The sequence below is a fragment of the Typopeltis vanoorti genome, chromosome 20 (assembly GCF_054136105.1).
Source record: "Typopeltis vanoorti isolate ZY-2024b chromosome 20, IOZ_Tvanoo_1.0, whole genome shotgun sequence".
Taxonomy (NCBI): Eukaryota; Metazoa; Arthropoda; class Arachnida; order Uropygi; family Thelyphonidae; genus Typopeltis; species Typopeltis vanoorti.
The window spans coordinates 15,492,627-15,564,715 of NC_143568.1; positions in this window are offsets into that span (position 1 = coordinate 15,492,627).

Consider the following 72,089-nt stretch of genomic DNA (forward strand, 5'->3'; position numbering starts at 1 on the left):
AATTATTAATTAATATTTAATAATGAATTTTATTTATTTAATCAAATATCTCCTACTTCATAATACTACTGAGGACTCAAGCACCACCAGTTGTAGTCAGAGAAACATGGGAGTATAATATTGCATCCGTAGTAGTCTTATGAAAAGATATATTGCCTATTCTGACACCTGGAGTGAGCGTGCAGAACTTACTGTTACCATGGTAACATGAAATCATATCCAGGGGTGTAGTCCTAAAAGAAATAGTGCCAGGAAAAAAATCCAGAGACGAAGTGCGGCATGAGTATTATTTTAATTGACTTCGATGCAGATATGAACTGGAATAGCCACATAAACCATCTACACAATAAACCCCGAACAATAAGTGGCAAACTCTACAGGTTAAAAGACATAGTTCCCACACGCCTAAAAACACTAATATACAAAGCACTATGCCAAAATATACTAAGATACGCTATAACAACGTATGCTTTCTGTGCACCCTACAAATTAAATAGATTAATGTCGCTACAGTACAAAATGATAAAGGTAATATTTTGGGAACAAAGAGAAAATCACGACCTTATAAACATTGCAATGGCAGAACACAAAATACTGACAGCAAAACATTTATGTCACTATGCAGTTTTGTTAAAACATTATTTCGATGCCAACTACAGGACAGTCAGAAATACATACCGTATAACAAGACCTCAGACTACTAATTATATCACATGTAAATACAATAATCACTACGGAAAGGCCACGCGAAACTTCTACATCCCAGACATGATAAACAAATTACCTTTTGAATAGAGAAACCTTACAAACTACAATAGCCTGAAAAGAGCTCTAAGGACATACTACGAACAAGAAACACGCACCCAAAATACCATAAAAACTTAATGAAACACAATATATTCGCTCAGGCTTCAGCGACGCATTAATACATTTCAAGTTAGTGTGTGTGTGTGTGTGTGTGTGTGTGTGTGTGTGTGTGTGTGTGTGTGTGTGTGTGTGTGTGTGTGTGTGTGTGTGTGTGTGTGTGTGTGTGTGTGTGTGTGTGTGTGTGTGTGTGTGTGTGTGTGTGTGTGTGTGTGTGTGTGTGTGTGTGTGTGTGTGTGTGAATTTCTCAATCATAGATTTCGTAGCTTCCCAACACAGTAAAAAAAACAATAAATAATAACCAACTAGTGTCATCCTCAGATAAGCTTCGGGGATGAAAGCTGAGAAATTACATCGCATCCTAAAAAAAGAAAGAAAAAAGTATCATATGTAACCAAAATCATGTAAAGTACGTATCACATGAAAACCAATGTATGTAATGTATGTATTATGTGTAACGAAATGTACGTAATGTAAGTATCATATGTAAACAAATGTAAGTAATGTTGTATCATATGTAATCAAATGTATGTAATGTAATAAAAATAATAATAAAAAATTTAAAAAATATATATATTATTATTATTATTATCTGTTGTTAATTTTGAAATATAAATGTAATAGATAGAATGCAGAAGAAAAAAAACTAGTTTACATATTTATACAAATTTAATCCATAATCAATATTGTCTAAATGAAAGAGATTACTCTTAGCATATTATATTAATAAAAAATTGTAAATATCTATTTGAAAAAACGTAAAATACAGTGTTATTATTAATAATAATAAAAATTATTATTATTATTATTAGTTTTGCTGCGGCCATGTGCTGCCTTGTTTTCTGAAAAAAATGACAAGAGCGGCAAGCTGCTATTTTTTGACCGAAAGCAGGAAATGTTTTTATAGTTTTATAAAAGTACCACGCCCTAGCCTGACTACACCCCTGGTCATATCCACTTTTAAATAGAATTTTTTACTCGGGTTTTTAAACGTAGCTACTCGAAAATAGAAATCGATCGTACACTATTTTCAGACAGTTATATCCTGTGTTAGGCTTAGGGACCGCAAGATGGCGGCAGTTGTCCGCCGTAATCTCTCCAGGATAGCTTCAAATATGCCTAAACAGTCTCGCCTGCTACATTTGGGTAATAAAAAGACGCTAGCCAGATTTATTTATTTTTCCCGTGGGCCACTAAATAATTTTGCTAGATTATATCATGCATTTCTGGGTTTTTTTTCTCAAATCATTTTTTTTTTTCATCCTCATTCTAAATGATGCACAAGGATTGTGAAGGGGTTACATTTCTTCATAAGTATTGATTATTTTTTTAAAATTACGTTAATATTTGTATTTTTAATATTAATATTGGAAATTAACTTGCCTCTGAGTTTAAACCAAATGGAAAAAGCACGGAATTTAAGTGGACTTTTTTTTAACCAAAAAACGTGACGTTTTATTGGTTGTTAATCAAAAACGACTGTATTGAAATCTGTTACTGCGCGTTTGTGGGAAAGTATTCAGTGGGACAGTAATGTTAACGTTAATGATGATGTTAACGTTCTTTCTCAAGGATGAATAAGCCCCAATAACAATAACCAATATCGGTGATGGCAAACGATGACATTTCGACAATAGCCTATTGTTGAAATGTCATGTTTACCAGAATTGTGGTAAAAAGCTAGAAAGTGGATTTTATAGTGTGTGTGTGTGTGTGTGCACTCATGAGTCAAAACATTATGATCGTCACCTGTTTCTGGCCAACCAGCCTGCACCATTGTTGGAAAATAGGCCAGCGGTAGTGCGATCCACGGATAGTTCTCACGGACATCATTTTCTCTTGCTGCTTCGGTCACGTGATGCATTTCTGTCGATACAACACCATTGATGACCAAAATTAGCTCATGCTGCTTACTGCTAACCATATTTTCACGTTTCCAACAATCTGATAATAGACGGTACAGTCGAACACCAGTCATGCCATCTGGCGGACACGTAAGGAAATAGACGATGCAAAAATTTTCTTTACCAATTTTCCTCCAATACTTCCTGAGAAAGATGCGTTTTCCTTCAATATAGCGATCACTTTTCATTTTTCCTGATCCCTCAAAAAGGATATATTCGTCTAAACTAGACAACGCATCTCCCCAAACCATAACACACCCGCTACCACTTCCAGATGGCAAAACGATACACTCTGGTAGATGACCTTCACTTGGCGGTCATCATCTGGCTCGAAAAGAAGAATTGTGATCCATTATATATAGATGAAGATTTGCAACTGTTTAGCATCCATTCAAGATGAGATTTGCACTATTCAACGCCACCACAAGCATTGCTTGGAGTGAAGTTTGATGTGAGTACAACAGTCTTCCCATGGCCATCTGTACGTTACACTTTGGCATGAACTTCTGAAACAGAATTCCTGATTGCAAGGATCGAGTGATGCTCACCCTTTCCAACGCTGTGCTATTCTTTTCGTCACTTTCTGGTCTACTTTTCACCATTAAAAATCTTTAAAAATAGTCTCCTAGTAATGTATTTCCTAGAAATTCTTTTAAAGGATCTACAACATCAAACGAAGAATAAACGATTTGATACGAATATTTGAAGAAACTACTCGAAACCATTAACCCCACAAAATGTTTTTTCATGAATATTTTTAACAGTGTTTCCCAAGACGAATACTTGATTTAGGCATTGTGGTATGCAAATTCCGAGTACTCAATAGAAATTGATGTACCGCTCAACAGGTCCGCACAATGCAAATGTCTCACGCGTGTAAAAGCACGTGTTGTAATCACATCAATCCATTCACGTTTTTTACTTGATCAGATTGGGTTAGTCACATCTCTAGTACCTTTAGGATGGCAATTTATCATCGTTTAAATGATTCTTTGAGATGGAGGGCCGTTGGACAACTTGACGCCAAGGAGGAGAAGGTGACATGTTAAATGAATGTATCACAAAGTGTCGTCTCGGCATTATGGACGTAGTTTGAGGGAGACAGATACCATTATAAGAAAAACAAACCAGAGGACCACGTCAACCAGAACAAACCGCTGTTTGACTCTAACAGGAATAAGGAAGCCTGCGATATTCTGTCACCAGCTGCTGAAGCGAAAACATTTCCAACCGAATTGTGTTAAGGTCCAATTCCAGTAGACTCTATAAGTAAGCCAATGGTATGCATTACGTTAACCAGAGCACATTGAAACTCCGGATCACAATAGTCAGGGCCCCAAGTCACATAAAGTCCTGATAAATGGGGTACAGTTGTGTTCTCTAATGAGCCCCATGAGTCCTATTTAGTTTACAAATGGATTCTCGATGCGGTTTGATCAGGAGAGAACGGAGAATGGAGCACAATCCTCCAACATTACAGAAAAGGACATCCGATGGAGGAAGTGTTCTTGTGTGGGAGCGGAATAACGGCCACACTCCTCTTCATGTTTTTGATAGGGATACCGTAACTGCGAAGTTGTATGGAGAACAGATCCTGGATTCGTGTGCGGTTGGCTTTGTCCCAGATTTCCTTTTTCTGAATGATAGCACTACTGCCCATGGAACTCAAATGGTTGAAACTGAAGATATCCAACGAATGACGTGCCAGCATCATTCGACTTAATTCATTTGAACATATGAGGGTCTTGAGCATCGCAACGCGCGCCGACAGACATTACCTCGGTCACTTAGTGAGCTAAAGTCTGCTCTTTTGGAAGATGGGTTTTATTGTTATAGTCACCCTTATAAGATTGGGGATGGATCATATTTTCTTGCATACTGTGTCAACTTTGTAATGTGATCGTTTTGGTAATTCTTACATTGCTCAGTGTAATGGCTTTACACCTGTAAGACGTTCCATGCTGTCTTCTTATTTCATTGACAAATCTATTGCATATCCCCAACCAAAAATTCTTCTAAGTCATCGCAAACCTGCACGAGTATCGATTAATTTTTATCAATCAGTGTATGTTGTACACGTCTGACTATTCAAAACATGGCACACAGGTGAGGAAGTGTGCACTTAAATCGCTTACAAAGAAATTTTTCGAATTATTGAAGCACACATTTAAAGAAACTGCAATCAACGTACCAAATCAGTTGACTTAACTATGTAAACAATTTATGAAAAAGCTAAACAAGGTCTTGTCAAGGAAAAAGTGACTCGTTTTTTAAAAATATAAACTCCTTCGGTTCATTCTCTTACTCATCTGTGGTTGAAAAAGATCTTTCCAACAGAATGGTTCTTGTCATCGCTTCCGACTACCCACAAGGGCGTCATCCAGTTATTTGGTCTTCGCAACTATAACAAATGTTATGTCCTTAATTGTAATGTCCAAATATTTAGAGACGGAGTAAACACGATAAGCACTACGAACACTCTACTACTGACGCAAACTGCATATAAACAACAGTGGAACTGCGCGACGGACAATGTCGCATTACGCTAATAGCTCGCATCTCACTATGGCGTGTATATGCTTGCGCGCGTAGCAGTATGACACTGTGGTAAACACAGTGCTGCTAGCGCCCTCCTAAGTGCTACAAGTTGGATTTTTTTATTATTTTTTATGCAAAATAAGAGAATTGTATAGGATTGTTGATGATAAAATTGTATATTACAAGCAAATATAAATAAATTAATAAATATATTTCTATATCGAGAAAAATTGGAGGTGCTGCAGTTCCGCAGTGCCTTATGCACGAGCCGCCCCTGATCATTTGTAATTTATGTAAGTGATAATGATGATGATGTACTTGGTATTCGATGATGCCCGTAAGTTATTTTATAATACAGTGTAGGTTATTATGATGGGTGAGAGGAGGTTTATAATATGATGATAATGAAGATAATACATTAGATGTTGAACGATGATGGTGATGATGCTCAATGATGTTAGAGAATGGATGATAGGGATGATGAGAGATCAGCTGTTTGTTGAAATCTACCATGATGAATGACCAAATATTTGATGATGACCGGTATGGTGATGGTCAATATGATGGTTGAGGATGGTGATGATATAATGATAAGTAAGATGTTGGATGATGATAATGATGATGATGCACCAGTTGTTTTGTATGTTCGCTTGATACCAAGAGTGATGAGGTCAGATGTTTAACAAGGATTATGATGATGATAAAATGTGAAAATCGGCATAGCAATTGAGCATGTTAATAATAAGACGTCCTAACAATAAGTGGAACTAAACGATGTGTAATAATCTTTATATACAATTTTACTATATTTTAACAGTGCTCTGATAGTATTAAATAAACCAAACAGTTGGTTTATTTAATATTATCAGAGCTTTTTAATTGTAAATACGCGCATTTAGCTGACAACAGAACAGAATAGTCCGAGAAAATACAACTCTTGTGACTTTAAGGTGTAAAAATGTTTATTGATGTTAAACACGTCAATACTTTTAATGTTACCTATATTTATTTTCGCGTGTGTGCGCTAGTAGTATGTGCGTGTGTACAAAGCAAACCAAATCATCATCATCATCATCATCACCTCCGTGGTTTCTCCAAGAGGAGGTTAATGACACTAAAGTCATTACTTTGTCTCCGAAAAGGTATCTGCAAAGTTGCTGATCTGTCTTTTCACCGCTTCGGTCCGTATGTCTAAGGTCACCTTTTTTACGATGTCATTATCGGCGACAGTTCGCTATTTAGTTTACCTTTACATGAAACGCTACAAGGCGCGGATAATGAACTTGCCTATTAGCACTTCCTCTCTCCAGGAAACGATAAGACCAGATGAACATTAAGCATCGCACATTAACGCGTCTTAGATACCTGGATGAGCGCATTTAGGGATGCTTTTATCACCAAGAGTAAAGAGGCTGCAAAGTGACTTACAAGTAATGCTTCATTCAGCTGTTGAGGTCTCCCTTATTGCACAAGCAAGCAAGACATTTGCGATGACATCAATAACATTTTGAGATGGAAGGCCAAGTTAGAAATGGAAAATTTCCAATGGACAATAGTGTCCGTTGACGTCTTTCAATACAGACGATAACGAGTCATATTTGAAAACATTTATTAAAATTTTTCATTACGATAACAGATGGCGCCACTTCAGATGAAATTACGCATTTGCAACTGTAGAAACGTCATAACAAAACCAAGAAAAAAATAATTTCAATAATTAATACTGCATATGATTCATACATTTTCTTTTGACATTTCTACTTATTCCTGTAATTGGAATTTACATTAATGTTTTGCCTTGATGATGTTAATTCTAGAAATAATAATAACGAGAATTACAAATGAGAGAAAGGCAAAGTCTCGGAGATTAGAAGGAAACAGCATCGATCAATTCCACGAACTCTTTCATTACAGCAAAGATGGAAAAAAAGTCAACTCTCCGATTCGCCATTCATCTTAATGAGAATTCGTGAAGTTAGAGAATAATAGTTCTTCTCTTTCTTAAGAATGCGAAGCCTGGTCACGGACGACGTGCGAAGATTGCTGAACCAGAAACGCACAGGAATTAGCGATCGAAAATGAAATGGTCATCACTTCTTAGTACGTTTTCCTCTTCCTTAGCGACTCCTCCTCCTCCTGCTTCTCTTTCTCCTCCCCACTAATCTGCAAACAGCAGCGGCGCAAACCACCTTTTCACAACGTTCCAGAGCATCAACGTTCTCCTAATAATCTCGTCAGTGAATGACTGGCAGCATTACGTGCGCCGAATGAGAGCGAGGTTATCTTTCATCTGCCGAACTTTTTTTTTTTTGCTGGGGGAGTTTTCTATTTTAAAATGTGAAAGAGAATTTTCAAGATTATTCCGGATTACGCATGTGCGTGCGTGTGTGTGTGAGAGAGAGAGAGAGAGAGAGAGATCAGAAAAAAGATTGACAATAAAGGTTTATTCTGTACACTACGATAACAGATTTGGCAGGGAGGGGGGGGTTTCTGCCAATAGAACAGTTTTTCAGTCTGTTGACCTCCAGGTTAACAGACTGAAAACACATTGTGTGTGTGTGTGTGTGTGTGTGTGTGTGTGTGTGTGTGTGTGTGTGTGTGTGTGTGTGTGTGTGTGTGTGTGTGTGTGTGTGTGTGTGTGTGTGTGTGTGTGTGTCCCTGAACCTAGTGGCTAGTGGGATAATAATGTCACATCACTAGAGAATGATTACAGAACAAGATGGTTTCCAGTTGCCTTTCTTATCCAATAGTATCCTAAGTCTGTGATGTGTGTGTGTTCATCGAGTCGGCCTTTCTATTTTTAAAGACTAAAAACCCTAATTTCAGGGAGAACAATCCGCTTCCATACAAGAGTAGCTTTTGAATTAAAGGTGGATGCCTTTGGTGTTGTACCACCTTGCTTCAGTCCTGAAGATACTTTCAGGTGCAAACTTTGTTTGCTCACACTTGGATAAAGGATTAAACTAAATTTATTATATTGTATTAGGCTTTGTAATAACGTTCAATCTTCAATATCCACCACTTCGATGCAAGCCTTTCCACCCACAGGACTTCGTCGAAACCAACTGAACTACAGAGGTTCTCTAATGCCCTATTTCACATTAACTAATTCGATGACCCCCCCCCCTGGATAGAGCAGAACAATGAGGTTCTCTAAGCTTGCATGTGCAGTGCTAGAAGTAGAGATGATATCTTTGAAGAATCCCAATGGAATGTTATGCTACTCAGATCGCAAATTTCGTTCTATAATATTCTATTCTTTCTCTCTTCACATACCTTGGTCATTTCCCTTTGTTCTCTCGCTCCATTCGTCTGTCTATCATCACCAGAAGCGTTCAAAGTTCACGCTAGTGGACATTTGCTCCGCGCATTATCCTGTGCGTACTTCACCACCATTTCCATCGCACTTCCAAGTAATTTACAATGTTAATAGTGTTATTCAAGCGCACGCGATTAACAATCGCCCAGTAGCACGCAGCTGTTCGGGGAAAGAGCACTGGCTGCAGGTGACAAAGGCCAAGTGCACGAGATGGTGGCAGCTGCCACTCGCTTTCTCTCCTCCTCCTCTTTACCACTCCTCCTTGGATGCTGCACAACAAACATCCAGTTGTTCGTTTCTCATCTAACGCAACTTCCCCCTATCTCTCTCTCTCCCCCTTTCCCTACTCCAACATTGTCGCCCTCTACGTACGAAAGTTTAACAAAGGAACGACCAAGTAATATTGCTGATATTGGCGCTTTGATACTGAGACAGGATTAACAAGACGTCACGTGCGAGATGTGCCGGCAATTCGCAGGTATTGTTGTCTTGTATGATCAAGAAAAGATAAATCAGGTGTCGCAGATTCTGCAAACTAAGAAACTTTCGTTATTAATTTCTTATCGACTTCCTTTTTTTTTGTCAAGATGTGTGACACGTTTATACTTTCATGTGTTTTTTCTTTCTTCATTCACCCACCCATCCATCGACGCACTGGACAAAGGAATTCGTTTTAAAAAATGCCATTGTTAAGCCTTACTCTGTATTGACGTCATTACTTCACCATAGTAATACGTGTCAATTTCGTGTTCAATATCCTCGTCACCAGTGATCTTACCAATTTGTTTATCTTGTAAACGATTTTTCTAGCTACGTATGTGCTCCAAAAGCTCAGTTGTTATTTAATCTCCAACTATCCATCTATTTTTTTGAAAAATTCGATAGTTTGGCATCTGTTTCTCTAGGCTACATCTTTCTCATCTGAACTTGTGGATTAACTTACTTTTTTTTTAGACAAAGCCGCCAAGAGTCACTAATACCCCGTATTTCCAGTAGGTCTGACATTCTTCCGCAGCGATCAAATACAATTAGTTCAGCCACACATGTCAGGAGGTTCGGAGAATCCTAGGAGCAGACGCTCACGGAAACTGTAGCTACAGCTCGCTAAGCCTTATCTAACGGGGAAGTGTTTTCTCCAACAGGAAATGAAACAAGAGATAACCGTACGACCCCAAATGTCGGATATGATATGGATAAAGGGAGACTGCCCTAGTATACACTGCAATAAAATCCCTTAGGATATCCTGGGATTTTGAGATTATTGTCTACGAATCTTACTGTTTTATGTTAAATTTTTCAAGGTTTTCTTTGCCATTATTTATTGAACTTGTGAACAAACTTAGTGAAAGTTGTGTGTGTGTGCGTGCGCGTTGGAACAAGGAACGTTTTGCATATAAATGTTGCATTAAGAATGGATTTTTCGTACGAAATCCATCCATTAAATCTATCCAACCTTGGGCTTCCTCTTCTTTGTGTGTTATATGAATTTTGTATGAGGAAGTTTTATTTTTTATACTTAAATTTCTAATGTTAGTAAGATGTGTCCAATAGAAAAGAAAAATTCAGTAGCGTCAAATTGATCATTCACTGTTAAAATCATATCACTCCTGATGACGAACGAATAAAGAAAAAAGAGATTAACTTCTCTGTTTTGGTTTAATTCAAAGTCTACATTCCTTTAATGATAATATTCCTTTATTTAGCATTTATTTATGTTTAACTTAAAAAGGAGTATTGTATGTACTTGTCACCAGTGGCGGCTCGTGGCTTGAAATCGTGGGGTGCTTCAACTTTCGAAATATACATACACACTGTAAGAAGAGTGTATACGTGTTTGGATAAAATATCAATTAAATCCATTCCTTTAATTGTAATTAAAGGAATGGATTTACAATTTTTGGACATCACAATTAAATCCTTTAATTGTAATGTCCAAATATTTAAAGAGACGGAGTCAACACGATAAGCACGACGAACACTCTACTACTGGCGCAAACTGCATATAAACAACAGTGGAACTGCGCGACGGACAGTGCCGCATTACGCTAATAGCTCGCATCTCACTATGCTTGCGCGCGTAGCAATGTGACACTGTGGTAAACACAGTGCTGCTAGCGTCCTTCGCCCTGCTAAGTGCTACAAGTTGGATTTTTATTATTTTTTATGCAAAATAAGATAATTGTATAGGATTGTTAATGATAAAATTAAATATTACAAGCAAATATAAAAAAATTAATAAATATTTTGATATATCGAGAAAAATTGAGGGAGCTGCAATGCCTATGCACGAGCCGCCCCTGCTTGTCACATTATTCTGTACGTTCCTCTAGAGCAGTGGCTCCCAATCCTTTTCCACTTGTGTACCCCTTTTAAATCCATTCCTATAAATTGTACCCCATTGTTTTTAAAATAACTGTTTTAAATACTGATATTTATCATCATAACTAACGTTTTGTATTTTGTTTACTTTACTTGTTTTTCCGCCATTACTGATTATTTTTCGTACCCCCCCCCCCGGTTAGGAAATGATGCTCTAGAGTGCAAACGAGGATGATGACGATGATGATGAAAAAAATACATTATTCATTATTCTTCAGATAAATGTTTTACATTTTTAACTGTTTAATATATCTATAAAATACTTATAGAAATATTTACGAAAAAGTATTTATTAATATATTCATAAAGGTATTTTTGAATGAATATTTCTTTTCGATATTAAATTTGTTATCAAACGAACAAAGAATAGTTTATCGGATATTTATAACCAAGAGAAAAAATAATAATAATTAACAGGTATTGAAGACGAAAAAGGCCGCAAGTTGCTATCGAATGTTAGAAGCCTTCAGTACAGAGCAAGGTGAATGCACATCCTAACGATCGAAGTATGAGTGTGTGATCAATCGGACAGCCGCTCTCTTGCAGCACCAGATGCTTAAATCCCGGGAGAATCAAGAGAAGATGGAAGGATATCAGAGGATGTACAGGGGAAAGAACAGCAAAGAAAAAGGGAGCAAGAAAAGAGAGAAATAGGAAAGAAAGAAAGAAAAAGACAGGGAAAGACTGAATAAAAGAGAGAAAGATACAAAAGAAACAAAAAAGACAGGAAAAAAAAGAAAGAAAAAAGGTGAAGAATAAAAGACAAAAGAAAACAGAATGAAATTAAAAAAAAATACAGAAAAGATAATTGAACTAGAGACAGAGACAAAGCTAACCTGTGTTTCGGGGGGGGGGGGGCGTGAGAGAGACAGAGATTACTGCTTCAGATAATCGAAATGCCTGACATTGCACCAATACCTTAATATAATGTGTCCACATTTACTTACATATAAGTTCTGATTTGTCTCCTGTAGATGTCGCTTCATTCTACGTGGAAAGTCTAGACAGACATCGGAGAAATGTCTGGTATGTATCATTAATGCTAGATGTCGCTATTGCTGGACTCTATCATAATACAAATGTCCATTAACCATGCATTGCCTGTAGAGTCGGAATGCTCCCTCAACACCACGGTTAAAATCTATCAGAGATTATCAAATGCAGGTGGCGCGAGTTTTAGACATACCTCGCTTCACAACACATTTGTACCCGAAGTTTATAAGCGGCATAGACGCCCTCCTTACTGGAGCGAATATATGTACTACACACCAACGAGAAACCTAAATATGTCACCGAGGAGTTCCAAATATCCCCTACATCGCAGCGTTAGTTCGCGCATTACTCGCTAGGGGGCGCTGTCGAGTGCAGTTATTGATAGCAGATAAGATTTGAGTACTGCCATGCAATAACCTCCCTCCCTGTAGAAATATTAAGCCTAGTTGCTTCCACTAATTTATCTCGGACATATAACAGTGTAGATCTTTGGCAGAATGCTGCGAATGAAATATTACGCTTCACTATAAGTCGGGAGGTTATTGTAATTTCAGGAGCTTGAAATAATTAGAATTCGTCAAATGAAGTGTGAACAATGATGAGTCATTACTATATTAAATTGATTTTCCTCATCATAGCTTGTGGTTCTATCCACTGTTACATAATATCTGTGCTGTCACTTCGAGTAGGTTAAACCACCGGATCATAATTATTTATAGTTTCTAATTAATTTTTAGTGGCTATTAGTTATTTCTGTCTCTAACTGTATTAGCTTCAGTTAAAAGTGATCTGAGAAGGGGGAAAATAGATTTCGATTAATCCTTTCATTTTCCTAATTGGAAATATGTGTTGAAAGGTAATTCAAATAGATGCTTTTTATGATTACCGTAAATTGTTCACATTATTCTTTTTGGACATTGAGTACACCGTTAATGTAATTACATCTTTCTGAATTATACAAAAAAAAATATTCAGGCTTCGAAATCCATTTTAAAATGTAAATTAAAGTTAAATTAAATTACTATTTAAATTAATCTTAAATATTAAATATCAATTCAGTTTAAATTTTTAAATTAAATTGTAAAAATACCAAGCATTCGAAGCAATAAAACTCAATAAAAGCGGAGACAGACTGTTGCAAAAAAAAATAAAAAAACTCGATTTCCGGTTTCATTCTTAATGACACATGTTCTTGTACGTTTCATAATGCATGACATCACATACGCATTTTGGACAAAAAAAAACTCGAATTCCGGTTTCATTCTTGATGACATCATGTTATTGTACGTTTCATGATGCATGACATCACATACGCTTTTTGGACAAAAAAAAAATCGATTTCCGGTTTCATTCTTGATGACATCATGTTATTGTATGTTTCATGATGCATGACATCACACACTTTTTGGACAAAAAAATTCGATTTCCGGTTTCATTCTTGATGACATCATGTTATTATACGTTTCATGATGAATGACATCACATATGCTTTTTAGACAAAAAAACTCGAATTCCGGTTTCATTCTTGATGACATCATGTTATTGTACGTTTCATGATGCATGACATCACATACGCTTTTTGGACAAAAAAATACTCGATTTCCGGTTTCATTCTTGATGGCATCATGTTATTGTATGTTTCATGATGCATGACATCACACACTTTTTGGACAAAAAAATTCGATTTCCGGTTTCATTCTTGATGACATCATGTTATTATACGTTTCATGATGAATGACATCACATATGCTTTTTAGACAAAAAAACTCGAATTCCGGTTTCATTCTTGATGACATCATGTTATTGTACGTTTCATGATGCATGACATCACATACGCTTTTTGGACAAAAAAATACTCGATTTCCGGTTTCATTCTTGATGGCATCATGTTATTGTATGTTTCATGATGCATGACATCACACACTTTTTGGACAAAAAAATTCGATTTCCGGTTTCATTCTTGATGACATCATGTTATTATACGTTTCATGATGCATGACATCACATATGCTTTTTAGACAAAAAAACGCGATTCCCGGTTTCATTCTTAATGACATCATGCTCTTGTACGGGTCATGATGCATGACATCACATACGCTTTTTGGACAAAAAAAAACTCGATTTCCGGTTTCATTCTTGATGACATCATGTTCTCATGTTCTTGTATGTTTCATGATGCATGACATCAACCACTTTTTGGTCAAAAAAATTCGATTTCCGGTTTCATTCTTGATGACATCATGTTATTGGACGTTAGTAGTAGGGGGGTCACTTCTGACAAGATCAAGATCAAGATAAGATAAGGAATCGTGACGTGATTGGTTGATGACGTCATTGTGTGCATGGCTTCATGGGTGTGTAATGTTTGGAATTTTTCTGTGGGCAAGTGTGTCACTGGCTTCTGTTGTTGTGTTTTGGTTCGCGTATGGGATTATGGGTGATGGTAGAGATAAGGATTCGTGTTGTGATTGGTGGTGCAGTTCTGACAAGATGAAGATCAAGATAAGATAAGGAATGGTGAGGTGGGTGTGTGTTGTTTTCAGATGTAGATAAGTGACGTCATTTTTTATTTGTAAATAAATGTCGTCATTTGTTATTTGTAAATAAGTGACGTTGTTGTTTTGAATGGAAAAGGGAGATATATTAGAGATAAGGATTCGTGTTGTGATTGGTGGTGCACTAGTGACAAGATCAAGATCAAGATAAGATAAGGAATCGTGTCGTGGGTGTGTGTTGTTTTCAGATGTAGATAAGTGACGTCATTTGTTAGTTGTAAATAAGTGACGTTATTGTTTTGAATGGAAAGGGAGATATATTAGTGTATAAGTAATCGTGTTGTCATTGGTGGACACTTCTGACAAGATCAAGATCAAGATAAGATAAGGAATCGTGACGCGAATGTTTGTTGTTATTGAGTTTGGAATGATAATTTAATTTAACTATATTCTATGTCACTCAAACATACAGTTTTTTTTTCTTCTATAGATGGTTGTACTAATTTTCCAATACATTTTGGGTATTTCTTTCCTGTTAAAGTGTGGGAATTCTTAGAGAAAGTCGTGATGGCTCTCGTGTTTCGAGTTTTTCTGAATAATTAATTATATACTTAAAAAACCTGTCCTTAAACACACACACACACACATATACATATTAGATATAAAAAATCGCTAATGTATCCATGTTGATACTCTAATATATACCCTATGATTATTCTTATGGAAAAAAAAAAAACTATTCAGTATTAGAATTACGCTTACCAAAAACATACGAGCAGTTGTTATGTTTAAGTTAAATGTGACACACATCTGTCATTGTCGTCTGTGGAAATTCTTAGAGTATGTCGTGATGGCGGGTGTGATTAGATTTTTATGAATAATTAATTATATACTGGTGTCACTCAAACATACGGTTTTTTTTTTTATTTTTATTTTTTTTTATTTTATATAGATGGTTGTACTAATTTTCCAATACATTTGGGGTATTTGTTTCCTGTTAAAGGGTGGGAATTCTTAGAGAAAGTCGTGATGGCTCTCGTGTTTCGAGCTTTTCTGAATAATTAATTATATACTTAAAGTACCTGTCCTTAAACACACACACACACACACATACACACACGTTAGACATAAAAAATCGCTAATGTGTCCATGTTGATACTCTAATATATACCCTATGATTATTCTTATGGAAAAAAAAAAAAAACTATTCAGTATTAGAATTACGCTTACCAAACAACATGCGATCAGTTATGTTTAAGTTAAAAAAGTACTTACACCTTTCCAGATGACTCTTCTAAATACGAATATTCCAAAATAGTTCAATTTTATATCCACAACACAACACAAACACAAAAACCACAAAGAATGAAATTTCTGTAAATACTGTAACCTGAACTAGTTACTTCGTCCTTTAGATTACGGACCGTAGATGATGAGCTTTCGTCATTGCAATATCCCCAGCGAGCGCTTTTCTTCAAAGGGAATGACATGAGTCACTTCCGTAAATGGGGTATTGTTCAAAAGGTAGCATTTCCTCAAGTTTGGATATTTCTCAAATGACTAAGGGATTACATATGACTAAGGGATTAGTATCCACATGTTTGAATGAAAATTATTCATTCTTCGTTACCGTCGACATTCATAGGTGTAGTAAATTAATGCTTACATTTAATGTTAATTTAGATTGCTGTTAGAGTATGGAATTCAGACAAGTGAAATTATTATTTTTTTTTTTTTTCAAATTGATTCGTTATTTTCTGTATTTTACTTTTACAGCTTATATTCTAACAGAATAACTGAGCAGAATTAATAAATATATAAAGTATATGTGAATTTATTTCCAACACTGAATATTTCTAATTTCTCTTTTCTTAAATTTGCCCATCTTGGTGGGAAAGTCTATGCGCCGTTTTGTTTAGGGTATGTGTTATTTCCGGTTTCGAATTCTGATTGCTGTTAGATTATGGAATTCTGATAAGTGAAATTATTATTTTTTTTTTCAAAACTGAAAAGAGTTTTCATTATAGGTTACTGTGCCTAACATATATTCACACCACAAAACACACAAAACATAGGAGTTCATAGATATTTCTGTAAATAACCAGAAAAGCTAGTGGACTACTTAATTTACTTTAGTATCCGTTTGGTTCACTGTATTTATCTTTCCAACGGGTGTCCATCCTTGTTTGGAAAGTCTATGCGCTGTTTTGTTTAGGGTAAGTGTTATTTCCGGTTTCGAATTCCGATTGCTGTTAGAGTATGGAATTCAGACAAGTGAAATTTTTATTATTTTTTTTTCAATTGATTCGTTATTTTCTGTATTTTACTTTTACAGGTCATATTCTAACAGAATAACTGAGCAGAATTAATAAATATATAAAGTATATGAGAATTTATTTTCCAACACTGTATATTTCTGATTAAGTCTTACCTTTTACGGTATCTATCTATCTTATCCGGTCGCCTTTTGTTGTACGTAGGTGAGAAATCGTGTGTTTTGTTTTGAACTCTTGGTTTCCGTTGGGAAATTACCAATATAACTATTAATTTTACCTTCGATTCCTTGTGCTCTTAACCTATTTCTGTAAGTAGAATTTATTTGTGAATTATTTTCCCACACTGTTAATTTTCATTCATTAATCTTGTTAGTAGATAACGAACAAATAAGACTTTTAATTCAATGAATCAAAAAAAAAAATTCTCTTTTTACTTTGTGGCATGAAATTTCACAAGGAAAAAAAAAAAAAAAAAAAAAACGTTATCTTCCTTCTTAAATTTGTATAACACATATACGACACCCAATTTGTTCATTTAAATTTACACATTTTATTGAACGAAATATTATTTACAAATTGTATTTACTGAATCTAACAATACAGAAAATAAATAAATTGAAAAATACATCAAAGGTTCTTCCATGGTTGTGGAATTGCCATCGTATGGTTTTGACAATGTGACTCTCATCTAAAAGTTAATTTTTCGTTTGGCGTTGGTTGGGAATTTATTACTGTAGTAAAATTAAGGGTTGTGTATTTATATCTTTGAAACCAATACGTATACTTCAGAGAATTATTAAAAGCACAGAATCTTTCGTTATGTTTCCAAAAGCATTTAAAAGTACACATTATGTTTTCTCGTTTTGGGCATCCAATTTCATTTAAATCAAGAACAGGCCTCCCTATTAACTTCGTTAATGTTTTTGATTTTTCTCTTCCTTTGGCAAGTAATATATGATATTTGCATGTTGATTCTATCATCCAATCTCTTAGTTTGTCCAAAGCTAGTGAACCAATTTCCCATTTCAGCTGATGGTTATATTTTATTAACCAAGAATTCTGTTTTTTAACTCTTTCAGGTAATTCTTTCCAACTACAAGGTGATTTTGTCACTGTATATCTTACACTAAATCCATCAGAAATACAAATTTCTTTAGGAAATAAATTTGAACTGCTATTCAACAAAAAATTGTACATCAATTATCCCAATGATAAGTGAAAATTCGTATTTTTCACCCACTGTCGATTTTTCATAATCGTTTTCCTTCATTCTTCTTCTTCGATTACTTCATATGGCACCACAAATAAATAGTTATTTATTATTATTTCACTGATTATTAGCTCTGATCGTATACTTTATGGTAACTTTCGTTTACAAAATTCTAAACAATTAGAACTTTTCACAAAGAAACTTTCAATGAATTTGTGGCTCACCCATTATTTTTGCATTACCAAACACAAATCACAAAACAGCAGCTGCAGTGGATGAACGATTACCTTAAGTCCAAACTCACTCGACTCTCTGGTATTTCCTTATAGTACTGTTTACACTTACCATCCCCTACCCTGACCGTTCCTTCAAAAATGAACCTTTGCGCAGATGACTCAACGCCATGTTTTCACATGCTGTTGGATATACTGTTGGTGTGTTTTTATCTTACTTTGTGTAGGGAAAGGTAAAATTTTGTATATGTGTTATCTGTAGAGTACTAACATTTTCTCTATGCCAAACTTTAAAGAAGTGTTAAAGTCACGTTTTGTTGGTTTAATTAGATGCTTCTCTCTTTCTCTCTCTGTAAAATAACCAAATTCTAACAGTTCGGATTTTCGATTATGTGAACGATTTGTTTTCAGATAACTCAAATAATGTCAATAGATAGCATTAGACAATTTCTAAAATAATCAATACATGGATTTTCGTTTTCAACACTTTTTTTTTTTTTTCCTGTCCTGGCATTAATTTCACAGTTGTGATTTTTTAAAATAATTAAACAGAATTGCATTAAGATATAAAGTTGTGGATTTAAATATCAAGATCTAATCAGAATAACTGAGTAAAAATTCACTATGGAAAAACACAACAACAAAAACACATCTTTGTTCATTTAAGTTTACAAATGCACATTTTATTTTGCTGAAATACTATTTACAAGTATATTCACTGAGAAAAATTCGAAACATGTAATTACCTAAAATATTTCACAATATTTAGTTAGACTCTTAACATTTTCCAAAGAGTTCAATGAATAAAATTTTTGTTACTCATTGTTTCTTGGTTACATTACATCAAAATAGCTGGTCACGCAAAAGAATTTTTAAATCAGATACCATGGTAACCACACTTCCATACGTTTGATATTGTGTCAGTCTGGAAATGACACCATGCCTCGCTAAACATTCTGTGTATTCTTTTGTCAGCAAATATACACAAACAGTTTTTGTAAAATGTTCGTAAATGTCCCAAAATAAAGAATCTTTATCGAATTGGATAAAATCTTGAAAATCTAATTTTACCATTGATGAATTTAAATGTTGAGCGATAATTTTTTCCCATTAATCTGACAGATGGTAATTCAGTTTCCAAAAATAGTAAATGATTATCAATGTCGTACATTTTTGTTGAAAATCTCTCAGCTTCTTCATAACTAATAGAAAAAACCTTACTTCCATCAGCTCCTGTATCATCAAGTATTAGTTCCCCATCTTGGCATTTCAGAATATAACAATCACCGAGGTCTATTTCGTAGTCAACTCTTCTTTGCAAGTAGCCGAGGATATCAGACCACTTCCTGCGTAATTTTTCCCAAGTGGTCCGGGATAAATACATCACAATGTACGTGTCTTCTAAAATAATAATCGGTTTCCATCCTTTTAGAGCTAGGTGAAGAGTTTTGTCTCGTGCTATTTTCCTGAAGAAAGAAAATTTCAATGACTTTTGTGGCTCACCCATTATTTTACTTTACTTTACTTTCCTGGATACCAATCACCACAACACAATACGATAACTTCACAGGATGAACGAATTGTCGTAACTGCAAAGACACTTGACTCGTTTATTTTTCCTTATAGTACTGTTTACCTGACCCTTAACCCTGACCGTTCCTTCCAAAATGAAACTTTTGCGCAGATGATTCACTGACATGTTTCTACATGGTGTTGGATAAACCATGACGACAATGACGGATGTGTGTCACCCTGGGAAAATTCCAAGATATCTTATCTCAAAAACATCACCCACAATTCCATAGCCAAACAAAACATGACAACAATGTCGTTATGTGTTTGGATATTTCTGGGGAACATATGTCTCTCATACTGTGATATCACAGAGGGTGACAGATGTCTTCCCTGCAAAGCTCCCCCAACCTAACCCCATCACCCTAGTCTCACACCATCCCCTCTCCTCCAGAAGATGTCTGCTCAGCCTAGTTGAGATGAGTGAGCTCATCGTTTGCGGATATCTTTTAGTGATGTCACCTCCAATTGATACTGATAACTTTTTTGGGAAAAAAAAAAAAAAAAAAAAAACTGCGATTTTTTTTATAACTTTTTTCCAAAAAAGTTATCATAAAAAACCAGTTTTTTTTTTTTTTTTTTCCCAAAAAAGTTATCAGTATCAATTGGAGGTGACATCACTAAAAGATATCCGCAAACGATGAGCTCACTCATCTCAACTAGGCTGAGCAGACATCTTCTGGAGGAGAGGGGATGGTGTGAGACTAGGGTGATGGGGTTAGGTTGGGGGAGCTTTGCAGGGAAGACATCTGTCACCCTCTGTGATATCACAGTATGAGAGACATATGTTCCCCAGAAATATCCAAACACATAACGACATTGTTGTCATGTTTTGTTTGGCTATGGAATTGTGGGTGATGTTTTTGAGATAAGATATCTTGGAATTTTCCCAGGGTGACACACATCCGTCATTGTCGTCATGGTTTATCCAACACCATGTAGAAACATGTCAGTGAATCATCTGCGCAAAAGTTTCATTTTGGAAGGAACGGTCAGGGTTAAGGGTCAGGTAAACAGTACTATAAGGAAAAATAAACGAGTCAAGTGTCTTTGCAGTTACGACAATTCGTTCATCCTGTGAAGTTATCGTATTGTGTTGTGGTGATTGGTATCCAGGAAAGTAAAGTAAAGTAAAATAATGGGTGAGCCACAAAAGTCATTGAAATTTTCTTTCTTCAGGAAAATAGCACGAGACAAAACTCTTCACCTAGCTCTAAAAGGATGGAAACCGATTATTATTTTAGAAGACACGTACATTGTGATGTATTTATCCCGGACCACTTGGGAAAAATTACGCAGGAAGTGGTCTGATATCCTCGGCTACTTGCAAAGAAGAGTTGACTACGAAATAGACCTCGGTGATTGTTATATTCTGAAATGCCAAGATGGGGAACTAATACTTGATGATACAGGAGCTGATGGAAGTAAGGTTTTTTCTATTAGTTATGAAGAAGCTGAGAGATTTTCAACAAAAATGTACGACATTGATAATCATTTACTATTTTTGGAAACTGAATTACCATCTGTCAGATTAATGGGAAAAAATTATCGCTCAACATTTAAATTCATCAATGGTAAAATTAGATTTTCAAGATTTTATCCAATTCGATAAAGATTCTTTATTTTGGGACATTTACGAACATTTTACAAAAACTGTTTGTGTATATTTGCTGACAAAAGAATACACAGAATGTTTAGCGAGGCATGGTGTCATTTCCAGACTGACACAATATCAAACGTATGGAAGTGTGGTTACCATGGTATCTGATTTAAAAATTCTTTTGCGTGACCAGCTATTTTGATGTAATGTAACCAAGAAACAATGAGTAACAAAAATTTTATTCATTGAACTCTTTGGAAAATGTTAAGAGTCTAACTAAATATTGTGAAATATTTTAGGTAATTACATGTTTCGAATTTTTCTCAGTGAATATACTTGTAAATAGTATTTCAGCAAAATAAAATGTGCATTTGTAAACTTAAATGAACAAAGATGTGTTTTTGTTGTTGTGTTTTTCCATAGTGAATTTTTACTCAGTTATTCTGATTAGATCTTGATATTTAAATCCACAACTTTATATCTTAATGCAATTCTGTTTAATTATTTTAAAAAATCACAACTGTGAAATTAATGCCAGGACAGGAAAAAAAAAAAAAAAGTGTTGAAAACGAAAATCCATGTATTGATTATTTTAGAAATTGTCTAATGCTATCTATTGACATTATTTGAGTTATCTGAAAACAAATCGTTCACATAATCGAAAATCCGAACTGTTAGAATTTGGTTATTTTACAGAGAGAGAAAGAGAGAAGCATCTAATTAAACCAACAAAACGTGACTTTAACACTTCTTTAAAGTTTGGCATAGAGAAAATGTTAGTACTCTACAGATAACACATATACAAAATTTTACCTTTCCCTACACAAAGTAAGATAAAAACACACCAACAGTATATCCAACAGCATGTGAAAACATGGCGTTGAGTCATCTGCGCAAAGGTTCATTTTTGAAGGAACGGTCAGGGTAGGGGATGGTAAGTGTAAACAGTACTATAAGGAAATACCAGAGAGTCGAGTGAGTTTGGACTTAAGGTAATCGTTCATCCACTGCAGCTGCTGTTTTGTGATTTGTGTTTGGTAATGCAAAAATAATGGGTGAGCCACAAATTCATTGAAAGTTTCTTTGTGAAAAGTTCTAATTGTTTAGAATTTTGTAAACGAAAGTTACCATAAAGTATACGATCAGAGCTAATAATCAGTGAAATAATAATAAATAACTATTTATTTGTGGTGCCATATGAAGTAATCGAAGAAGAAGAATGAAGGAAAACGATTATGAAAAATCGACAGTGGGTGAAAAATACGAATTTTCACTTATCATTGGGATAATTGATGTACAATTTTTTGTTGAATAGCAGTTCAAATTTATTTCCTAAAGAAATTTGTATTTCTGATGGATTTAGTGTAAGATATACAGTGACAAAATCACCTTGTAGTTGGAAAGAATTACCTGAAAGAGTTAAAAAACAGAATTCTTGGTTAATAAAATATAACCATCAGCTGAAATGGGAAATTGGTTCACTAGCTTTGGACAAACTAAGAGATTGGATGATAGAATCAACATGCAAATATCATATATTACTTGCCAAAGGAAGAGAAAAATCAAAAACATTAACGAAGTTAATAGGGAGGCCTGTTCTTGATTTAAATGAAATTGGATGCCCAAAACGAGAAAACATAATGTGTACTTTTAAATGCTTTTGGAAACATAACGAAAGATTCTGTGCTTTTAATAATTCTCTGAAGTATACGTATTGGTTTCAAAGATATAAATACACAACCCTTAATTTTACTACAGTAATAAATTCCCAACCAACGCCAAACGAAAAATTAACTTTTAGATGAGAGTCACATTGTCAAAACCATACGATGGCAATTCCACAACCATGGAAGAACCTTTGATGTATTTTTCAATTTATTTATTTTCTGTATTGTTAGATTCAGTAAATACAATTTGTAAATAATATTTCGTTCAATAAAATGTGTAAATTTAAATGAACAAATTGGGTGTCGTATATGTGTTATACAAATTTAAGAAGGAAGATAACGTTTTTTTTTTTTTTTTTTTCCTTGTGAAATTTCATGCCACAAAGTAAAAAGAGAATTTTTTTTTTTTTTTGATTCATTGAATTAAAAGTCTTATTTGTTCGTTATCTACTAACAAGATTAATGAATGAAAATTAACAGTGTGGGAAAATAATTCACAAATAAATTCTACTTACAGAAATAGGTTAAGAGCACAAGGAATCGAAGGTAAAATTAATAGTTATATTGGTAATTTCCCAACGGAAACCAAGAGTTCAAAACAAAACACACGATTTCTCACCTACGTACAACAAAAGGCGACCGGATAAGATAGATAGATACCGTAAAAGGTAAGACTTAATCAGAAATATACAGTGTTGGAAAATAAATTCTCATATACTTTATATATTTATTAATTCTGCTCAGTTATTCTGTTAGAATATGACCTGTAAAAGTAAAATACAGAAAATAACGAATCAATTGAAAAAAAAAATAATAAAAATTTCACTTGTCTGAATTCCATACTCTAACAGCAATCGGAATTCGAAACCGGAAATAACACTTACCCTAAACAAAACAGCGCATAGACTTTCCAAACAAGGATGGACACCCGTTGGAAAGATAAATACAGTGAACCAAACGGATACTAAAGTAAATTAAGTAGTCCACTAGCTTTTCTGGTTATTTACAGAAATATCTATGAACTCCTATGTTTTGTGTGTTTTGTGGTGTGAATATATGTTAGGCACAGTAACCTATAATGAAAACTCTTTTCAGTTTTGAAAAAAAAAATAATAATTTCACTTATCAGAATTCCATAATCTAACAGCAATCAGAATTCGAAACCGGAAATAACACATACCCTAAACAAAACGGCGCATAGACTTTCCCACCAAGATGGGCAAATTTAAGAAAAGAGAAATTAGAAATATTCAGTGTTGGAAATAAATTCACATATACTTTATATATTTATTAATTCTGCTCAGTTATTCTGTTAGAATATAAGCTGTAAAAGTAAAATACAGAAAATAACGAATCAATTTGAAAAAAAAAAAAATAATAATTTCACTTGTCTGAATTCCATACTCTAACAGCAATCTAAATTAACATTAAATGTAAGCATTAATTTACTACACCTATGAATGTCGACGGTAACGAAGAATGAATAATTTTCATTCAAACATGTGGATACTAATCCCTTAGTCATATGTAATCCCTTAGTCATTTGAGAAATATCCAAACTTGAGGAAATGCTACCTTTTGAACAATACCCCATTTACGGAAGTGACTCATGTCATTCCCTTTGAAGAAAAGCGCTCGCTGGGGATATTGCAATGACGAAAGCTCATCATCTACGGTCCGTAATCTAAAGGACGAAGTAACTAGTTCAGGTTACAGTATTTACAGAAATTTCATTCTTTGTGGTTTTTGTGTTTGTGTTGTGTTGTGGATATAAAATTGAACTATTTTGGAATATTCGTATTTAGAAGAGTCATCTGGAAAGGTGTAAGTACTTTTTTAACTTAAACATAACTGATCGCATGTTGTTTGGTAAGCGTAATTCTAATACTGAATAGTTTTTTTTTTTTCCATAAGAATAATCATAGGGTATATATTAGAGTATCAACATGGACACATTAGCGATTTTTTATGTCTAACGTGTGTGTATGTGTGTGTGTGTGTGTGTTTAAGGACAGGTACTTTAAGTATATAATTAATTATTCAGAAAAGCTCGAAACACGAGAGCCATCACGACTTTCTCTAAGAATTCCCACCCTTTAACAGGAAACAAATACCCCAAATGTATTGGAAAATTAGTACAACCATCTATATAAAATAAAAAAAAATAAAAATAAAAAAAAAACCGTATGTTTGAGTGACACCAGTATATAATTAATTATTCATAAAAATCTAATCACACCCGCCATCACGACATACTCTAAGAATTTCCACAGACGACAATGACAGATGTGTGTCACATTTAACTTAAACATAACAACTGCTCGTATGTTTTTGGTAAGCGTAATTCTAATACTGAATAGTTTTTTTTTTTTCCATAAGAATAATCATAGGGTATATATTAGAGTATCAACATGGATACATTAGCGATTTTTTATATCTAATATGTATATGTGTGTGTGTGTGTGTTTAAGGACAGGTTTTTTAAGTATATAATTAATTATTCAGAAAAACTCGAAACACGAGAGCCATCACGACTTTCTCTAAGAATTCCCACACTTTAACAGGAAAGAAATACCCAAAATGTATTGGAAAATTAGTACAACCATCTATAGAAGAAAAAAAAACTGTATGTTTGAGTGACATAGAATATAGTTAAATTAAATTATCATTCCAAACTCAATAACAACAAACATTCGCGTCACGATTCCTTATCTTATCTTGATCTTGATCTTGTCAGAAGTGTCCACCAATGACAACACGATTACTTATACACTAATATATCTCCCTTTCCATTCAAAACAATAACGTCACTTATTTACAACTAACAAATGACGTCACTTATCTACATCTGAAAACAACACACACCCACGACACGATTCCTTATCTTATCTTGATCTTGATCTTGTCAGAAGTGAGCACCAATCACGATACGATTTCTTATCCACTAATATCATCCTTTCCATTCAAAACAACAACGTCACTTATTTACAAATAACAAATGACGACATTTATTTACAAATAAAAAATGACGTCACTTATCTACATCTGAAAACAACACACACCCACCTCACCATTCCTTATCTTATCTTGATCTTCATCTTGTCAGAACTGCACCACCAATCACAACACGAATCCTTATCTCTACCATCACCCATAATCCCATACGCGAACCAAAACACAACAACAGAAGCCAGTGACACACTTGCCCACACGGAAATTCCAAACATTACACACCCATGAAGCCATGCACACAATGACGTCATCAACCAATCACGTCACGATTCCTTATCTTATCTTGATCTTGATCTTGTCAGAAGTGACCCCCCTACTACTGACGTTTCATGATGCTTGACATCACATATGCTTTTTGGACATTAAAAAAAACAAATAATATATATATATATATATATATATATATATATATATATATATTATATATATAGATATATATATATATATAGATATATATATATATATATATATATATATATATATATATATATATATATATATATATATATATATATATATATATATATATATATATATATATATATATATATATATATATATATATATATATATTATATATATATATATATATATATATATATATATATTATATATATAGTAAAAATTCAATAATTTGAAAAGTATAGACAGCAGAACGATGCGGTTTTCACAGAAATGTACAGAAAGACATGGATTTTTTTAATGACTAAAAATTTTATTACCAGAATAGTTACATTTTCCACTGACAGGTGGCAGTTCAGTTGTGTCAGTAGTTTGTGCAGTGGCACAGCACAGTTCGCAACGTAGCTAGGATTACAAATGTTCAATGTAACGGACGTCATTCATGAGAATGGACGTCAGACGTGGCACGACACCCTGCACAGCATCGAAGATGGTTTCAGCTGTAATTCCTGTCACATGATGGCGAATAGCTTCTTTCAACATGGCCAATGACGTCAGCCGACATCTCTACACCTGTGACTTCAAGTAGCCCCATAACCAAAAGTCACAAGCTGTAAGGTCTGGAGATCTTGGTGGCCATTCGTGCGGGAAAGAGCGACTGAGGACACGGTCATTGCCAAATGTCGATCGCAGCAGCTGCTGGACAAGACCTGTGATGTGTGGAGGTGCTCCATCCTGCATGAATGTTACACTATGGAGCGCTTGCCTCTCATGCATATTCGGAGTTCTGATAATACAGCTTAACTAAAAGTGCTTTATCTCGTAACGATAACATGCCTCACCTTTGCAGAACGCTTAACTTCAGTAATTAACGTTAAATGCTGAAAGTTTAACTTCAGTATTCACTACATCTGAAATTGACGTGCCTCACGGTTTAAATAGTGACAGGTAGCAGCTCCGGGACCTCTACAGCGCCACCTGTCGGTGACAAATGTAACTATTCTGGCAATAAATGTTTTCGTTATTAAAAAAAATCCCATGTCTTTCTGTGCATTTCTGTGAAACCGCATCGTGCTACTGTCTATACTTTTCGAATTATTGAATTTTTATTTTTCTGTGACTTTTGGATCACCCAGTATATATTACCACCAAGAAAATCTTTGATCGAGTTTACTATTTTTTTTTTATCTCACATTTATGTTTACCCTTATTGTTAGATGTTCCAAATATCTGATAAAAACGAATAATATGTCATTATAAACCGCCACCTAGTGGCAATTTGAATCATTACTGCGGATAATTATAGGTTAACTTGAGTAACGTATATTGAATGAATAAATAATATTCATGCAAGTTAAACCTTTACAATTACTTAATTTAATGTAGAGAGTATTTGAAAAAAGATGAAAAAATAAGTTGTTTGGTGAGCTCGAAATTCAGCGTATGTTGGCTCGTTGCCGAAGATAAATATACTAATAGATTTAGAAGGAAGTGAGAGAGATTTATAGAGATTTAACACGTGTTATATTTTGTTCTTATCGTGTCTTTTATTCTTTTACCACCAAAGGTGATAAATGTCTTGCCACTTTGGATAATAAAAATACACGGATAAAGGGTTTTGAATACAGAATGAGTAGTTTTGAGCAAAGAGAATAAATAAAATAAAAATAAATAAAGATAGATAAAATATATATAAATAAATAAATAAATATTGCGCAAATAAAAATAAACTCACAATGTCAAGGGTAGAGAATGGCTGCCTATCTGTCTTCAAAAAAGTATTTAGAGATAAAGGTGTCTCGCCTACTTGCTTCCAGGAATAAAAAGCCTGAGGGATTTGGGTATATAGTGCGATTAACAGCCTGTGCTCTCGGAGACATTGACTCCACTAGATGCCGAGGTAATTCCAGCCATGCCTGTTGCAGCATTATACACAACCAAGCCTTAGACGTTGGTCCCGGATATGTGGATCTAATGTCTCACTCTACCGCATCCCAGAGAGATTCGATCGGATTTAAATCTATGGACTTGGGCCACTGGATGGTCCCAAACTCAGATGAGTGTTCCTTGAGATAGCCTGGGTGGTTGTGGCCTGGTGGGGGCAGCGCATTGTCCTGCTGAAACAGACCTTCGGCTGCAGGATGCGGGAAGGCCATGAAAGTGTGTAGGCGATCAGCCAGCACATTCTGGTAGCTCATAGCATTTCAAGAACTTTTTGAGACACACTAAGGGAGTTTTGCGTAGCGCATACCCACAATTTGCCGGCAGGCTACGCAAAACCTGCATGCAATCCAACCATTTCCTTTGCTTTCTCCCAAAATTACTATCTGTTGCCAGTTTACAGCTTCGTTTATCATCGGACCATTATGCTTTGAGGTCATTCGTCAGTTGGGTCCTGTGATCTGTTCTGTAACTGCCGAGAAGTATCGCAATATGATAAACAATTTTGTTATGCCACAGCTACAACAGTGGCTGTGCATGGATTCAGACATTTTCATGTAGGGTGGGGCCGCTCCACACATCAATCGATCTGTACAGGTCGAAAACATTTCACGAAAGTCAGGGTAATCAGCCCTGCGTTTCCCACTGCATAGCCGCATCGTCTACCTGATCTGACTCCCCACCCCTTGTGACTTCTGCCTCTGGGATTTCTCAAACACATGGTTTATCAGTATTTCGCAAACACAATCTCAAGCATATGGTTGTTCAGCTTGCCGGCAGGACGCAGCTGGGCTTGACATCCGTCCCGACCAGCCGTGCCGTTGAACACACTATGCAAACGATGCGGTTTGTGGCATACCGGGAAGGGCAGCGAATTGAACAGCACACCCCGTGAATGCATAACGAAAGGAATAAAAATGTGTTATTTATGTTTGTGTCGCTTTCATCCTTTCTTACACACACACACACACACACACACACACACACACACACAAATTACTACATCTACATTCTACAGCGCCCCTGGTGGTGAATTTTGGAAGTTCTGTTTTCTCAGATATCGTTTTCGCATGATGCACTAGTGTATTCGTGCAAAGTTTCGCAGCATCTGGTTCACTGATTGGCGCTCCACAAGGCCTTAAACAGGAATACTTTAATTTTGATCACCCTGAACTTTTGTTAGATCTCGTACAATACAATAGATAACTAATTATTGTATAGATAAAAAAAGATATATATACGGGGGAGATCTGGAAAATTCTGATAAACATCTAGGACAAAACTGATATTAAAGCAACTGACAGAACCACAAGAAAGAACATACTTGAAGCACAGTTACGAAGGTAACTTATTCTTATATATTCTTATTCTTAGTTCATTATATTCTTATATATATATATATATATATAAGGGGGATCTGCCCCCCCTGGTGCCTACAGTGCCCAAGTTCCCGGCTGGTAAGCCGGAGACAAAAAAAAGTGAGATAAAAACGTTTCAAATTTCGGTTTATCTTTTATATATAGAGAGTAGATATAGCCGTACCCCTCCCGAGGATAAGGTGGCTAGCCCTAGTAGCTGCACGTGTTCAAGGGGCCGGTTTGCCTGCTTGCAGGAGGAAAAAAATTCAGATAAACTTGGGAGAAAAACCCTGCTGTCCACGCTCAAGAGCGGGTAACTTGGCTCTGTCTGAGAAAGATCCTTACGTTCTTCATGTTGTCGACGAGAATCGAACCCAGGACACTCCTTTCCCAGGCATATGGTTTCTAAACGCATAGCCGCTAGGCTAACCGCACAGACAATTACACTAACTAAAAATTAAAATAATTTTGACTTTAGTAAATTATTTTATCTTTTCAAAAAAGACGTTATTATTGACTTTTGACAATAATTTTGACAAAAATATCGAAGAATTGAAAGTTATCAATGCCAAGTTTTTTTGTTTTTTTTTTTGGTTAACCGGTGACGGTGTTTGTCTAATGTTAAACTTGTCAATAATTTTTTTTTGTCAAACGGACTGTTGGACAAAATTTTAAATTGTTAAAAAGACTTTCGTCAGTATTTTTGTAAAATATCAAATACGTTTGATACTTTCTTCAAATAGAGAATACTTTAACTTCTGTCCAACATTAAAAACCTCAAAAACATTATCTACCTTCAACATCATAGGCTTCTTTAAACACTATTCCCCTTTCTAAATTGGGATTTCTCTCATGTACGATGATGGGATAATAATAATAAGCAGCGCTTACTAGAACGAAAACACTGCAAAGTTTGTAAATATGCTTCCGATTTTTAGATTCATCAATCGATCGTAATAAATACTTGAATATGAGTTCTAAATTACATCCGAGACGTTTAACACGTGGCGAATTAGCAGTTAGAATCACCTACTAATCATGAATTTTTAAGGATTACTTAGCTGTCAAACTGCTCAGCACTAAACAATGACTTTTTACTACTGTCATTTTATTACGGATAATTTACCATCTTCGCAGTAAACCAGTCGTTTCCTCAGACCACCCTTTACCGTGATAGATGTAGGGATATTTTGACAAACCTGATAACCTCATCCCGAAGCATTCAAAGAATGATTAATAGCTGCAGAAACGCAGCTAACTGCCTATGACCGTATATCGTGTTGTTTAATAAGTGGAGGAGCAAGCACGCGCTGATAAATAACCCCCAGTGAAGTTCGGAAAGCAAAGAAAGAGGTACAGCCATTCTCTTTTTATCGATAAGTGCTAGCTCCTGGCAGCAACTGATCGATTAATATCTCCTTGCTTTAATGGGTTCTCAGTTGCAGGGAAAACTTAACAGAGACTCCTCTCTCTTATCTTTGTGTGCAATTTCCTTCTTTATCGAACACCTTCCCAGCAAATCTTATCTGCATAATCTTAATCTTATAATTGTCTTCATATTGATATGGAGTTTCTTTTTTTTTCCATTTGCGAAATTGGTCTTAGATTTGTTATTAGGAAGACTGCGAAAATTGCAAAGTTATTGAAGAATATTTCTCCGAGCAAAACTTTGCACCAAAAATGAAAATAAATAAATAAAAGTAAAAATGATTCTATGTAATTAAGAAATGGTTAGTTTGTTGACAAAGACGGATGTGACATTATTTCTGAAAAATAGGTTTCTCGTGCATATTATGAATAAGAGGATGTTGCAAAATACTTTACTCCCTACGTGCAACGCAGTTTTTCTTAATAAACTATCACAATTCTATTGTCTGGTAAGTTTTAGGCGCAATGATTTCTTAAGTCCAGACATATTTTATTAATCTAACTGAGATAATCGTGTAATATTATCTCAGTTAGAATACACACATTTGCAGACACATGTTTTTAAGTGTCTGCCAATGGGTGTATTCTCCAAAGGGTATTTTGTCTGGGATAAATCTCGAATTTCAGTAAAAAAAAGTCTGTATGAAAATATTCATGTGCTAAACGAAATTCCAACTCCGTCTCTCTTTATTAATTGCACTACGATGACCCTCAGCAAAAATAAACTTTAAAATAAGTTAATATAAACCCCTTCAAGGGAGAGAAAGAGACAGACAGATTGCACTTTTGCTCACATAATGAAAAATATGCCATTCTTCTCAGCTTACTTAACCCTTTCATTGTGTGTATTAATCAAGGCCGAGATACATTCACGAAGAGTGTACCTATTCTACGCTAAAACCATACTTTTCAGTGTACAGATATTTTCGGCTAAGGTTTTCCCACACCATTTTTTGCTTACCACCTTAAGAATTAAGAAAAAAATAGACTTTAGCTCCATCTTAACAAGTGTATGAATACAATAAACGATGAATAAAAACCCTGTTAAGTAAAACTACTCCCAACATCTGCGAATATCATGTTGCTCTTCTCTCCACAGGAATTATTAGCAGGTTTCTCTCTCTCTCTCTCTCTCTTTCTCTCCTCCCCCCTTCCCAGAAAGTCCAGGTTTAACATAGACACAAAAGAGATGCGCCAGCAGGTGAAGCATGCATCTGACAACCAACCATTCTCGCCCTTTCAATTTATAAAACTTCGTCGACATTAATTCTAAACAAATTAAATCAACTCCTCTGATAGTCTATATTGAATGAGAGAATTCTGTAGATTTATTAGGAAAATGTGCTGCACTAAATCACGTTTTTGTGATTTAGTATAGTGTATTTTGTACAATGGAATTCTATAAGATGCGAATTTTACCACCTCCAACGGAATAAATTGTAGGCAATTCTTCATTTAAACGGGTAGAGCAATGGGCCTCATATGAAAGCTGGCATACTTGCTCAAAATGTACGTAAACTTCAAGAATTAAAACAGATCAGAGGATGAATCACAGATTTTATAAGTAATTTTTCAGAATTTAAAACTCATACGTATGCCTAGACCATCCTAATAAGTGTGGGGACGCAAACACTAATATAAACCTTGTTAAGTAAATGTTGTTATGGACAATATTTCCCCCAGTTGTACCTATGGTCGCATCCTTTGTTAGCGATCTAATTTCGAAATTGAATTTGTGGTAAATTCCCAAAGATCTAAGGGAAATATATGATTATTATCTTAAATCTAAGGGAAGGAAAGAAGATATATCCTGCTTGTATTTTTTTATTTTATTATTATTATGATTATTATTGCAAATTCTTGGCGAACATAGATAAAATTAAAATTTAAAAAAATTAAAATTAAAAAAAAATTAAATCAAATGATGAAATAATACTCAAAAGCAGCGAAGTTCCTTCTAACAGAGCGGTTTGTCATGAACATGCTGTATAATCAGGAAGAATCATCGCTGCATATTTAAATCTGGCTAAGCAAGCAACAGCACCCAAACAATGCTTCTTGAGCGATGTTTTAAGAAGTCCATGGTGAATTTTACAAATTTAACTGTTTATAAGTTTCAAAATATACTTTTATTAGTCCGCTTTAAAACATAAATAAACTCAAAGCTAATAAACCCAATGATCATGAGCAGAAAGCTCTCCTTGCATACATCAACAGGACACAGTCATAGCGTTATCATCCAAAAGTGACACGAAATTACCAATAAAATTCCTCTCGCATTTAAAACCTCTATTAAAATTTATCGCGTCTTTTCAACCAGACTATTTTAAGCTAATAATAAAACTAACAAAATATTATTATTATTACCATTATATGGAGGAATCTAGTAATGTATTTATATGCAAGCATGTACGAACACGAGAGGAAATAATCTAATATTATAATAAGTTATATTACAGTATGATTATTTTGCTATCTAGAATAATTTAGGTATGACAGCTTGATAAAAATAAATAAAATAAAAAACCTGTAACGCCTTTTATTCCACAGCGTAGAATACAATGAGCTCTTTAGCCTAACTAATTTTTGAAATAGTCATTCGCCATCCTTCGATTTTCACTGATAGTGAACTTTAAGCTATCAGTGAACTAAAGGTACGGAAGACAACTATAAATAAAATAAAAAACCTGTAACGCCTTTTATTCCACTTTTATTCCAGCGTAGAATACAATGAGCTCTTTAGCCTAACTAATTTTTGAGAGAATCATTCGCCATCCTTCGATCTTCACTGATAGTGAACTTTAAGCTATCAGTGAACTAAAGGTTTTTCAGGGGAGAGAGTAAGGAAGACAACTTCTGCTATCTCATTATCCTAAACGTAAACAGTCGTATCATTACCCGTAATAGTGTGTGTCTCTATGGTTTTTTTTTTATTTATTTATTTAGATGTGGAAGAGAATAGACCCCGAATTCTTGGAGAAAGAGCCCCTACCTGCCCATATTAAAAGAACCAGCTATCAACTTGATTTTAACATAAAATCAAACTGCTCAACAATAATGCAATAAAGAAATGTCAAATTAATCAAAATCTCTTGAGCGAGAGTGGCGCTGCTGGTGCAAAATAACACCAAAGGCTTATTGTTGTGAAATTTACGCAAAAAAAAAAAAAGTCAAGTTAATTAAAGCAAGCTGGGAATATGCTATGCCCTCATTATTATTATATAGAAGTTAGAGTTTGCGCTAAACAATCCGATAAAAAATTCGAACTTAAATTAATAACAAATAATAATATAATTAAAATAATACAAAGAGATATTTTTATATAACCTAAAAGATTCAGCTATTATTTATAATAAGACCAGTAGTAGACGTCCAATAATTAGATCAAAAAAAAAAAAAAAAAAAAATGGTCAGTTCGCCATTGGAAGCGCGGTCGTAAAGACAGATTACTGGACTAAGCCGCTACTGAGGGTTGATTTATCCATGTTGTCGTAACTGTTCTATTGTCACAGGATTAGGAGAAAATGAAGAAAGATTACAGTCTTGTGACTTCTGATGGGACCTAAGCCGGTGCGCTTTCTGCTACACACACTGAAAGTTTGTTCATTTAAAGCTTTATAGAACCCCCTACGGCAATGAAAAACTTCTGCTAAAATAACAAAATCACTTTCCATTCATGAATATTTCTCTTTGTTCATTTTCTGCTGTTTTTTTATTGCTTATCTGTAATGCCTTCTTTTAAAGCATCGTGTCGCTGTTGTAGAACTCTTGCCAAACGATGTTGATTACAAATCTTTCTACTAGGGCGCGTGCAGTTATTCCGATGAACTGGTAGCGTGGTTACGTCAATGAAATTCGATATAAATGAATGACTTTGTGTACATAATCACGCAGTATGTAACAAGTTAAAAATTTATTCTTCGCAAACTCTGACTTGTAAATATTTTAAAGAAAGTAATCAGTGTGCAGTTCAGCCTAATTGAAATATGAAAGTATGTGTAATAAAGCATCCGGCAAAGGTAAACCAAAATATCAAGGCAATTTATATGTTACTTTAAGAAACAAAAATGCGCAAACTTTTAATATTATTTTCCAACGCAGTCCTTTCCGTTTCTCTTTTTCAGATTTAAGTCTCGAGATATCTGAAAGAAGTGCGAGTGTATTTTTTTTTTCAATTCAATTTTTCCCTTATATCAAGATAAGAACACATGATATACACAGATCATGTCTTGACTAGCCTGTTCATTAAATTTCTGCTGTTTTTTTATAGCTTATCTGTAATGCATTCTTTTAAAGCATCGTGTCGCTGTTGTAGAACTCTTGCCAAACGATTTAAACATGTTGATTACAAATCTTTCTACTAGGGCGCGGTGCAGTCATTCTGATGAATAATATAAATATTATTCCTGGATAATATAAATTAAATTTATAGTACAGTATTAGCATATAATTAACATATAATCAGAAAATGTGGAAATGGGAATAAAGTTGCGTAAATTTGTATGATATATTTGGTAAGTGTGTAGGAAGTCAAAATGTAGTTTTACACTTCTAAGTTATCCAGAAAACCCACCTTAAAAATTTAAAGTGCATCGCGCGGAGCCCAAAACGAAATAAATAATAATAATAATAACAATATGTACATAAAGTATGACTGTGATTGGTTTTTCAGTTTGTGGCAATTCTTTATAAGTTTTCTTATTGTTTTTTGTAAAAGTTAATTATCACTGTGGAACAGAACCACCTAAACCTGATCTGAATTATATTACCAGGAATTGTCCTTTCGATTTCACATTCCATTTCGATTTTCCAGACTGGAAAACAATACTTAGAATTCCGGAAATTCGATATATTATAATATATCGAATGGCATCTTACATTTCTGCAAGTAGGAGCGATGAGCCTATTTTTAGTAGGACTCCATCATCAGCACCATCTTACAATTAATTAAAAAGTTACTGCAATCAAATAGAAGGAAATTAAAGATACCAAGAAATTAGGAGTAAAGCCTTGTTTACACTTGGTTAGACCTTGCTTACACTTGGATAATGAATTAAACAAGTATATAATTCTTGGTATCTTTAATTTATAATATAACCAAGTGAAAAACTTTCAACAACTATCTATCTCTAATCCATAGTATTTTAATAATAAGGTGTGACACCTTTTGGCAACTCACATAGGAAAATATGACTTCTGCATTACTTCAACCTTGGTATCTCACCTCCAGGTCTGGCTCCCGCTGATGAGACCTTAATAAAGGTCGACACTGGTCTGGATAGTGACCCTTCCCATAATGCATAGCATTATACATGTTCGCAAGGAGATGTGCTTTGCCTTCCCATAATGCATAGCATTATACATGTTCGCAAGGAGATTGCTTTGCATTATGGGATACTAAGGCAAGTGATGTGAAGTCAATACCTTTACCACGAGTTTGCCCCAGTCTTGAAAGATACTTCAGATGCAAACTTTGTTTGCTTACACTTAGATAAAGGATTAAACCAAGTATATAATTTCTTGGTATCTTTAATTTATAATATAACTAAGTGAAAAACTTTCAACAGCAAATAGAAGGAATTATTCGCTGAAGTATCTTCTGTTGTAGTGGCGATCATGAATATAACTATCTGAATACTTAAAATGGTTTTCTTATTTGGTATTTCAGTCGATTATTGTCTGTGCCATCCTCCTTAAATTGATGCCTTCGAGGACGTGAAAAGATTTTTCCCTCGTGAGTTCCGATCTTTGGAACAGGAGAACCAGCTGTCTTTCAGCCAACAAAACAAATAAATATAAATAAACATATAAATATATATTGCTTCTCTTTTATACGAACTGTATCTCAGACCGGGCGATACATTCTCTTGCTTCCTTTCCGGTTTCCGTAGTGAGAAAGGGGAATCTTCATATGTCCTCAAAATATAGATCGCTTTCTTATCCGGACAGAAGATTAAAGTGCTGTAAGAAGCTTGAAGCAAAGCTGAAGATGTGCGAGTAGCTGGACCCCCTCAAGGCCATTCAATTATATCCATCTCCATGAGAGAAAAGCGGACAGTCGACTTCGTCGCATGTGGGCCTCGTTCCCAGGAGAATCCACAATTACAATATAAAATCACCTCCTTTCAAGGGAAGAGCGGAAAAATGACGCAAGAGAATATGCTATCGGCAATCGATCGGATGAAAATTGAGCTTCACAAAAATCTCAGCTCAGCTCAAGTGTACTTGCTAAGGATATTTTATCATGGAACAGTATCCTCACTCAAGACGATGTAGTTCGTCACACTATTGCAAAGTTACTGCACATTAATATTCCCAATGCGTTGAGATTAATTATTATTCAAGTTATATTAAGTCAAAGAAAGAAAATATTTAAAGATAAACCAAAGGAGAATATACGGAAGATATGATGTAAAAGACTTCAGTGCCGTTACCAGATGGACAGATCATGTTATTGTACATTGTATAGCACTGTAGGAAGCTGGCCACTGTGTATAAAAATTCTTGACTTATTTTTTGAAGAATTATTATGCTTTTCTTGACTACTGAGGTTTAATACGTAATTATAATAATATAAAAAACGGGAATTGTTCAGGAACGTTTATAACCAAACTCCATAATTTATTTGAGTTTTGGGACACTTCTGTGGCAAGAAAATAATAACTGTTGCTCTCTTTTATTTGCATAGCCTTCTTTTCACCTTCGTAAGAGGCTAAATGCTCACATGACTTTGTTCTCACTACTATGTGTTTAGGATGACTTTGATAATGTTCCAAAAAAAAGAGATCCATCATGTGTCTTCATCTGTCCACGCAGTTCATAAACACTTATAGGCACTTTGTTTTCTGAAACAGTTATCTATTCTTGATTAAAAATCAAAGCCAAAGCGAAAGAGCATGTGATGTGGGAGAAAAAAAATGTTCGGCTACTGAAACACTATTCTTTAGGCTATTGACAGCTCTATCGCTATTAGCGTCTTTATTACCGTCTCTCAGAGAAGTACAGAATAACAAATAAAAACACTTGTCGAGTCCCTTTTCAACTCAAAATGAAAATTTCGAATATCCTGGCATACCCTTAAAACTCCTGAGTGCGAAAATTCTCTGAGTACATAGAATTAAGTGCAAATATAGTGCTATAGCTGCGAAAGAATGATCTGATGAAGTTTAAAATTACTTTTACGCAGATCGAAATTTCTCTTTGAAAGGTCTTGAGAATGGCGAGGCACTGAAACATCGGAAATGTCAACAAAATTATGGAATCCAATTACACCGAATAAGGAAATGCAGAGAACTTAGAAGCTATTAGTCAATAATCAAGTGAAGGCCACAGCTGGACACTGGTTTGACTATCACGTGTTCCAACACTGATTGTGTCATCGCTATTAACTGTGTCGTATATTTGTGATAGGAATTTACTCCTCTCTAACATGCGTGGTGCATTAATTCTAGGAAATTCAAGTGCAGTATGAATTAAATTTAATAGTTATCATCATCGCTCATTTCATGGATTTAAGGCTAGAGTGGCCTGTTCCAGCCTTAGAAGTCATCGTTGAATCTCTTTAGAGGGCGTCCTGGTTTTCTTTTTCCTAATAGTTATTAACTTGGTTTATAGTTATTTGTTTGCTAGGTTTACTGCGCAATGTCTATACTATATAAATCTGGATTTTTTTCGTATTGCTGAGGAATATCAGCATTTTGTATTGCTGAGGAATATCAGAATTTTTTGTATTGCTGAGGAATATCAGCATTTTTTGTATTGCTGAGGAATATCAGCATTTTTTTGTATTGTTGAGGAATATCAGCATTTTTTGTATTGCTGAGGAATATCAGAATTTTGTATTGTTGAGGAATATCAGCTTTTTTGTATTGCTGAGGAATATCAGCATTTTTGTATTGCTGAGGAATATCAGAATTTTGTATTGCTGAGGTATATCAGCATTTTTGTATTGCTGAGGAATATCGGAATTTTGTATTGCTGAGGAATATCAGCATTTTTGTATTGCTGAGGAATATCAGAATTTTTGTATTGCTGAGGAATATCAGAATTTTGTATTGCTGAGGAATATCAGCATTTTTGTATTGCTGAGGAATATCAGAATGTTTGTATTGCTGAGGAATATCAGAATTTTGTATTGCTGAGGAATATCAGAATTTTTGTATTGCTGAGGAATATCAGAATTTTTGTATTGCTGCGGAATATCAGCATTTTCATATTGCTGAGGAATATCAGTATTTTCGTATTACTGAGGGATGTCAAAATGGAATGAAAGAAGGCAACAGCGAGTAAGTGGTCGTCTCTCTCTCTCTCTCTCTGATGTCCAGCAGTTTAATGATATCTTTCGACTTTCATCGAGACCAAGCGTATAGCCTCTAACCATATACAAGAGAACACATTCAGTATCATCTGTGCCTACTGTGGGATATGCACCACGACTCTTTGGTGACGTCATTACTCAGCAAATCAGGAAATGTATAATTTTGGGTTGCTTTATTTTTCCGCTAGAAATAGTCCGATCGAAAGCAAAATTGAAAGAATTCGATGCGTTTTGACGTAAATCGTAAAAATTCATTAAATTCAGCTTAGCGGTACGGAATTATTTTAATATCAATTTTTATTTTATTTAATTTTTTGGACAAATTTTATAAAGAAAATGCACCGACTAAAATCAACTGCAATATATAATTTCGATAATTTCTCTCAGGCAAATATCATCCGATCGAAACAAAAACGACTGGACCAATTTTTGTAAGAAATGTAAATACCAATTTTAAACGATATCAGTTCATCCAAAGTCCAGGAAAAACCGAAGAGCAAAGGACTATTATATATTCCAAATGAATGTAAAAATTAGGCTAGAATATGTTCAGTTAAAAGTGGAAGATTCCTGGTTTAGTAGTTGATGCACTGATAAGGTCACCTGGCCCGAGAATGCATTTCTATGGAATGCTGGGAATCAACTTCGTCTCAAATTTGAATTACTCTTTAATAAACTAGTTTTAGAAAGAAGAAAAAAATACGGAAGCCTTCTGAACAATGTTTTTGTAAGGATATCGATGTTTGCATTTCAATTCGCACGGAAGGTCGTAATATTTTTTCCAACCCCGACACCCTCTTCCAGTAGAAGGTTGTGTTTCTACACCCACTTGATTTCAATTTTAAATTATGTTAGTTAGGACTTCTTAAACAAGCGAGAAATGATTACATAATTACAACGTAATCTTGAGCTAATTCGTTTTAATTGTCTTAATTAAAAAGCGTTCTCAATGTAACTTTTTTTTTTACTCAACTCTAATTGAACACCTTTAACTCACGTCTTGGTACAACTAATTTGAGAGAAATGCTCTTCAGTGAAGATGCTAGTTAGTTATCACACACAAGAGAAATTGGGAAAATTCCGATGCGTTGAATGGAAAATTGGACAGAGAGAGAGAGAGAGAGAGAGAGAGAGAGAGCTCTTATTGGATGGTATACAGCTCAACGCTGATAATACTTTAGTTCCTGTGAAAGATGAAGATTTTTATACATCTTTGCAAGTTATGAAGGATAAAAAACAAACATAATTTTCATTGGACTGAACGGAGGGAGTCTGCCCGATTTGTATTATATAATGATAAGAATGTCGACATTTGACCTTCGGTCGTAAAGAACCGCTTTAATCTAGTCCAAGACGCAAAGAACTAAGAGCTTTTCAACTGAAGGTGCATTTGCCAGTCTCATACTTTAGAAACAATGAAAATTCGGTGTTAAGTCAGCACTTTATATCCTTGTAATAAGTTTATCTTCCCTTACAGAGATGGTTTTTATAACGATGACCTTCTTTACTCGGTTAAGATTCTAACTTTTGTGAGAGGTCGTCCGTAAACGAATCCAGGTGTATCTGATGGTAACAAAACATTATCCATTAGCTTATTCAAAGGCCTCAGATTTTTTACAGGTTAATTGCAGTTTTACAACTATTGAAGGAGAGTTTTGCTTAATCAATCAGCTGCCAACAATATTAAAAAAAAAAAAAATAGAATTATCACTCTATTAAACAAAAACATTTGTGTTTGTTAAGCTCTTAAATATTCTTTTTTTTTTAAATGTTTTTAAAAAGAAATTAAACACATGAAATCCGATGCCATCATCATTATAAAGTGGAAAACCGTAGCAAAAAAAAAAAAAAAAAAAGCTTCATTTGTTACCCATTCAGAAAAATAGGTAACAACTGAAACGCATAATATTATCCAAACTAACAAAACATGTATATACAATCTTCTAGAACAATCTTTCCTAAATGGTGGGCCACGACCCGGCACCCGGTCACGAAAGCTAAATGCCGGGTCGCCTAAAAAAACTTTCGAAAACCTCGTGTTTCGTTTTGGGGTTTTCTTTTTTTTTTCACGAAACTCTAAAATACAAGTAAATAGCGTTTAATAGGGACTAATGAATAAGTAATTTAATTAATAGACACGAAAAAACGCGCTCCGTCCGCGTCACCATTTCACAGTTTCTTTGTTCACGGTAAAGTAGCTCAACTAATGGCGAGGCTGCGCGGCGACAACCGCGCCACCAGCTGAATCGTTTGGCGGTCTGGGGTTTGTTTTAACTCGCCCGCCACGTTAAGCATCGAGAGAGAGTGTATTTTTTTGTATTTACTGATCACGTGTACCTTGTCCGGTGAGTTCCATGCCGGATGAGATTTCAGCTGTTATCAAGGAACATATGCTAGGACTGCAGGCAGGTCTGAAGGAATATGTCCCCTTAATCAACAGCAACAAAGCATGGATAAGGAACCCTTTTACTGTGAACGCAGAATCTGAGACAGAATTGCTGGATTCAGATATTGAATCTATAATCGAACTGTCGTGTGATACGACACTCAAAGACATCTTCAACACAATACCACTGATGGATTGTTGGCTGTCAAGAGTACCCAGTTTTAGCAGAAAAAGAGATAAAACTTCTAATGCCTTTTGTCACAACCTATAAGTGTGAAACATGCTTTTCAACACTGATTTTTCTAAAAAATAAATATGGAAACCAATTGGAAGTCGAACCCGATTTAAGAATAAGTTATCTTTTCCTCCAAACCTGAAGTTTGTAGTTAACAAACAACACCATCACACTTCTCATTAATAAATTACTTGGCTTTAGTTTAATTTCCTTATATTTTTGTAAGAGTAAATGCTTCTTTATTATAATAATGAAAACTCTATGAAGATTCAAATCTGTTTTATTTTACCTATTGGCCATAAAAATTTTATTGGGTCACGAAGATGAAGTATTAAAATAACCGGGCCACAGAAAAAAAAGTTGGGAAACTTGTTCTAGAACATCGTAATGTGCACACCATGCAACAAATGTGAAAAGATCACGCTAAAGTGCTTCCGACAGTTATTCTCTTTTCACAATCAACCAAAATGGTGAACTCAATCGTAGACAACTGTCCTCTGAGAGAAAATGAGTTTGTAAATTGTTCCTCCTGAATCTGTGAATTCAAGCGGGTGTCGGTTATTACATTAAGTTTATTGAACTGGAATGTCCACACTTTGAAATCTGACAATTAGGATTTACATAACAACGCAAATGACTCTATTTGCTGTCTGCGATAAACAACACATTGAAATTGGTGTTCGTAAAATTTTGTTGAAACACTGCAACCATCTTCCACCTCATTGGTCAGATTTCTTATTCTATATTTTTTGTTTCGTCTTGAAATAGACGTTCCATGAAAAACATGCCATACGAAGTACAGTTAATGACATGCAAACGAATATGAAAAAATAATAAATATATGAATAAATTACTAAAATTTGGAGGGAAAGGTAACGACAGATTGCAACCGACATACTTATTTTTAATTTTTTAATTCTTCCCGTTACAGTACCCTAACGCTAGGGTTATAACTAGCACATCAATGGCATGCACACACCAATGGTATGCACCATTGATGCATACGTTACAATTATATGTCGACGCCTAACTGACACTTTCCGTACGAATTCTGTTCGTCATTCACTAATGCATCCTCAGGAGGGGAAGTATTTTGATGTCTTGGGACCTTGCGCATCCTTATAGGACTTTACACACCAGACGCCTCTATTTGAGATGGTTAATAGCAAAAAAAAAGCCGTCAGCGAGCCATACTCTTCTAAAATATGTCTCTTAATACCCGGATTAAAGATATAATAATCTATTTTATCTTCATTTTTCCGATCTAGGTCCCAGTTCCATCCATAGACTTGGACATCCAGGACGACAGCACTGCCATCTCTGGATGCCAAAAGATCAGTCTTTCTTATGCCTAAGTCAGGCCTGATATTTCCTTCCTTTCCCACTACCTCCTGTCTGTTCTAGTCGGTTCCTCATGATGGCACCTATTGCATCATGTATTTTAATTCCTCTGATGTTGTAGGTTCTAAAACAACATTGCAATATATGTGTCATAGTTTCTGAACCCACATCCAATCCTACATGAAGTATCTACATTATACCTACTAAGGACTAGACGAACCTTGGTAGGAAGCGCATTTATCCTAGCCCTAACCAGATCTATATACTCCCATCCAAGTAAAATTCTTGTTTCTTCACGTACTCAAAGATATTGAGACGGAACTGTTTCCAAGCCAGTGTAAACTATGGTAAAAAGTTCTCAATCCATACATTAGAATTACTTACTACATATGAATGGAAGTGATATTCTGAATATCTTCTTTCAAAGATTTTATATTTCCATTAATTTATTGTAATTATTATTAGTATTTTGTACGGGTAAAATTTTAAATCATTTATAATAAGTTTTAGAATCTAACTTCATTATTAAAAGCATGGCCTTGTGGTGATGAAGTTTGCATCCAGCACGCTAGGCCTCCCGGAGAAAGAAAGGCTATTTTAAGCTCGATGGTAATCGCCTATTGGAGAAACTTCTAAGGCTTTCTTCGACTGGTTCCCGAGAAAACTCTATGGCATGTAAGGTTTTTTTTACCAAAAACTCGAGTTTTTAATCCCACAACGCAATAAAATCGACTATACAATCTACATATTTCAAACAAATAATATATTATGTTAGGGTTAGGGACCACGAGATGGCAGCAGTTGTCTGCCGTACCATCTTCACTGGAAAAAAAATCAGCGAACGCCTTTTTTTTTTTAAATTCCCGTATAGGGAGTAGGCAAGGCTGACTAACTTTTGGAGACTGAGTGGGCATTTCAATCTCCACTGGTACCCAATCAGAGATAGCTAGCCCAAGGCTATCACTAATTAAGCAGCACGCAGTGAAGAGACGGCTAAACAAGTGCCGCCATCTCGTGGTCCCTAACCTAACACAATATGTTTAATGTCTGAAATAATGTAGGTTCTACGTTCGATTTTCTTGGGTTTACGGGACAAAAAAACAAAGTTTCCAGGAGATAAAACCCGCTTGCCCGTGCCAGAGATCGACTAACTCGGGAACCGGTCGAAAAAAGGCTTAGAAAAATTTTTTCTTGTCGCCGACTAGATTCGAAACAAAGTCTTCCTTCGTGTGGTCAAGCGCTGTGGTATGCAAACGCCACATCCACTAAGCTTCACCCAGATGTCGTTTAAAGTCGTTAGTAGTTTAGGTACGCTATCTCTAAATAATAAGGGAGGAGAGGGACTGCCCCTCAGTTTCCAAAAGTTATATAGAACGACCTCACCTATTCTATTTTCATTATTATCATGAGCAGTATTTTTGGATTATGAGAAAAATAAATAAATAATAAAATAATAAAAAATAAAATAAAAAATAAGGTTACAAAATAATTCTTAGAGTGTTCATTGTACTAACTTGCCATAAAAATTTTAAAATGCTATAATAAAAGGAAACTTCCTAAATGGTGTGTCAGAAATATTTATTTTTATTTGCACTATTGTGCACATTTGCGATGAAGTGTTAGCTTTTTAAACAAGATCTAAGCTTTAATGATTATTTTGCATGTAATTACCCAGTTCTAAGAATTTAGTAGTATAATTACACAGGCAGATGATTTCGAAAGCAACATCAATTAAATGTGTGGAAGAAAATCCTTCTATCTAATATATACGTGGTCAATAATCAGGTCACTGTTATTTACATGACTCCTCTAGAGTAGAAGGCCATTTTTTCTCTTTTTATTAGTTCGGGTATTCACTTCCACTGCAAATATCTTTGAAGAGCACTGTAAACATTATCCAGTATGTGTAAATAGTTGCTGGTCATTGCAAATGGAAAAGAGACGAGAAACTGTCAACAAAAGTGAGCCGGAATACTTCTGTGAGTATACGCGAATACTACTAGATACTTGCACTTATATGAGGCTGTATAAAAGTAGCGAAAAAAAATGTACATTCAAATTGTTTCCGAAATTCTCACCGTAATTTGTAAACCCATTACATTAAACTCCTTAAGATTACTATTACTCTTGGCAAAGGATAATTAATATGAAGACCCTTTTATGGTCAGCAGATCACTGACCATAATAAGGAAAAAACTCTAATGGAAAGAAGGTATTTTTGTAAAAATATCAACTCCGGTTTTTCCTTTGCAGGTAATATTAAATACTTTTGATTTGATCGATACCAACATGTGTCTCCAGTTCTACATTAAATGTAAATGAATCCGTGTGATACAAACAGTATTACATGTAGTAATTTCTAAATTACAAGAATCGCTGTATATACGATATTCAACATTGGGGAATCCTCAACAATCTGTTAAAGAACATTGAGGTAGAGGTGCTGGACGTCAATAATAAACACGTTAATGATTCAAGTCTGTTTTGATCATACTGTAGTTGAGGCATTGAGTTGCAGGACATGTTATAACTGCGTAGAACATGTCCTGCAACTTTTAAATGAGTTACGCTATAGGGATTACTTTCTGCTGTGAATCTATATGAAAATATAAGCATGTTTTGCTTTGTTGTGAATTTTTATAATATTTTGGTGTTAAAATTTGTTTTACAATTAGAAAACTACTCGTTAAGCACATTATTATTTATTAAAAAATAGTGTGCGTAAATGAATGGTGGATGTTACATATACATCCACCATCCATTTACCACCAACATGCAGGGGATTTAACGCTTCTAAAAACTAATAACCTCAAGGCAAACTGATCGATGCTCTACGAGGTTGGTCTGAAAAATTCTCGGCCTAACAATGAAAAAACCGAATTTATAATTAAAAAATTATTTTTATTTTTCAACATAATCTCCCTTAAGACTAATACATTGATTCCAGCGATGCTCCAGCGCCATTATCCCGTCCATGTAGTGGTTCATAGTAAGAACTGCAAAATACCCCTCTGCAGCTGCAATCACCTCCTGATTCGAACAAAACGTCGACCAGCGAGGAAGAGATAGAAGTCAGAGGGAGCCAAATCTGGGGAATAGGATGGATGTTCCAATAATTCATAGTGCAGATCCCTTAATTTTCAAATTGACAAAACACCTTTGTGGGCAGATGCATTGTCCTGATGAAAGATGATTTTGTTCTTCTGCAAACCGGGTCTTTTCTCACGACTTTTTTCGTCTAGTCTGGTTAAAAGATCGGAATAATATTCCCTGGTTATTGTTTTACCCTTTTTAGGATAATTAATAAACAAAATTCCTTTAGCATCCCACCGATGCCGTGACCTTTCTTGCCGATGGAACAAACTTTGTCTTTGGCGCTGAACAACCGGCTTCTGTCAACTGTTTGAACAGCTGTTGGGATTCTGGTGTGTAATGGTGAATCCAAGTCTCATCCATAGTAATAAATCGACGCACAAAATCAGTTTTATTCTTGTTAAAACGCTCGAAGCACTGTTCTGAGATTTTCATGCGAGTGCGTTTTTGATCTGCTGTGGGCAAGCGTGGCACCCATCTTGTGCAAAGCTTTTTCATTTGCAATTCTTCATGCAAAATATATCCTACACGTTCTTTTGAAAAACCTATAATCTCAGCAATTTCACGCACTTTGATTCCCTGGTCATCCAATATCATATCGTGCACTTCATCAATGATGTCTGGTGTTGTTAAACGTTTTGGACGTACTTTACGTGAATCATCTTCAAGCATGGTACGGCCACTTTTAAACTCGCCAGCCCATTTCTTAATTGTCGGAAACGAATGAGAGAGTGATCATAAACGTTTATGAACTTCGAACGAATTCTCTTGGCGTTAAACCTTCTGTTACAAAGAATTTTATAACCTCACTATACTCAATTTTATCCATTTCAAGGAATTACAGACGACACGTTTGCTTCATACAGTGTATAAAACAGACTGCTTGATACAATGACTTGCAATTTCAAATGGATGCTTATGACAGATGTACCAACTTAGAAAAAAAAACATCTAGCTGATAGTGTTGCCATCTATGGCCGATTCCGAGAACTTTTAAGACCACCCTCGTAGAAGCCTATGAATACTGAGAAATGAGAAATACTTAAAAATCTTTAATGACTATTATTCAAAATTTGATGAAGGTACTCCTAGAGATCCTAAACACAGATTTCAGTGTGTTTTCTACAGTTGCAAAAGTGTGACTCCCAAACAACAGATCTGGCGGTTGCAATCCTGCGGTGGAAGAAATGTTCATAAAAGTTTTTGGGCGGAATTTTCTGTGGTTCAAGAAACTCCAGCTTAAACACGAAATTTCGCTTCTTAAAAGGGGTACTTGTTTGAATGAAGAGCACTTAATTAGATGGCAGATGACACTGAAAATCAGCTATCCGACCAATTATAGAACTGAATCCGAAGTATAACTTGACTATCTTGAAGGATAAAATCTTATTTGAACATCTATTTTCTGTAAAGGAGCATTTCTAGGAGCTGTTTGATCAATCACAACGAGAAACAGTTGTCAGTGTTTAAGGTGTTGAGCAGTTTTTAGAAAGAAAAACATCCCTTCAACCAATATCGTTGTATCGAAAATACAATTCTATGATTGTATAATATTCTCGCAATATATATTTATACTTAATTTAAGAAATGCAGCTTACAATATTCATAATGATCGCTAGCAAACTAAAGCCTTGATGAATCCACAGTCAATTGGGTGCTGCTATTTACATTGAGATCATCTTCTAATAGAGTGGATTAATTGCAGTTCAAATTGCATGTGTCGTAATTATTCAACATGATTTTACTCACTTCGTGGTATAGTTTATAACATTGTAATCCAACTAATGACAAGATATACGATATGCCACTTATTACTAGAAAAGGCAACGTGACTTTTATTAGCAAAATACTTGGTTAAAGAAAACTTAAAAAAGGACAGATGCGTCAATAATTTTCGGCTTTGTCGGAATTTACGTGGAGAAAATTTAAAACTTAAGCTAGAAATTATTATGCTTATTTTGATGTTTAAAAGAATATATTTTGACATACTTGTTATGAAGAATACATTGATCTACTGAATTACTTTTAGTGAGGAACATTTTCAATCAAATTAGTTTGAAAATATTCTGGATCACCAATGAACCATACACCTTCAAGTTTAGAAGCAAAAATGAAATTTATGAAATGCAGATTGTGATATTTGTAGACTACACACTTTCAGTATTGTCACTAAAACGTACTCGTTATTTGGTGTCATTAATTTACCCTTTAGATTGGGTAGATTGGTTTTATACATAAGATTTGCTTAGAGAGGATGGACAATCTTATTAATCTTATTCTCATAGGTTTTTCATAACTATTTTAGAAGTATATCATTTTAGATCTGTTTATTTAGTATAATTATGATTTTTAAATATATAATTTATATGTTGTTGACGAAAGCTAGTGTTACGTAAAAAAGTGATTGATAATCGCTATCTCAGCCTGATCTGTTAAAATCTTCGGCCTGGTTGACCTGTTTTAGCCATTAGCACCATCTGCATTAATAATATGTTTCGCTTCATTTCCTCCCAAGGAGATTTTAAAACTCACAAAGCAGCAGAAACTCCACGAACATTCATCTCCTCTCACAGCCGCAGCCAATAACTGTGCCTCGTTGAAGAGCTCTCAACTCCTAACGATGCGACATCTTAATTTCAGTTAACAGTATCCATTTTCTGCACAGCTTCAAAGCAGCTTACTGCATTGTACTTAGCAGTGACACTGAAATGTTGCGCTGGATATCTATTTTCAAGGTGTTCATGCTCAGAACACAGAAACATAGAAATGGAAATGGACGTAGGCATCGTTCATTAGCTGATGTAAAGTAACATCGTAACCCAGATAATATATACACTGAAATTTTAAATACAGACATAAATATATATATTGAAATAATATTTGCCTTTCAATTAGGAATAACATGGCGCTCCTCTATGGTATTTGTGCACGAGAGCATACAAGTCTGCTCAGCTAACTAGCATCTTATTATTTGCCTTATATTCTTTACAGTTGCATTGCCAGCGTCCTCTCCATTTGCCGACTACGTGTCACAGTAAGCTCCTTCCGCCTTCTCAGATTACTCGTGAACTTTGAAGTATCCCACGACTCTGCACTTACACCCAGTCTCTTCCCGCTATTCATAAATGGTCGTCTCTCAATGACTTGCCATCCTATCTGCGTGCAGCTTTGATGATCATGGAGCACTCTCTACTCCTCTTCTGCATTTCGCAAATCTGGACGTTCGTAAAGCTGCTTCGCTGTCTTCGATAACCAATGCTCTAAACTCTGATCTGCTTGCTGGTTTGAAGTGTTTCGAGGATAAAAATCCGAACGTGAATAATAATCGAAAAATGTAGAAAGATCTCATTCATTTCACTTTCCCTTACTTTTGAAACTCTTCTTTCCTATGGCCAAGAAACTCAGCCACATTCTTCGCCTTCAGAAAACTATGTGCTGTTTCTGCTCAACGCATTACTTCTCATTTGTACAAATAATAACACTATGCAATTCCCAAATCTACCCAACCTCGTACATGTTTGGAGTGATGCATTCAAAGTCTCTCTAACAATGTTGGATGTTATACAGAAAACAGAAATCCGATTAACTGAGGACACCCTCTTTCAAAGATTCACTCCACTCTCTTCCCATTTGAGTGATCATGATCTCTTATTTCATTTGGTTTTTGTTGTAATGAGACTTTAAAATTATCCCTTAATAGAGAAATATATTCGTTCTTCCGAAGACCAAATGAGAACATCACAAATTTTATTTGTATATCTTCTTCAGGGGCCATCCTTCAAGGATAGACTGATAGGTATGATATGCGATTTCAACTTGGTTTCTAGTGATAGCAGAGACTAAAATTTCCATTTAATAATGCCTTCCTTATTGCCAAGCTTAAAATTACATCACACTTGTTTTCCAAAATTATTTTCCCAAGTACTTAACTCTATTGTCTGGTGTTTTATTGTTTTCACTCTGTTTTGGCCTGTCTGTTTTCTTGGATTTATTTATTTTATTTTTAATTGATTATTATTTTTGAACAAATTATATTTTTGTTCTTTAGATACTCATCTATTTTATTTCAATTTGTTTTATCTTCTTGCCAAAAAATATATTTAATTATATGTTGAAAATGTTAGAGGAATCTTTTCCAATTCTCTTGATATTATTATTATATTTATATTTTATCATTTAGTGTAGTTATAAATTATTTCTTCGGTTTGCATTTTTATTCAGTCTCGTGGTTCCTTTCACTGCTCTAAGAAATTTCATTTCAGTTGTTGTTTTCTTATTTCTAAGAGTTCTTTTAATGCAAAGATTTCTTGACTCTTTTTATTTATTTATTTATTGCATTTTTATTTATTTTGACACAATCCGAGAAAAACTGGTCTAGTGACCGACATGAAAGTTTTTCAAGTCACTTCAGATCTCTAATAAGCAAGGAGATTGTCTTCTTCCGGACGATAAATGTCATCTGCCATTTAAAGACAATCACAACCATCCATGTGTTCACAGGATTCTAACCCGCCACCTGTTGCTTGGAGAGTAGAGACGTTATCCAATCCCCAATCAGGCTTTCTCTAGTTGCTGTCACTTTATCATAAGTGCTCTGTTTCAGCGCTGTGCCTTTTCTATAGGTATTTTCATGGCCATTGCTCCTCTGACCTAGCTGCTACCATTCCTCCACTTTCTTCTGACTATAGAAGAATTAGAGCAGCCACTGGCCAACTCCCATACACTGTCCAGCTTTGAACACGCCGAATTAACCTCTCATCAACTTCCTTCATTCCATCCACCTCGATTCTTTGGAACAATCTCCCAAATCTTGTTTTTTCCACCGAGTACACCTCCCGCTCTTTACGAAACATATCATTGGGCTATATTTTCTCCTTAATCACTTCCCCACGCATGGCACTGTAGTTATGCGTCTTGCGACCTTTCACTTGTGGGGTCATCATAAAAATAAATAAATAAATAAATCATCCTAAATATTAAAAATGTGTTACTTATTATAGAGGTTGGTTTTCAATTACTATTCTAGTTCTTATGGGATATTTAGCGCAGAATGCCATAGATTTAGTTTAAAGAAATTCTTGAATTGAATTCAACAGTTAGTTGTTGTTCATGGTAAGCTGATCTCTGGTCTTATTCTAATTTTTGTAGGAATACTTGATTGCCTGCAAACAGTGTGTTTAATGCCTGTATGGTGTGTGATTTTTTCCCAAGATTTACTATAGATTTTCACTTCCTACATTTTCATTTTTTTCTTTATTAAATATTGGCTCATAGGAACGTTTTTTTTTGTATTTATTTATTTTTTAAATTTTATTATTATTTTTGAGATTCCTGAAATGTTTGCTCCATTTTTTAAGTTTACTTTATGACCTTAATTTATAATAAAATGGCCTCAAGCTGAGCGATTTCTCATCACTTAATAAATGAAAAATAACACATATTTCTCGGGGGGAGGGGGGGATAGATAACTTGTGAAATACCAGACTAGCTATTCGCTATTTAAAGATATGGACGAAGAAGACAAGTAAGGGGTCTGTCAGATCAGTGTATTATGTCTGATAATATTTATACCATCCGTTATCATTTTTAGAAATATCTGCCTCACTCCAGTATGTGGAGCAGAAGAACATATGGATGTTTGAAATGCTTAAGTTTTCACTTCATTCTGTTATCATCTCCGCTTTATCCTAGAAATTTAATTTTTTTTCCCTAAATTATCTTGTAGTTATATTTAATCACACTTCATCATCAGACGCCGTTATCTCCAAACGCTTTTCGTATTTAGTGTGTTTCTCAAATGCCGATAAGCCCTTATCAAATTTATTCCCTGTTATTAATAAGCCCTTGTCAAATTTATTCCCTGTTATGTTGAGCCATCTCAACTTTGACTTAATTCGAATCATTTTAGGGAGAAAAAAAAACTATTCGAAAAATAAAAAACGTATTCTTCAGATAACAATAAATAAAATATCTGCAGTAAATAATAGCAAAATAATATTTTGCAATGTTATCAATCATTTCACGTATAAACGTATGTTGCGTGCCAAAGGCCACACGCAATCATCTTAAAGAATAGACACAACTATAAACGCTGAGAGTCGCTAATTATATAACTGAATAGCACAAGTAATTGGAGTAATATAAATAATTAATTTACTTTCAAACATCTAACATATCAGCAAAAAACTAAACAAAATGAATATTAACACGCCTTACATTTCTGTTACATATCATACTCAAATTTTGATGTGATATCTTTCAATTTGATTAATGCAATGCACTTTACATAATATAATATATTATATATGTCCAACCAAAAATAATAAAAATCAATAACGAAGAAATTACACAAGTGAATCATTACATATACTTAGGAGAACAGATATCAATGGAACAAAATATCATGAACGAAATTAAAAGACGCACGATGCTTGGGTGGAAAGCATTTGGAAAATTACATTCGATATTCAAAAGCCAACTACCATTATGCCAGAAGAGAAAAGCTTTTAACCAGTGTATTCTTCCTATGCTGACACATGCCTGTGAAACATGCACACTGAATGCAAGGGAAATTCAAAAATTAAGAACAACACAATTTAGTATGGAAAGAAGCTTGTTATCACAATACTGAATCACAAAAGGAATACGTAGATAAGAAATCAAACTAAAGTCTCTGACGTCATTGGAGGAGTGAAACAGCTGACGTGGCAATGGGCTGGGCATATTACTCGAAGACAAGATCAACGATCGACAAAAAAAAATACTAGATTGGATTCCACGAAGGATAAACGATCATGACGCCGACCTAAATCACTGGATGGATGATATCATGAGATTTGCAGGAGTGACATGGGAAAGGAGAGCCATGGACAGAGAGTTTTGGAGTAATCTTGGAAAGGCCTTCATCCAGGAGTGGATTGACAATAGCTGATGATGATGATGATGATGATGATGATATCCCATGCATACACACGAAAGTTAATGCATTATATATAAATGTGTGTGGAAATTCATCGGTGAATTCGACGATCTCTCAAAACTTTGCAATAAACTAATAGAATCACTTACTCCTTTTTTTTGTCTGGTTTTCCTTTCTTTTCTCTTTTTATTATCTTTCTCTTTTCTCTTTCTGTTTTTTCTTTCTATTTTATATTCTATCGTGTGCTAGTATTACTCCTCATTATTATTTCTCCAGTAATTATTCTTGTCGCAACTACTTATACTGCAGTTTTTTTAAAAGTGTTCCAAATTGTACGTTAAGAGTCTGTACTGCACCATAAAAAGTTTCTACACTTTGGAGCGGATTATAGGCTTTATCTTTAATTCCCAACGAAGACATTAAAAAAAAGACACAAACCCACATGTTAGCTCCCAGCAGGAAAGTGCTTTGGGTAGTCATTAGCAAAGCAATTTCAGCGACACCCAGAATAACAAGTGATGAATAGCGCTTGTAACCATTTTCCCATTCTGAGCAAACGCCTCGAGACGACCTAGGTTTTTGACCCATGTTGAGAAGGCTTAGATTGTTTATTACACGCTTGTCATCACCCATCTCTCTCACTCTTTTATGCAGAGAATTCAACACTGAATTTTTCATGCCTCAAATCATCTTCCAGTCCACTGTCAGGGTTCTTTTCACTCGATAATCTAACTATCATCGATTACCAAACATATCAGTGTCGAGTATTAAAGAGAGAAGATTTGCTTTGGCAGACATCCTAGTCAAAGGAAACCAACAGACAGAGACTTGTGGCAAGTGTTGCCCATCATTGACTAAATGTGTCTTTTGTGCGTAGAGCCACTAAGATGAAACAAACGATCATAAAATATAAAATAAATGTCAATACTGTAATGCATTAATAGTTATCATCGGCGTCGCTAGATGGCGGTTTAACTCGAAATTCATAAATTATTATTTTTCTCCAGTGTTAATGTCTCTCCAAGTAATGTAGTTTACTAATCATTTACAACGCTAATTACAAGTTGATAAATCTTTAATTTTGTATAAGTTTGCTTAATATACGCAATAATATTTTACATAAATTTTACCATTCATTCTCTAAGCATGTTGATAAATTTTAATCACTGGAAACATATTTCTAATCTTTAAGAACACTCAACTATACATGAATATTGGTTGCTGAAATATAACGTAGAATTTATTATTAAAACAAAACAAAACATACACTTAGCAGACTGTGTGAACACACAAAACATGGCACTTGTTGTTTCCGACTGCTGTTAATTTATAACAGAAGATTCTCATTTTTAGCACTGATACCGACCTGTTTTACAATTATATTTTACAAAACAAATCAAAACCGAAAGACAAAATATCCACTACTAAATCCAGCTCTGATTTCTTGCTTTTTCCATTCCAGGTTTTGTGAAGCTACTGAGCTTGCCGTTCTCATCAGAACATGCGCCTGTCTGTTATCGACCTATAAACAGACGCTTGCGCAGTAAAAGCTTGGCACATATCTGTCAAATCGATTTTGTTCGGCCATCCTGATTCACACCAACTGATGTCAAAAATAGTTAGTAATGGCTGCCCAGCCGGATGTAGTGAGTGGTCCATAAGGGGGGGGGTGCTAATAGCACCCGACATCTCGTCACATGGGGGTGAAGGAAGGGCTGAGGTCATCCTGCTATCAAGCAGTCCCCTTGACACTCGGGAGAAAGAGAATCCACAGGTAAGAGATAGTCGAATAGCTTGTGCATAAGTAGAGTTCAATGGCGGACAGTAAAATACAGTTGAGAGTCATTTGATATTTTTCTTATTTAAAGTTCGTGAAAATGAATAATATATTTCTTAAACAAGGAGACAGATAAAATATAAGACAATGAACACATTGATAAAGTTGTCGATCAGTATTTATGTTTACTCTGGCTGTCTGACTGCATGCAAATGATTGAAACACCTTTGTGTCACAAGTGATATCAAGTTATGTCATTTTCGCATTCTGTGATGTTAGAGGTATAAATGAGTTCTTAGTAAAATGGTAAAGAAACATGATAAACAGTGAGGAATAGTCCCATCCCTATTTTCTCAAATATAAGGTAATTTCTAGTCTTAGAATCTGTCATTGTCAAAATAATTATATACTTAAATTTATCTTAGTATAATATCTTATTACAAGAATTAACTCGTTCGTGTTTTTCCTTTACTCCTTCACATTATTAATAGTTCCTTTATCCTTTGTTTTTTTTCCAACATATTTTAAGGATAAGAACTCGGTGTATTTTATAATTTAAGGAGTAAGTGGGGAGGGGTGGAGTCCAGGTGAAATTTATTTTGGTTGGAGGGAGCGAATGACAAAATGAAAGAGTGAAAGACAGAGAGAAGATTAAAATTTCCAAAAGTGACTGAGAAATATTTATTCTTTTAACATTCCTTGTTTATTGATATAATCTACTTCATTTCACTCAGCCTAGATTCTCTATTCCCTCAGAATGAAAGAAAGTAAAACATTTCATGATATAATATATCACCTTTGTCTGTGATGTGCCATATTCTCCTTATAGCTGTGCATGAAAGTGTAATGCAAACATACGATATAAATTTTTGTTCGCTGTCATCTGACAGTTTTATTGGCTTCATTCCATTATTATAATATATCAACACATCTCAGTTTCACCTATACAAATGAGAATGTTGAAAAACGAGCTGTAAGAGTATTATTACACTTTACACGTGTCTGTTGTACTCAAAATAGTAAGGGTTTTATTACTGTGATAGCAAAGCCATTATATTTTTGGATAGGTTGCCAAAACACGTGGTTTAATTTCAAATTACGTAAAAGAAAGGTCATTCACTTGAGGCTGTGAACCCATTTACAGTTGGAGAAGAAGGAAGTTGGTGGATGAGCATTTTAAATTGACTGTTAATAAAAAAAGAAAGATTGGAAAAAGGAAAAGACAAAAAAAAAAGAGTTAAAGTCGGAAATTCAATAAAAGTGAATCATATGGCTTTCGTGTGCAGTGTCTTCAAATGAAAGAAAAGTTATGAGAAATCACGTGCTCTTTCGCGTAAAATGGACACCGGGGGGGGGGGGGATAGAAACATGGTTACAGTAAAATCATAAGTAGCATTGGGTGGGTCTATTAATATTTCTTTTCATTTTAATTGGAAATGAAAATGAAAAATTGGATTCATTTTTGACTTTGAACATCGTTTAGGTTTGTCCACAATTCGAAGATCGTTTCTAACCGTTTTAAAAATAAAAACGAGTCTAATTTCTAATTTCCAAAGTGGAAGAAATTTTCGTATTGAAAAACTAGCTTTTTTTTTTCGCAATGAACCTTTCCACCTTCAAACAAACCTCTTGGAGAAACATACAAACCAGGTAGCTGTCCAATTTACATGCGATCCTCCCTCACAAAAAAACCTAATAGATTTCGTTTAGTTTACTGCGTCAGAATATCAATCAGTTGTGCCTTATACAAATTCTGTCAAGTATTTTGAAAAACTTAGATTTTGTTGAATATTTTTAAATTACATATTTTCAACATTAATAACGTTAATCCTCATTCCACATCATTGAGCGCTTTCTATGATTTCTCTTTAAGTGTTACCAGTAGAGAAATAGATGATGACGTGAAAAAAAATTACGTGTTTAAAAAAAAAAAAAAATCAAAGTGAAAAATGAACAAGATTAAATACTTCTTTGACCATAACTCTACTATGAACCTTTTGCGTTAACTTGTGATTTTTGTTTGTAGTTACAAATTTACACCGAACTTGAATAATCCAATACACAAGCGGTTTCAGAGGCTATAGGACAATAGTACTATGTACGCAATAGAAGTTGATGAAATCTCTTGTTGGTATAATCCTCGAAGAAGATTCTAAGATGAAGGGTGTTTTAGAGAACGGGAAGAAAGGGAGAAAAAAAATTGAAAAAGAAAGAGGAAGCCAGTTCGGTGGTCTTGAAATTAGATCGAGAATTAAATGATTATCAGATGCCATTTGTATATATATCAAAAGCCATAAAGGTATAATTACAGAGCATAAAATAAAAAAAAAAAACATTATCACCATCATTGCCGGTCTAGTTGGCCAAGTGGTTTGTGCACCCCCTCTTCAATCAACAGACTTCGGATTTGAATCCCACCGTAGACATGAATGTTTGCAATTGTCTTTAAGCAGACGATGAGTTTCATCGGTCGGTGTGATCGCCTCTGAGCTTATTTTCCTGTGTAGAATTAACATAAAAAATAGCCGAAAGCCGAAAAATGTGCGCACCGCCCCAAATTATAGTATTCTGAAGCTGGACGAATTTATTTATTTAGATATTTCTAGTTAGGTATTGACGTATGCTTATTACAACTATTATGGTGAAAGTAATATTAATTTGTATCTTTACTGATTATTTCTATGATCCAGAAAATGGAACTAAATACTGTTCTTTCTTTTAGGTTTACACTGTGATCCGAATACATGTTTAAAAACGATGAAGACAACTACCGTGTTTGAGTAAAACTTTAGTTTAATATAAACTAAAATCCACATTCGACGTTTCGACCTTTATATCAAGGTCATCTTCTGGAGCATGTGCACTATATACAGAAAACAAGCTACACTACAATCTACATGGTTTGTTAAAGTAACTGACCAACCGTTACAACAATTATTGGCCTGACCTCTGGTGACCTCTTTATGTGTGTATATATATATATATATATATATATATATATATATAGAGAGAGAGAGAGAGAGAGAGAGAGAGAGAGAGAGAGAGAGAGTTGTTGTTGCTCCCAATGTAATTTCAATCAATAGATAATATTAATGATCTATTGTTTGATGTATAAATAGCGTTGATGTACATATATATATTTTTTTTTCACCATAGGTCAGGCCAATAATTGTTGTAACGGTTGGTCAGTAACTTTAACAAACCATATAGATTGTAGTATAGCTTGTTTTCTGTATATAGTGCACATGCTCCAGAAGATGACGTTGATATAAAGGTCGAAACATCGAATGTGGATTTTAATTTATATTAAACTAAAGTTTTACTCAAAAAAGGTAGTTGTCTCCATAATTTTTCAAAATGCAAATACTGTTCTGGGACCAACAAACTCATTTATGAGGCTTATAATAGTGCATAAAACACCATGGTGCAACAAGACCCGAGAGACTGAGTCGAGGGTATATTTGGTATCATCTCAAACTCCTGAAATTACTAAATTTTAAATTCACCGTAATAATTGAATGTAATGAATTTTCTAAGTGTTTATTCTGTACTCTTAAATATACAAATGCATAACTTAAATACTCAAGGAAATCTGATTAGTTCTAGTAACGAAATAACAATTGGGTTAGTTGTAAAAGTTCCAGCTTGTCCTGGTTGCAGTTAAATAGTTTCAGGGGTATCCGGTTGAATGATCAAGGGAGATATAGGATTACTCTTTATAATCTGGACCAGTTATAAGTGAAGTTAGAAGAGGAGGGTTTAAAAAAGTACCGATAATTGCTGTCCGATAAAACTCAACACCTCACAGCAACTGTGAGGTGTTGAGTTTGCAGGCAGCAAGGTGATCAAATGAAATTTCAAAATGTCACTAATGCAACTGGCGATATATCATTCACAATGAACTGGATATTTGTATCGATAACTTATCATCGTCTATTAGATATCTTCTGATTTCTGTATTTAAATATTAAACAAGCACCACTGGAGACAGGTGAGTTCATAGCATTGCTAATCACAACAATTGAATCAATTGAACGACTCAATAAATTTATTAAAAATCCCATATAACAAATTTCAACAAAACATACCCGACTACAGTAAAGTTTTATATTATATTATATTATATTATATTATATTATATTATATTATATTATATTATATTTAAAAAATGGCATTTCAGCTGTTATCAAAATTGGACATGTTCATCTCAGCTCTTTATTAAAAATTGTGGAAAGAAAGCTTGGTGAATAACAAGCTGGATGCAGGCCAAATTGAGATTTCCATGATCACATTTTCACTTTTAAGACAAATAGCTGAAAATTGTGGAACATAACAAAGATCTGTGTTTAGGTTTTGTCGATTTGAAAAGGCATATGACAGGGTGCCAAGATGAAAGCTATTCAAAACGCTGCAGTTATATGGTATGAATGGGAGCATTACATGAAGCAATATTTAAGTCTGTTTGAGTTGTAAGTCAGCAGTTAGAATTGAAGGAAGTACATGAACTTGGTTTGATGTTAAATCGGGTGTGAGACAAGGATGTACATTATCCCCTCTGTTATTCATTATCTATATGGATCACATTATGAAGGAAAGTGGTATTAAACATGATATTAAAATTGGAAAAGTTAATCTCAGCACTTTACTTTATGCGGATGATGTTATACTTCTAAATAAATCCGCTACAAGTCTGCAAAATTCTCTGACTAAATTGAATAACTGTTGTAATAGATATGGTATGAATGTCAGCAATAAAAAGACAAAGAAAATTAAAATGATAGAAACATCGAAAATATCAACTGTGTTATAAAATCATTTGTGCTACTTAGGCACAGTTTTGTGAAGATGACAAATAAATTTAGAAACAGACAAACAGAATAGGCAAATCAGGTGTGGTGGGACTTCATATGTATGCATTGTACGGAATAAGAGAGAAATTACCGAAAACACTAAAATAGCTGTATTCAAGACAGTGTTCAAACCAAATTTAGCTTATGGATCTGAGAGCTGGGTCAGAAGTAAAACACTTTACCAAAGACTAGAGACCGCAGATATGAGAGTCCTGAGAAATATTAGAGGCGTGAACAGACGGCATTAATGGCAATATCATATTAAAAATGAGGATATTAGGAAAGAACTTGACATTGTCAGCATCCAGGAATGTGTTAGCAGAGCTAATCTCAGGTGGTGTGGTCACTTAAGCAGAATGGGAGAGGAAAGATTAGCAAAACAAGTGTTCTCTGCCAGGTTGGCAGCAAAACGACCCAGAGGAAGACCAAGATATAGGCAGATTGATACGGTAAAAAGTGCCTTAGAAGATAGAAATATAAGAGATTTGAAAATAGTAGAGTCCTGGTGGATGGGCTACTTTGGAGGACTTTTTTCGTAGTATCCTATGACAGAGTTCATAAGATATAAAATGAACGAAATAAGAGTTTTTTGAAAACGAAAAAACTTTTTAAAATGAAAACGAAAATGTTTTTAAAAATTTCAACCACAACTATGTGGTGTTAGTTTAGCATTTTTGAATAGCAGAGGGTACAACAAACAGCTATACAGTTGTGCTCTTGATTGTTTTCACAAATTAGGCAAAACAGATATGTCTATAGGTTTTGCCTAATTTGCTACCGAACATATATATAACTGATTTTTTTGTTTTAAAAAGCAAACTTCAGTTAAATTTCTAACAGCAACAATTTTTTAGAAACTTTTCCCTTGGAATTTTTTAAATAATTCTTTATAATGTACCACATATAAGGCTATTTTTTATTTTTAATTCGGCCCTGCATAGATGCTTGTTGTAAATATATTTAAACATTTCGTATTCTGTAAGCACCTCGTAGATTCATTTAACACGACTGTCCCTTTATAGCCTCCATATAACTCTCCTCCAATTGGAGATCTTTCAATAAAAGTTTGTATTCATAATCCTTACAAAAAACATAAAAGATTTCAGTAAAACGTAACAAGTATTTGTCATCGATGTTAACTCTTTGCTCCATCCATTTATAGCTGCATAATTTAACTCGGATATTTCGAAATTTAGATAAAAAAATAACTCTGTCCTGTTTGAACAGAATTTAATAAAAATTGATAATAACTACGATTCTAGGTTCAATTATTTTGATAATGCAAATCTATATATATATATATATACGAGAAAATCTATATTATAACCTGATTTTTTGTTAGAAATGTATTTTTTCTAAATGTCTAAGAATAATTATATTATCTGTGTTATATTTCGTTTTATTCTCATGCAGTAAGTTTATTACATCCTAAATGTATACATTTTCCTACTCCAATAATAAATGTGTTTAGCCTGTTTTTTAAAGTATACTTATTTATTTTCATATCAAACTACTTTTTATTGTAGCCTTTAACTCTTTCTTGTTGTTAAGTAAATGCATGAAAGCTGACTTTATTTGTTTCTTCCTAAACATTTTTTTAAATATATATTAATCATATTTAACTTCTTTCTTTTAGATATATAGTTGTTTAAGCTTTGCAAATTAATTTTAGTATTTTTGCTTTGTTTTAATGCATCATTTTGTTTCTAAATCTATCGAAACGGAATTCCCTTAAATGAAAAAAAAAAAAAGATTTTCCTTTTTGAAGAAATGTAATTAATACATAAATTCGGAATCCAAATTAGTGAAAACGAATTATGACTGTATAAATCTTCAGAACTGAAGAAGCTGTCATTAAATTTTGAGAATGTTTGCCTACGGTAAAATATTGAAGAAAATAATATAACACATTCATATTTTTTTAAAAAAATATGAATGTGTTGTTTACTTTCAACTAACCAACTTATAATCATTCATAAATAATTCACACGAAATATTTCTCAGTCACACGCTGAATGAAAATTCATCTTATTTCGAAGCATAATTCAACTAACAGGATACACGTTAAGCCTATTTCACTCATTCGTACGAGTCGGAAATTCTGGATGTAACAGGGTAGAAAGTGTACATTACCTTATCACATTTCAAATCGATCTTCGAAATTCTTTTTTGAAAAAAAAAGCAATGAAGAAAAAAAGTGCACGGAATCAAATTCAAAAAACGTCCCGCTCTTAAAGGCAATTGAATGAATTTCAGTTTATTTCAATAGGTTAGATGTGTCCGCGTGGTTAGCCTAGTGGCTGTGCGCTTCGCAACCATATGCCTGGGGAAGGAGTGTCCTTGGTTCGTCTCCGTCGGAGACGTGAGGAGCTGAAGAATCTTCCTCAGCCATAGCCAAGTTAGTCTTGGGCGTGGACAGTAGGATTTTTCTCCAGTTTATCCTGGAGTTTTTCCTCCCGCAAAGCAGGCAAACCGGCCCTTGAGCACACGGACATAATGAATAAGGAGTAACCAGCCTATTCCGCGAGATTATTGGTTACGGAAGCTTACTCGGTAAAATGTGTAGGCCTGCGTGAAAACTGTGCGAATAATGTTCTTCTCCCATATACAATTTGTAGTATTTCTATAGGGAATGCACTATCAGTTCCTTGTAGTATTTCATATTTCAATAAAGGTAGATGACTTGGAATTACCACAGAAACAATGGGAGAATAATGTTCGGAGCTATACCTATTGAGTTTCTTTGTTCTTAAATAAACATAACTAAGTAATTTTATTATGTTATGTTACACATAATTGCTTCTTTCTTCGGAGAGCCAGTTTAATTCTTACTGTATTGAATATGATTACACCAATATCTATAGCTCCTTCATTATTTCTGTTAGGTCTTCGGATATAAACATTAACAGTAACGCCATAGAAAATTTGAAACCTTCGTAATACAAATATATGATCATCATCATGCTTATCAAGGATTTAGGCCTAGAGTGGCCTGTTCTTGCGTTAGAAGTCATTGTTGAATCTCTTAAGAGGACGTCTTAATGGTCTGTAATTTAAGGCTTGCTTCGGTAATCTTTCTGTTTTCATTCTTTTATTACCAACATATCGCTACTGTAGCTAAAGATAAAGTTAATAATCAGTTTCTGCCGATACAATATACAATAGATCATTCTCCATTGTATATTCATTTTCCAACCAATAGGTTGTCGCTTCAAATCCCATCATGGGCATGCGTGTTTTTGTACAAGTCTTTAGATGGCAAATGAATGTTATATTCAGCGGAAAACTACTCTTTGGGCTCATATCGTGCTCTCCCTAAAGTGGCTTGAATAAATATCACTGTTTGGTCTCTAATTTAGACAGCCCACAATACTATGACTAATTCACTACAGGCTAATAATTTTGGAGGTGGAATTTTAATACTTACAATAGATTCATTTGGCAATTACAAATTGTAAGTTTGTTATTGTGCACCTCAATAGGAACTACACTTTTTGGTGTATAAAATCCTTAGTTCCAATCCTGTTTAGTATGCTTGGAACCTGCATTTTATTTGAATCCCACACATAAAAGGTTGTAAACCTATTACACACTTTAGTAACGTAGGCTGGTTAAAAGTTGGATAACGCAGAAACCATATCCCAAACATGTAACATTTTCAAGCTACTTTAATCTTCCAATAAGATAGTGGTCCTCACGCCCAATGGATATGACGAAATTCATATCCTGCATAAAAACAAACATCCATGTCTGGCAAGGGATCTCAACCTGAGCCTGTTGGTTTGGGAGCATGTGAACTACGTATTAACCAATCAGCAGACAAATACGTTGTTTTTACCTCAAGATGAGTTAGTGTATCATTGACAGATTATTTTCTAGCAAGCCTTATTCCCAAAAACGTAGTACACACACGCACACATTGTACAGACAGAATTACTATAGAAATAAGATTAATTGCTGTCTTAATCTTAAGCAGAAATTCCATTTGTAAGAAGCCAAGTTCATTGAAACAGGACCATTCAGCCGATATGTAAAAGGAAGATCGGATGATATAAACATGCCGTATATCTTTAGCACATATGAATCATTTGTAATAATACCCCATACCACTGACAGTCATTTATCGATCCAATTTTCTGTAGCCGTTGAGTCTCCTTGCTTAAAAATTATCCTCTTCTTGTGTGATAAGGGAAAACTAGCATGGAAACCGTTCAAGGACGAGGTCAGACCAAAACGAGTGCAGTAACAATACCGCAGAATTGGAATTTTATACGGTTTCCTTGTCTTATCACACAGTGTCTTCTAATTTTAGTAAAGTAACTTTGAAAGGAAACAATAATTTAAGAAACGCACACACACACACAACCACTACAGTTGGAACTGCACAAGATTTCCTTTGAGCAGGAAATGGAAATAGATCTATTCTTTTGCACAGTGACAATACTGTGTACTTGTGTATGGTAATGTCACTGCAAAGTAAACAGTGCCACATATGCCGTTTTTCTATTTTCAATGAACATTTTACCTCAGCGGCTGAAACCATGCTGTTAATTCGTAGTTGACGGTTTAGTCAGCAGAATAAAAATTCTTGATTTTTATTGGAGATCTGCTCGAGACCTGCTCGCTGACCGTCAGTTCAAAAATATTTTGATACGTGAATATGGCTGTTTGGAACGTATCAAAGGTCGTTGAAGCAATTTATTGACTTTAAAATAGTCAAGCTAACAAAGCAAAATTCGGACTAACTCATAAAGACAAAATACAATCATCAATGTAATGATGGTAAGTCGTTAACCTTTAACAGTCCCATACGACCAGAACGGAACTTTTGTGTAGTACTTGGTATGCAGTCAAGTTTCTCCTTTGCTATCGAAATAAAGGCATACTAATATGTCTGTTTATATTATCTCAGAAATAATGTTTGAACCTTATATTCAATGGAAGTGATTACTTAAAGTTTGATTAACTTGAAATGCAAATAAAAAATTATTAAACACAGCTTGTAATCGGAAAGGTTCCTTCAAAAATAAATAACATACTAATTTTTCAAATTCTAGAGATTATTTTACATTCTTATACGAAACTCTAGGTTAATATACCGCAGACCTACAAATCAAAACGTTATCGAAATTAACTTACTCTCAGAATTTTGAATAATGCTTTTTTTTTCTTTTTTTTTTGGAGAATCATTATTCGTGAAAAAAATGTGTTTGTACCATTGACACGATATCTTAATAATATCGTATCAATAGTGTTCACACCGAAATCAGTTCTGAATAATGATACGCCTTTGAGATGATATATTACTAAATGATGGATATTTTCAGTTGCCCTCAACTATGTAGAGTGTCTAATTATCATTTGGAAGCTAAGTATACAAAATGACTGTTTAAATATTGTATATACTAATGATACATTAAATAAGCATATTTATGCTCTGACGCTATAGGTTAATTTTAGATAATAGCTCAGTATTGCGTACCTCAATCTGTCTAAAACTGTAAAAGTGATCAGAATAAATTAGTTGTATATCTGAAAAACTATCAGATATCCTTTCAGATACACTATCTACCAATAATGTCCGGAGACATTAGTCATTTAAAATTGATACCAGCAGACGAACCCTAATATCGGGTATGTCCACTTTTGACTTTGATCACTTCCTGCACACTTTGAGGGAGGCTTTCCACCAATGTGTGGCAGACATCAGGTAGAATTTGTCTCCATTCCGCCATCAAAACAGCACTGAGTTCAGCGACAGATCAAGAACGTGCTGCTCTGGGCCTCTACAGCCACTACACTTCGGCCCACAGGTGTTCGATGGGGTTGAGGTTATGACTCTGCTCACGCCAGGGCAGTCGTTTAACACCCACTGGTCGTTTTCCGTGGTTCCACGCCAAACCAGCTGAATGCACCCCACACCATTATTCCTCCACCACCAACCTTTACTGTGGGTACAACACACTGTGGTAACAAGCGTTCACCAGGCTGCCTCCACACCGACACCTTGCCATCAGACTGGGAACAGATAAACCTTCTTTGCACTAGGCCAGACGAGCCGCGTTGTTCGTTGTTGCTCTTCCATGGAAACCCAGTATACTATACGAAAAAAACTCTATTCGTATAGTATTTGTGCTCACCATGGAGCTCTGGAACACATCACGGATGGTCTGTGCCGATTATAGCCGGTTTTTGGGAGACACCCGTCTGTCCTGCTAGTCATTTTCGGCGGCTTCCCCTGGGTGTTTTCCTGCACCAGTGATACCAGAACGTCTCCATTTGTTGATCGCATTGCGAACCGTTGATTTTGGATGCGTCCGTTGAGCGACAATGGCAAGTATGGACATGCCACTAATCTAACAAACCTGGAATGTTCCATAACTTCAAATAATAGGGGCGTTAGGACAATTATGGGTAGATAGTGTATACATATAAAAAGGTATCAGATATTAATACTGGATATATTGATAATTGTCCAGTTTCTGATGTGATTAATTTTGTAATCACCTCCATTACATAATTATACATTAAAAATAGAATAGGAACATGCATTGTTTTCTCTCATGCTGTTTGTTTTAAAATAATGGAATCTATATGAGCAGTGAGTGTATCATTACACCTGCCCAATACTGCTCAGTCATAAACGCTTCACTTGATAAGAGGATAGAATCCCTAGGGCAGAATGTGAAATGGTACACATCTTCCTGGAAACCATTCTCAAACGACCTGCATCTTGTGATAGGACACATGATCTTGCTGTATATAACTATTACCAGCTGGATAAGTATGAGCATGAAGAGATGCAGTGACCAACCTAAATATTCCAGGAGTGCTATGGAATTCTTATAGCTGTCCCGCAGAATTAGTGAACTGAATGTGTGTTGAGAAGATATTCTTATATCATATCAACCCAAATCCACTTTTGCCATGCCCTGGTCCTGCCATCAGAGCCGAAAAACGGACCTTTCCCCCCCTCTCCTAGTGTCCAGTGTGGCGTTGATTTTCTCGCATCTGCTTACTCGAAGCTAAAAAGAGTGGAACTTGATCGGTGGATTATCTGTTGCCGTACTTCATCTGTACGGCAACAGATGAAGTTCAACACGGTATGCTTTTATATACTCCTTTGCGGACAAGTCTTGTATTGCGTTGTCACTTTACCAATTGCGGTAATCTATTAGACTGAACACTAGCGGTCAGTTTATGTAATCTTCTGTCAGCATCTCATAAAAAAAATCAGGAAATTTAGGAAAAGATGGTTTATTGTATGCACACATCTCCGAGATGCAGAATGGTATCTCGGAGATGGAAAGAGATACAGGAAGAGCAAAGAGAAGGTGGTAGGACGAGATTAAAGAGATGGCAGGAACTCATTGGCATTGGAAAGGTGCAAGAAATAAATGGAGTACTTTGGGGGAGGCCTTCGTCCATCAGTAGACAGAAAATGACTGATGATGATGATGTTGAAAGACCATGAATGAGTTAGCAATAAGTTAGATTTGTCTGTCTCTCGTAGCTGATCATTTTATGATATGATTTACCATTGCTTTATCATCTGCAACGTTAATCAGAGAACCATGCAAATCTAAACTTATGAACACTAAAAGTCTGGCATAACACAGACGTTGTCTTCACAGTCAAATAATTAAACTCAGTGTTTAATCTAGCAGTTCGTTTTTCTATCGCTCAAGTAATTTTAAAATCAATTCCAACAAATAACATTAATTCCCCGTTCATGATTTTTTTTTAGTAAAATTGAATGATCTAAAGACTCAAATGCTTTCTTAATATTTGAATAATGCAAATCTTTTTTTAATTTATTTACCAGAATAAATTGTATTTGTCATTTCAATAATTACTTTATGAAAACTGTATTTTTTGCTACATTGGAGTTATTGTTTTTTTAATTACACTTTTAAAAAATTTAGTAATCTCGTGGTCTTAATCACCTTTTTTTAAATACAGGCACACGATTGATATTGGCCTGTAGCCAAGTAAATTTTTGTCTCATAATTTAAAAATGCAGTAACAAACAACAAGTAAGTTTGAATTATCATAAAACGTTCTTCTTTTAAAGAAATATTCGGTAAGTTAGTTCCTAAGATGATAAATACTTATAATCTTAGTTTTTGGAATCTCTATTTGTGAGCCAATTAGTTCTAAATATATTAATTCCATATTAACTACATTTTACAACAGCCTGTCATAATCACACATTGCTTACATTTTTAACGTTCGCAAATAAATCTGACATACGAAAACATTTGAATAATCTTCCACGCGACTAGGTGTCATTAAAAATCCAAGCATACATTAGCTAATCTCACAGGGAGATAGTTGTAGGAGTTTTTCATTGTTATCATTTCTCTTGAATAGTTTTCTCCCGATAATTTAAGGTTTGGTTCTGCAAGTCAGGATACGTTAGCATCATAGCCTTGTTTGCTTCTGCCTGATCATTATAGGTAGTCTACGTAACTTATTGGAACATTAAACTGTTTTTTGAAATTTAAAAAAATGTGGGAAGCTTTGATTGTCCAAACAGCTCTAAACATATACCTTATGAATATGGAACAAAAGATCTTCAATATTTTCAATAAAGAAGTCCATTACTTGTACTTAATTTTCAACTAAATTGGGGTTGGAGGTGTCACGCAATAATAATAATAATATGTAGGCATGAGTAACACAGAACAATTAACAGATACTGGACTCAGATCTTAAGTGCTTTGGGTGTAATTTCTAATAATTTGAAATGCGCACTTATCTGTAATATCTGTCTCTTATCCCTTTTAATCTGAGTTTTATAAGTATGCGATGAATTTTATAATATGATTTAATGCATGTAAGATTAAAATATTTTAGAGAATTTTTGCTTTACATTTATGTAATTCAAGACTGCTTACTGTTTCTTCTTTTATTGTATTTTGAATTATTTCAGTTAATTTTTCATCGTTATTTCTCTTTGAAAACTGTTTATGTCATGAAATTATATGATAAAATAAAAATGTATTATTATTAATAGTAGTAATAGTGTGTATGCACGTGTGACCTATGTTCTCTTCCGTGAAATAGTCGAGATTCACTTCCTGTTACGTGTTGGATCTTGGATGCGTATACTGAGAATCGTTGTCTCTATGATATTTGCCATAAAGTAATAGATTTGAATTCAGAAAATTCAAAATGAAAAAAACAGAGGTCAAAACACTGCTATATAAGTTCATGGAATTTCTAATGACCTTCGAAATCTATAGTAAAATCATTTAGCATTGAAAAAAATTTTTAAATATTGAAAACGATATATCACCTTTCACACATGGATAGTTAAAAATATTTAAGCAAATATTCCATTATTTAATGACAGGTGCTGCCCTCTCGTGTTTAAATATTTTTTCAATACTTTCAAAATAATAAGTTTTTTTTTTAACAAACAAATATTAAGTTATCTAAAATAACATCAGATTTGATAACGTCTTGAAATAGGGTGAATCAAACGCACTCTCGCCTTCTTTTGAAAATGCAATGCTAACAGATCTCACTATCTAGAAAAATGTACCCATTTTGCTTTCACTAGGGGATAAACATAATCATAAAAAAGAAAACAAATGACATATCACAACATCTATCACAAGTGTGATACAGTAATAACAGTGGCTTCCACCATTGTATCATCTAGGCGCCCTTGCATCATTTAACTGTATAAAGGATGTAGCTTCGAACACTACTGTGAATTTATGAGTAAAATAGCGCCGTTAGCACAGCTTGAAAAGAATGTTGCACTTGCTCTTCGTGAAGAAAATATTCACTGTGAGAAATAAGCAAAATATTGAATTTGCCATCATTCAGATATATCGCATCTCATCAAAAAAGCAAGAGAGACAGACAGGTGAAGAGGAAACCTGTAAGAGATAAGAAGAGACTGCGGAAAAGCAAGTCGACTACATGAAGCGGTTATTAGTAAAATAATTCTATGACTGCATCAAATGAAGTGAAACCTTAGTGAGTAGCACATAACTTAGTAAGAAGCGCCTACTGACACCCATCTGTTAGTGGTCACCAACCTGCATGCTATCAGGTCAGAATAAAACCATTTTAACGACACATGAAGCATGTTTGTTTATGTGTGCTGAACGTTTAAAATTGGCAAAAATTATAATGGAATTGAGATCAATTAAGGAATAAAATGCTGGCATTTTGAAGAATATTGTTAATTTTTCTGATCTCCATATGTTTCAGACTTCGAGTAAATGGTTTGGTATTTACCGCATGTGCATTTGAAAACTGTGTACTTCATAACTCTGCACCAGGTCGAAATAAAAATGAAGAATTTTTATGCTGTCACTTTTAATATTGACTACCTAAACTACATATTATTTTAGCAGCTCTACTAACGCTAACATATCCCGCTCTTCCTCATTGCTGTACCTGTAAAGACAAAACTTCAGCATGATCGTGGTCTCATCAATCTACGAGGGTGGTCTGAAACGTTCTCGGCCACGACCATAGATGGCAACACTATCGGCAAAATTTGTTTTTTTCTAAGTTGGTACATCTGTCATAAGTATCCACGTGAAATTGCAAGTCATTCTACCGAGTACTTTATTTTATACAGCTATCTGAAGCAAAAGTGTTGTCTGTATCCCTTGAAATGGATAAAATTGAGTATCGTGAGGTTATTCTCGGTAAAAGAAAGTTTAACGCCAAATAAATTCATTCGAAGTTCATAAACATTTATGGGAACTCTTCTCCTTCGTTTTCGACAATTAACAAATGGGCTGCCGAGTTTAAACGTGGTCGTACCAGCTTCGAAGATGATCCACGTGAAGAAAGCCCAAAAAGTATAACAACACCAGAAATCATTGACAAGTGCACGATATGGTATTGGATGACCTGCGAGTCAAAGTGCGTGGAATTGCCGAGACTATAGGTTTTTCAAAAGAACGTGTGGAATATATTTTGCATGAAGAATTGCATATGAAAAAGCTTTGAGCAAGATGGATGCCGCACTTGCTCACAGCAGATCAAAAACGGACTCACATGAAAATCTCTGAACAGTGCTTGGAGCGTTTTAACTAGAATAAAACTGATTTTGTGCGTCGATGTATTACTAGAGATGAGACTTGGATTCACCATTAGACACCAGAATCCAAACAGTATTCAAAACAGTGTCAAAACAGAAGCCGGTTGTTCAGCGCCAAGGAAGACAAAGTCGTTCCATCAGCAGGAAAGATCATGGCATCGGTGTTTTGGGATGCTAAAGGCATTTTGTTTATTAATTATCTTGAAAAGGGGGTAAAACAATAACCAGGGAATATTATTCCGATCTTTTAAGAAGACTAGACGAAAAAAGGCGTTGAAAAAGACCCGGTTTGCAGAAGAACAAAATCATATTTTTTGGCATAAAATCAAATGTTTTGGCAATGTGAAAATTAAGGGATCTGCACTATGAATTGTTGGAACATCCACCCTATTCCCCAGATTTGGCTCCCTCTGACTTCTATCTCTTCCCAAAACTAAAACTCTTCCTCGCTGGTCAGCGTTTTTCTTCGAATCAAGAGATGATTGCAGCTGTAGAGGGGTATTTTGCAGAGAACCAGTACAGGAACGGATAATGGCGCTGGAGCCTCGCTAGAATAAATGTGTTAGTCTTAAGGGAGATTACGTGGAAAAATAAAAAGAATTTTGAAATTATAAATTCGTTTTCTCATTGTTAGGCCGAGAACTTTTCAGACCACCCTCGTATACGTCGTATTGCTTCAGTTTTCTGTGATTTCACATAAATGCTAACGTGTCTCTTGTGATTGATTTTATCACTGAAAGAAAAGTATATTAAAAAACCCATCTTTCATCGTCATATAGAGTAGTTGAAGTTTCTAAATCGACCATAGAGCTTATGAGAATACAATTTTCTGCATTGGAGTTGCCTTAGCATTGCACTATTTCAAAGAAGTCAAACTCTGCCCGGTTAAATCTGGTGTAATGCAAT